Source organism: Cornus florida, unplaced genomic scaffold, assembly GCF_030987335.1.
Source record: "Cornus florida cultivar Cherokee Brave unplaced genomic scaffold, ASM3098733v1 CherokeeBrave_3.0.0_Hap2_Chr10, whole genome shotgun sequence".
Lineage (NCBI taxonomy): Eukaryota > Viridiplantae > Streptophyta > Magnoliopsida > Cornales > Cornaceae > Cornus > Cornus florida.
The window spans coordinates 28,075,698-28,147,786 of NW_026775580.1; the positions used below are offsets into that span (position 1 = coordinate 28,075,698).

At 36.7% G+C, this 72,089-nt stretch overlaps 2 protein-coding genes and 1 pseudogene across 3 annotated transcripts; 1 reads left to right on the forward strand and 2 right to left on the reverse strand.

Annotated features, from left to right (window-relative positions):
- Positions 1–21,761: 21,761 nt before the first annotated feature.
- On the reverse strand, positions 21,762–23,904 carry LOC132278785 (uncharacterized). Its single transcript, XM_059780672.1, has one exon. The coding sequence runs from the start codon at positions 23,854–23,856 to the stop codon at positions 22,204–22,206; it is 1,653 nt and encodes a 550-aa protein (XP_059636655.1). The 5' UTR covers positions 23,857–23,904; the 3' UTR covers positions 21,762–22,203.
- A 1,499-nt stretch (positions 23,905–25,403) lies between these two features.
- On the reverse strand, positions 25,404–39,311 carry LOC132279914 (pentatricopeptide repeat-containing protein CRP1, chloroplastic). 2 transcript variants are annotated; one of them, XM_059781984.1, is made up of 3 exons: positions 39,127–39,311; positions 36,271–37,523; positions 25,404–26,893 (listed from the first exon to the last, which is right to left on the reverse strand). In XM_059781984.1, the coding sequence occupies exons 2-3, from the start codon at positions 37,414–37,416 to the stop codon at positions 25,844–25,846; spliced, it is 2,196 nt and encodes a 731-aa protein (XP_059637967.1). In that variant the 5' UTR covers positions 37,417–37,523; positions 39,127–39,311; the 3' UTR covers positions 25,404–25,843. The 2 variants fall into 2 exon arrangements, with proteins under 2 accessions (XP_059637967.1, XP_059637966.1); XM_059781983.1 differs by lacking the exon at positions 39,127–39,311 and adding an exon at positions 37,941–38,495.
- Positions 39,312–52,207: 12,896 nt separating this feature from the next.
- Positions 52,208–52,306, forward strand: LOC132280590 (small nucleolar RNA R71; annotated as a pseudogene).
- Positions 52,307–72,089: the final 19,783 nt, after the last annotated feature.

Here is a 72,089-nt window from a genome sequence, read left to right on the forward strand (position 1 = left end):
GATTTGTTTTGATTCCCTTTTGGTCCACACTTCCTTCCAAAATCCTATGCACGAATTTCACTTTTTTTACAAGTAATCTTACGCTTCCAAACTTCTATATAATGTCTCTTTCATTCAACATTGAGGTATGGCTTTAAGGAACGAAAATTCATTATTTTAAGAAAGCATTTTTTGAGATATTTTTCAGAAAATCAAATATATATATATATATATATATATATATATATAGAGCACACACATATATTCATGAGTGATTTAATAGTGTTGTTCTCCATCTCATCGAAATTGGATCTTAATTGAAGATTCATAGATTTCGAAAAAATAGATCTATGTCTTCTACATCAAATTCAGATCTTGAAGAAAAGTGATGAAGTGATTACACTTTGGAAGGGTCAAAGCATTCGAGGAGTATTGTTTGATCTACCAGCAATATTTTTACAAAGATCAAGAGTAAGCTTGAAGTTAAAAGTTGTTGGACGTGACGTCGCAAAGCCAGAGGATTGTCAGCAATTGGTTTTTGGTAGACCGATAGGGTGTTAACCTGAGTCAAAGTCCGTTGTACTTTGTTTCAAACATAGTGGATCGTTTTGCTTTGAACTGCACAGTCCACAAGGTTTTTCCCATAACAATTGGTCTATTATACCAATTAGGGTTTCCTCGCTAAAAATTCTGGTGCCATCTTCTACTTTACTTTTCAGTATTTATCTTTGTGATTATGGATGTTTAATTGATCTTGCTTAGGTAATTTAATCAATTACAAAAATTGGGCAAATTGACCTATTAATCTCATCTAAGTCATTTAAGGAGCTAATCACAATTAAATTAACTAATAGCTTCTGCATCGCTTAACTCACAATTGGTATCACAGCGGGTTACTCGACATATTGAGTAGATCAAACTTGTTGATTTTTTTTTTTTTTTTTGCATCATGTCTGATAATTCATCTTCTGTTGATGTGTTCCATTTACCTCCTATTTTTTTTTGTCACAAGCATGCATATTCAGTGATCTAAGTCTAAAAAGGATTTTAAAATTTTGTTAGAGAAATTGAACCTTGCGGAACTTGATAGAGATATTTATAAGTTAGAAGTTTCTGTCTCTAATAAAAATTTGGAAGAACTTGGCCAAAAAAATTTAAATCTTCTTCATAAAGTTGATTTTTTGGAAAAGGAACTTTAACAGGTACATAGGTTTAATAAATCACTTGAACTTAAAATTGATAATTTGAGTAATGAGTTTGTTAAATTAAAACAGTTTTTTCAGAAATTTGACACTCACACTTGCAAAATTGATAAGTTGAAAGGAGTGGTTAAGAATATTAGTAGTAACAAAGAATTGGCTTCAATTTCAAAGGATTTGTATTTTCAAAAATCTAAAGATGTTTTTGTGAAAGTTGAAACCAAACCTTCTGTTATCACTAGTTCTTCTAAACTTATTTCAACATGTCATTTTTGTAGAGAAAAAGGTTATATCAAGTATAAGTGTCAGAAAAGGAAAATTAAATTTGGGATGAAATTGAAAATTCTAGATAGTTCAAATAAGAAGAATAGAAGGATCAGGTCTTCGGAGTCTTGTGACACTTTGCCTAGGACAATTAGGTAATCATTGCATAATGAATCTAAAATTGTTTGGGTAAAGAAAGAGAATTTTAAATGCCTTATTATGCACATTGCACTTAAAGCACTAGGTCTTTATTATGCCTTATTACTCATTCATATTTGCAACGAAAAGGATTTTCTGTTGTCTCCAGATGCTATCTATGTTTGGAAAATGTAGAAACATTGGACCATCAGTTTTGTAGTTGTCCTTATACTTAGGCAATGTGGTATAACATATCAGAAATTTTTGGTTAGCATTTGTAGCAAGTGTTTGAAGTGCAGGAAATGGCTATGATTTTTCAACAAAGATTTCAAGGGAAGAAGAATAATTTGGGTCGGATGCTAATTACGACAGGCTTATATTTCATATGGAAAGAAAGAAATGAGAGAGTTCACAATGATAGATGCAGAGTTTCTTTGGAGTTAGCTAAGTGTGTTATTTGGGAGGTTCTTGATGTTTTGGGGGTGTCCCTTCAGGATGTCTTGTAATTTCTATTCTTTCACTTAGCATTGTTTTTGTTTGGTCTTCTTTGGTAAGGTTGTGATTTGTAAAGTAAGGGTATGCTCTTATTTTTCTTCATGTATTATATTGTTCATATTTATAAAATTCCTTCATTTAGGAAAAAGAAGCACTAGGTCCATATGGTTGGTACTTTGATAGCAATGGTTGCTCTAGGAATATGACAGGAGATAGAACATTGTTTACCACTTTTATGGAATGTATAGTTGGAACTGTTACTTTTGGTAACGGTAATGCTGCTAGTGTAAGTGGTAAAGGTAAAATCAAATTTTCAGAAATTGGGGAGTTAAAAAATGTTCTATATGTTAAAGGTTTAGCTGCTAATTTGTTGAGTATTAGTCAAATCTGTGATGAGGAATTTCAAGTCAATTTTATTCAACAAGGGTGTTTTGTAACTAATGAAAAAGGTGAAAATGTTTTGAAAGAAACTAGAACTTTTGATAATTAATATGTTGTATATTCAGGTCCTTCACTTATGCGTTTTTCTACAGTTACTAATGAGGCAATTTTATGGCATAAAAGACTTGGTCATGTGAGTTTTAATGATTTGGTAAATTTGCCTAATAATGATCTTGTTCGAGGTTTGCCTAAATTGAAAATGCCTAAGAATAAAATATGTGGTCCGTGTCAATTAGAAAAATAGACTAGAGTGTCACATAAGAGACTTATTCATAAAGTCACTACTCGACCTTTAGAATTAATACATATGAATTTAATGGGTCGTATAACACCTGATAGCATTGGAGGAAAAATATATTTGCTTGTTATGGTTAATGATTATTCTAGATTTACATTGATTGTCTTTTTGTGAGAAAATCTGATCCTTTTGTGAATTTCAAGTGTATTTGCCAACTAATTCAAAATAAGAAGGGGTATTGAATTACTCGGATTAGGAGCAATAATGAAGGAGAATTTGAACCTAAGAAGTTCATTGAATATTGTGATCAGTTTGGCATTAAGCATGAATTTTCAGCACCTATAGCACTGATGAGTGCTGAATATTTGCATATTCAAGCCCCTAAATAGACATAAGTTGCAGCCTAAATTGATAATTCTATCTATTATTAGACTGATTTATGTTTAATGTGTGCTTGTAAGTACTTTTCCAGAGAAATAGTTAAAACCGGGACTTTATGATAATATCGAACCATACAGAGTCGTTGCCGGTCATTCAGAGCAAGCCGAGAGTTTAAATGGTGAAGTTTGGAGGAATTCAAGATCTAAAGCTCGAGCCCAAGTCTTGAGGCTCGAGCCTTACAAGTCAGAGAAGAAAAATCAACAAGGCATTAAATGCTCGAGCCCTGTACCTTCAGGCTCGAGCCTGAACAAAGGGTGCTCGAGCCTGACCATAGGGTGCTCAAGCCTTAACCCTTAAGCTCGAGCACAAGGCTTCGAAATTTGAAGAGTTAATTTCCAAGCTCCCAGACCTCGTGCCTCAACCCAAGGACTGAGCACCATCCATTGAAGCTCAAGCCTTTAGAACCAAATGCTCGAGCCTGGTACCTAGTGCTCGAGCCCATGAAGCTTGGATCGAGCAATGTTAAAAGATTTCAATCCCAAGAATATTCTAAGTGTTGAAGAAAAAGACACTTCAGAAAGTAATTGGAGAAATTTGGCGAAGTGTCAAAGTAAAGATCGAGCATCAATTCTTAGAGCTCGAGCATCAATCTAGAGAAGCTCGAGCCTTGTTCCTTAAGCTTGAGCCTGAACCTTAAAGCTCTAGCCTTTGTTCCTAAAGCTCAAGCCTTCCATGACATGTCAGATTTAAGTTACGGGAATGTTCTCTTTTCAAGCCGTATCTCATTCCAGATGGGCCAGAAGACCTAAAAGCCCACCAGATCCTTATTTTCTTCTATAAAATAAAGCTTAAGCCTTGATAGAAGAGGTCCAAAATTCCAAGTCCTTTTTGTTGTGTGATTCAGAAGGCTGATACTGTGGTGGTTTTTAGGGTTTTCATAACCTTAGAAGGTGAAGATCCTGAGAAGAGAAGTGTCGTCACTGACGATGGAGACAACTCCAACACCGATGATATCCGACATCGTCATGAGTAGCTAATTCCTCTCTTAGGGCACTGATGTAACCAAATCTAGTATTATGGTTTAATTGTTCTTAACTCTGGGATTATTTTAATATATTATGTTTTCTTGATTATATGAGTATAAGCAATTGAGACAATTCAATTGGTTTTTATAATTTAAATAGATTAAAAACTCTTATTACCTTGTCTTAGATATAATTATTTGTTTTTTATTCTCAACCTATCTTATTGGATAGTATCTGGCGGAGCCTTACCGGACATAAGAATAAAGGTCATATAATGGTGTTCCAACGTTTTTTTATAAAAGAATGTTTTCATAGTCTATGCTTAGGGAAGATGGATTATTTGCAAAGTAGTTAAAGTAGTTAGAGTAAATAGGCGGATAGTCCATGCTAACCGCAAATAGGTTATAGTTAAATATTTTATAAAGGCATCTTTCTTTAAAACCCAGATTGAATGAAGGTTATTGAGTTCAATTCATTTAAAAATATAATTGGTTAAATCCCCAGAGTTGATATAATTAACCATAGTATGATGATTGTGGTGAAATCAAAGCCCTAAGATCTCTCTTTGATCACTTAATTCAATTTAGTTTAATACTTCATTTCAATTTTAGTTTTTTTTTAATCGTGACAACCAAGGAAACTTTTTAACCAGTTACCTATAAACCATTAGGACTAAAGTAAAAACTAAATACTAATCTCATCTTCCTATGGGTTCAACATCCTCTTTACATAGAGCTATCCTACATGGAATCGTTCTATTGCGAGTGGTAAAATTAGATACAATCAATTTTTGATGCTGTTGCCGGGGAGATTTGTTTTAGTTTAGTTTCTAATTAGTTATTTTTGGTTTACCAATCTTCGGACTTTCTGATATCTCACCTTACTTCTTTTTCCTTTCGGGTACAAGAAAGTAGCAGTGAGGACAAAAACGCTTAGGGGATAAAAAACTTCAGTTTATTAAACCTTCTGTGAGTTTTTACTGTTTTTTTTACTTAAAAAATGTTATTTTTGTCATTGCTTAGGATTAGTGGAATGAATGCATGTTAAATCCCAAACTAGGTCAAAACCTTTAGTGCATGATCCTGAAATAGAGAGAACTCTTAGTCAGTTAAAAAAACTTTTAAAACATTTGAATAATATAGGGAGTTCTTCTGATAACATGGCTGATATTCATGATGCACCGGGTGATGGTAATAATAATGGTAATGGCAATGGTAATGGAGGACAGGTTCCACCTGTCCCTCCACAACAACAATTGAAGGATCATTTTATTCCTACCACATACACTTCTCCTTCGTGCTTTGTATTTCCGGACGCTGATGCAACCCATTTTGAGATCAAGCCTGCTATGATCCAAATGCTTCCTACACACTTGGATGTATTTTTGGAATTGTGTTCAACTACCAAGTTGACCACTCTTGCCAATGATTCATTCAGGATATGACTTTTTGAATTCTCTCTTAAGGACAAAGCAAGAACATGGTTGTATTCCCTTCCTCCAAATTCCATATCTACATGGGAGATGTTGCAACAAGAGTTCTTGAAAAAGTACTACACTGTAGGTAAAACTTGTTAAATGGGAAGAGAAATCATGGCGTTTTTCTAAATCCCGGGAGAACAGTTCTATGATGCTTGGGAGAGATATAATGATCTTCTAAGAAAGTGTCCACACCATGATATTGCACAATGGCACTTGATACAGATTTTCTATGATAGTCTCTCCAATTCTTATAGAAACATGGTTGATGCTTCTAGTAATGGAGCTTTTCTACGTAAGAGTCCAGCTGATGCTTGGGAACTGTTTGAGGCCCTAAGTGAAAATTCAATGCAACATGCGTCTTCCTCTAGGTCTAGGTCTTCACCTGGGAATGCATAAAGTTGAAAAAGTCTTTGAGGTAGACAAATCTAGTGAGTTAGCTGCTCAAATAGAAGCCTTGAACCGTAGGTTTGATCAAATTCTATCATTTGGCTTTGTTCCTGTTACTAGTCCACAAACTACCTTGCCAAAGGAAGTTTGTTCAATCTGTGCTAATCCTTCTCATTTTGCTGACACTTGCCCTATGATGGGACAATCATCTAAGATCCCATAGGAGCAAATGAACACTGCATTCTCTAGACCAGCATACAATCTATATTCTTCTACATATAATCCTGGCTGGAGAGATCATCCTAATCTATCATGACATAACCAAAGTCAAGGAAACACTGTTCCTCAATCTCAAGGACAGTATCAAAATTCATCCAATCCTATGTCCCAAAATAATTCTTTCAACCAATCTGGTATTTACCGTCCACCTCAGTTTAGGAATCAACCCATTCAAGCTCCTAATCTTTCACTTCCTCCTAGAAATTCTGCTTTTGAGGATCAAGTACTCAATGCTCTAGTTGATCTTAAAGCCAATACCCAACTTCTTAATTCTCATTCTCAAGCCATAGCAAAGTTAGAGGCGCAAGTTGGGCAAATAGCGAGTACTCTATCTCGAATAGATGATTGAAAATTGCCTAGTCAACCAATAGCCAATCCGAAAAGGCAAACTTATATGATTGATGAAACCAATTCCTCAGGTATTCATCATAAGCAAGTTCAGGCTATCACTGCATTGGGGAGTGGTAAAGTGGTTGACAATCAAGTTGAAAAAAGACAGGAAGAGAAAGAAAGGCTTAGAATTCCTATTGTTCCTATCATTCATAATCCACATCCCAATGATGTTTCCTCAAGTTCTATTCTACAATCCACTACGGGAGTTGAAGGTGGAGTCACTTTTTTATCTACTCATATTCCTGAGACAGCTTATGAGCCAAAAGCGCCTTATCCTGAACGTCTCATGGAACCTTCCAACTTTGGTAAACAATGGGAGAAAATTCAAGATATGATGGAGGTCTTTAAACAGGTCAAAATCAATCTTCCTTTGCTTGATGCTATAAAGTAAATTCCCGCCTACCCTAAATTTTTAAAGGACTTGTGCACTCTTAAGAGGAAATCTAAAAGCCAAGTTCCTAAGAAAATTTGTCTCACCGAGCAAGTCAGTGCTATTCTTAAGTATAACACTCCTCTTAAGGTAAAAGATCCTGGTGCTCCTATAATTTCTTGCATCATTGGAAACAATGTGATAGAGCGAGCACTTCTTGAACTTGGAGCAAATGTTAATCTTATACCTTACTTGGTGTATGAGAAGTTAGGTCTAGGAGAGTTAAAACCTACTTCGGTTGTTCTACAGCTTGCTAACCATTCTGTCAAACAACCACAAGGTATTGTTGAAGATGTACTCATAAAAGTGGACAAGTTCTTCTTTCTGGTCGATTTCTTAGTACTTGATATAAAACCTATTCATGATTCCAAAAAGTATATTCCAGTTATTCTTGGGCGTCTTTTTCTAGCCACAGCGAATGCTTGCATTAACTGTAGGACTAGAGCCATGGATTTGTCTTTTAGAAATATGAAAGTCAAGTTAAACATCTTCAATGTTATTTATCATCTCCACGATGATAGTGAATACTTCTTCCTTGATGTTATTGATGAGTTGGTTGAGGAGTCACTCCTAACTATTTTATCCAAGGATCTTTTAGAGGCTTGTCTGAATCACTTCAATTATGAAGATTTCGATATTGAATCTTTGATAGCTGAAATGAATTCTTTGCTCAACTCCACTCCTATCACAGATTTTCCTCCATAGAAATTTAGATTAGAGCCTCTTCCACCACTTTCTAGTATTCTGCCTATTCCTTCCTTAGAGTCTCCACCTAAGCTTGAGCTTAAGCTACTTTTGGATAAGCTCAAGTATGCTTTTTTGGGTTTAAATGACACCCTCCCGGTGATCATTGCTTCCAATCTTACAAGTTCCCAAGAAAGTAGTCTCTTAAAAGTTCTTGAGTAAAATAAATAGGCTATTGGATGGAGTGTGGCTAATTTAAAAGGAATTAGTCCCACAATTTACATGCATCAGATTCATTTGGAGGAGGATTCCCGAACATCTCGGGAGCTCTAACGAAGATTGAATCCTAATATGAAGGAGGTGGTGTTGAAGGAAATTGTGAAGTTGCTAGATGCAGGAATAATCTACCCCATCTCAGATAGCAAGTGGGTAAGTCCTACTCAGGTAGTACCTAAGAAGACAAGTATTACAGTATTTGAGAATTCTGAGGGAGAATTAGTTCCATAGTTCACCACCACTGGTTGGCGTGTGTGTATTGATTACCGAAAACTCAACTCTGCTACTAGAAAAGATTATTTTTCACTTCCATTCATTGATCATATTCTATAACAATTCGCTAGCCAGAGTTATTATTGTTTTTTAGACGGATATTCCAGTTATAATCAGGTGGCCATTGATCCTAAGGATAAAAAATAAATAAATAAAAATAAATAAATAAATTACTTTCACTTGTCCATTCAGTACATTTGCATATAGACGAATGCCTTTCGAATTGTGTAATGCGCCACCAACATTCCAGAGGTGTATGATGTCTATCTTTTCGGACATGGTTGAAAATTTTCTCGAAGTCTTTATGGATATGACTTCTCTGTTTTCGGATCCACATTCGAGATTTGTCTCTAAAATTTGTCCCTAGTGCTTCAGCGTTGTAGGGAAACCAATCTTATTCTTAGCTGGGAGAAGAGCCATTTTATGGTTCAAGAAGGGATCATTTTAGGACATATCATTTCAAAGAAAGGTATTGAAGTTGATAGAGCTAAAGTAGATTTGATCTCCAAATTGCCTCCTCCTACCTCCGTAAAGGGAGTGTGATCATTTCTTGGGCACGTCGGGTTTTATCAACGCTTCATTAAAGATTTCAGCAAAATTTCCCGTCCTCTATGTAATCTACTTGCAAAGGACGTTCTTTTTATCTTTGATGAGTCATGCCTGGAAGCTTTCCACAAGCTTCGCTCTCTTCTTTCTTCAGCTCCTATCATGAATCCTCCAAATTGGGCTCTTCCATTCGAGATCATGTGTGACGCATCTGATTATGCTATAGGTGTTTTCTTAGGACAATAAGTAGATAAGCTTCCTCATGTTATCTACTATGCGAGCAAAACTCTTTCAGAAGCACAATTAAATTATACCACAACTGAAAAAGAGTTGCTTGCAGTTGTCTTTGCTTTAGACAAATTCAGATCATATCTGTTGGGTTCTAAAGTAGTGGTCTATTCTGATCATTCTGCTCTAAGACATTTTCTTTCCAAAAAGGAAACCAAACCCCGTTTGATTTGATGGATCCTCTTGCTTTAAGAGTTTGATTATGAGATCCGAGATAAAAAAAGGGTCATTAAATGTGGTAACTGACCATCTTTCTAGAACTCATATTGAGGATACCTCATCTTCACTTCCAGTTTTTGATTCCTTTCCGGGTGAACAACTGTTTGGGGTTTTTCATACGGATTCGCCTTGGTTTACTGATATTGTGAATTACCTCGCAATAGGAAAAATTCCTTTGTCTTGGTCAAAGCAGGAAAAAGATCGATTCTTCTCTTAGATTAAGATGTACTATTGGGAAGATCCTCAGCTCTTCAAATATTGTGCTGATCAAATCATTCGTAGATGTGTTCCTGAGAGTGAGTTTCATAGTATTCTGACCTTCTGTCATAGTTTAGCTTGTGGAGGTCATTTCAGTGCAAAGAAAACTGTAACTAAAATTCTTCAATGCGGTTTTTTTTGGCCATCACTCTTTCGGGATGCATACTTGTTCTGTAGGTTATACCTTCGATGTCAGCAGTTAGGATCAATTTTTAGAAGAAACATGATGCCCTTAACTCCAATCTTAGTTATTGAGGTTTTTGATGTTTGGGGTATTGATTTCATGGGTCCTTTTGTTCAGTCAAATAAAAATGAATATATTCTTGTGGCTGTTGATTATGTGTCTAAATGGGTTGAAGTAACGGCTACTAAAACCGCCGATCACGCAGTCGTGATTGAGTTCATTCAAACAATCATTTTTAGTCGGTTTGGTATGCCACGAGCTATTATTAGTGATGGGGGTGCTCACTTCTGTAATAGGTATTTCCGTACTTTGGTATAAAGGTACTCCATTACTCATAAAGTTGCCACTCCCTATCATCCCCAAACAAGTGACTAAGTTGAATTATCCAATCGTTAAATTAAGAGAATTCTTAAGAAAACGGTTAAGCCAGATCGTAAAGATTGGTCTTTAAGACTGAATGATGCTTTGTGGGCTTACCAAACAACTTATAAGACTCCGATTGGTATGTCACCTTACCGTCTTGTCTATGGTAAAGGGTGTCACCTTCCTGTAGAATTAGAACACAGAGCTTTTTGGGCCACAAAAATACTCAACTTTGATATGAACTATGTTGATCTAACAGGAAGCTTCAATTAACAGAGCTTGAAGAATTATGTAATGATGCTTATGAGAGTGCTAAGGTTTATAAATCAAAGACTAAGGTATTTCATGACAAACATATCTTGCGTAAGACTTTTGGTTGTTTAACACACAACTGAAACTTTTTCCTGACAAACTAAAGTCACGTTGGGAAGGTCCATATATGGTTATTTCTATTACACCTTACGGTGCAATTGAGATACAAGATTGCAAAATTGGACAACTATCTAAGGTCAATGGACAGAGACTGAAGCCCTACATAGAGGGTAGTGTGCAGAGAGGCACAGTAGAGGCAGTAGAACTTCATAATCCTATTTACTTGGACTACAGAGGTCAGGTTTTCATCGAGTTATCGACGTTAAACTTAGCATGTTGTCGAGCTATCGACGTTAAACTTAGCATTTGTATGTTGTACCGTAGTTTTATTTTGTTTTTAGTTATTTTAGTTTTTGATTTAATTATTTTCTTTTCTACGTGTTAGGTTTATTTCGGTTTAGATAAAATAGAAAAAAAAATAAAAAAAATAAAGAAAAATCCAAAAATTTGTCTCAATGCTCGAGCCTAAACCTTGGGGCTCGAGAATCACTTACTAAAGGCTCAAGCATCAGTACCTCAAGCTTGAGCCTTTCATCATCATTAACTTTAGGGTTTTCAGCGGCAATGCTCGAGCCTTAAACCTAGGGCTCGAGCATTTGTACTTTAAAATAAAAAGAAACCCTTGAGCCGCACTCCTTTGCTTGTTTTTGCATCCATACTCTCTCCAATCTCTCCGTATTGATCATTTACATCATCTCAAGCTTCAATCTCCATCAAAAGGTAAGATCTATCTCAATTCCTTTCAGTTATATACATATATATATATATATATATATATATATATATATTTTCTATATATACACATTGATTTCACCCTGAAATAATGTCAAAAATTTCTAAAAGTATTCAATTTGACCCTTTGTAACCCTATGTAACCATGAATCCATTCACAACCTTGCAGAGATTCCAAATCTAAAAAGGGATTTGACAAACACGGGTTGCGTAATTTTGGAGGGTTAAGGTGTTAATATAGGAAGTTTTGGGGTGTTCGGTAATTAAGGAGGAATATTGGAGTGGATTTGGATTACTTTGGGTTGATTTTGGAAGATTGGAAAGGAGATTCGCTTCGGTTGAAAACCAGGAAGCTCAAGCCCTTATACCCAGGCTTGAGCCTTTGCTTGCAATAAGCTCGAGCATTAGGATTCTAAGCTCGAGCCTTGTAAAAATTGCCGGGAACCCTGCTTTGTACTAAAACTGAATTTTTACATTTTGATTTAGTTAGATTTTAACTTTCTTGTATTTTTTATTAAATCCAAATAAGGGGTATTTCTTTATTTACATTGTAAACTTAAAGTACATGGACATATAAAAATAGTAAATGCACATAATGTGATTGATGTGCAAGGTCCTAGCATTTCAAACTCAAGTTTTTGGAACTTCTAATCAAAATGGTAAAGTCCATATGTGAGTTTGACCATCTGTATGAAAAGTCAAACTCGAGGTTGACCATTCGGGTCCCACAAAGGGATCTGGTCAAAGTGAGTGATGGAGAATAGTAGTAATGAGCGCTGAAAAGTGCGCATTTAAACCCCTTAAGTTTGAGTGTTCCAGCACCTTTATCTATCTTACTTTCCCATTTTAGACTAATTTCGTGTTATTGCCCTTTTTAGGTGCTTATCCCAAAAATAAGTCAATTCAGCCAAATAAGAGCATTAAAGAAGTTAAATCAAGCTGAATGGAAGAAATGAGCAAAGTAGAAAGCTAAATGAAGCAAAGTGTGGAAATTCAACATGTTCGATCGATCTTAGCATTTTTTCGATCGATCGAAAGTTCATCGATCTAAATAGTTCAAGATAGATCCAAGCCCTTGTCCTTATCCAAAAGAATCCAACAAATTCGATCAATCCAACATTTCCCAGATCGATCGAAATGATTTGATCTTATCCACACCTACCACTTTTGTCTTTTTCCAAAAAATATCCCAAAATATCTCCGAGAATTGTTTTTATTCAAAAAGGCACCGCCAAGGATGATCGATCTCTGCAGCATTCGATGGATCTCAGCCAAGTTTGATCGATCTCAACACAGTTCGATCGATCGAACTTCCTCAAGTCCGAAAAAAAAAAAGATTCCAGCTCATCAAAAGTTGGCTCATGGTGCAATCATTGGAGGGACCTTGGTGTACGAGCCCAGACCATTGGTGTGACATTTGACCTACCTATATAAGGATTGAGAGCCACTTTTAGAGTATAATTGTTATTTATAATTCATATATCTCATATCTTGGAGAGGAGGCTAGAGATTAGAGAGCTTTTACACATTTTGGGAGTTCTTCCATTCTTTAAGGGTTTCCATCAAGAAGGAGGTCATTCCTACCATGGAGATAGCCCTTGAGGGTTGGATGACTACTTCAATAAGTGGCTAGACATCTACTTGGGGCTAGAGTAGCCCCTAAGTTTGCTTCCTAGACTTAGTTCTTTGCATATATTTGGAGATTTATTTGTAACAATGTTTTGATCTTAGATTTATATATATATTAAACCAGAGTACTCCAGTAGGAATATTAAACCAGCCATCCATTTTTGCAGAACCTTCGGATTCAGATCCTTGGCAAGTAAATGTTATTCCATATGAGCCAAGTTGGATCGATCCGATCATAACTTACATCAGGGGAGGTATTCTGCCCGAGCAAAAAGACGAGGCTAGGAAAATCAAATCGAATGCTGCAAAGTACGCTATAGTGCATGACTAGTTATACAGAAGGTCTTTTTCTGGGCTGTACTTAAAGTGCGTTACTCCCATAGAGACTCGGTAGGTGCTGCGAACTATTCATGAAGGTGTATGTGGAAACCATTTAGGGGGAAGGTCTTTAGCGCACAAAGCAATGACACAAGGGTACTTCTGGCCGAACATGTCGCGAGATGCGGAAGAATTGTCCAGAAGGTGCTATAAGTGCCAAAGGTTCGGACCACTGATTCACCAACCACCTGAGGACTTGAACGTAATGGCCACACCATGGCCTTTCGCGCAATGTGGGATGGATGTGGTTGGTCCTCTGCCAACTACAAGAGCTTAGAACAAGTATGTGCTGCTGGCTACAGATTACTTTACTAAGTGGGTGGAAGCAGAGCTGCACCCGAGCGTAACTCAAATTCATATGAGACGGTTCATTTGGAGCAATATTATTTGCCGGTTTGGCGTTCTGAGGTCAATCGTCATGGATAATGGGACAAACCTTGACAGCAAGCAAGTAAGAGAGCTGTTGGAGGAATATGGAATTAATCAAAAGCTGGCAGCAGTAAGTCACCCCCAGGCCAATGGACAAGCGGAGATCACTAATAGAACAATCTTTGCTTGTATCAAGAAGAAGCTTGAAGAGAAGAAAGGAAAATGGTTAGATAAACTGCCGAACGTCCTATGGGCTTACAGAATGACCCCGAGGCGACCGACCGGAGAAAGCCCATTCGCCATAGCATATGGTACCGAAGCAGTTATACCGGTCGAACACTTGGTTCCGACTGTTCGGAGTTTGGCATGGAGCCGAGAGCATAACGACAATATGTTGAGTTTTAACCTCGATATGCTGGAGGAAAAGAGAGATGCAGCGGCAGTAAGGCTCGTATCTTACCAGCAAACGCTTGCGAATAGCCATAACAAAAAAGTAAAGCACAGAGACTTTATACCAGGTGATCTGGTTCTGAAAAAGAAGGTGGGCATAGTCAAAAAGATGATGCCACCATGGGAAGGTCCATACAGAATTGCAGAAGTCATAGGAAAGGGGGCATATACCCTAGAGACCATGGCCGGAAGGCTGGTTAACAATCCTTGGAATGCTACGTCTCTAAAGAGGTATTATCAATAAAAAGTTAAGAGTTTCAATGTTGAATTTTGTTCATTTTCAATTGAATACAAGCGTGTGTACAAGTTTCTGAGATTTATAAAAGTAATATTCCTCTTTAAGAGATTGATCAAGTGAAAATAGCAAAGTAAGTGGCAGCTGGCACTATGATCCGAAAGCCAAACTCTTGCTAAGAAATAAAAAGCCAAGTGGCAGGTGGCATTCTAGCCAAGCGCCAGGCACTTAAGCGAAGTAAGTGGCAGCTGGCACTATGAGCCGAACGCCAAACTATTGCTAAGAAACAAAAAGCCAAGTGGCAAGTGGCATTCTAGCCGAGCGCCAGGCACTTGAGCAAAGTAAGTGGCAGCTAGCACTATGAGCCGAACGCCAAACTCTTGCTAAGAAACAAAAAGCCAAGTGGCAAGTGGCATTCTAGCCGAGCGCCAAGCACTTGAGCAAGGTAAGTGGTAGTTGGTACTATGAGCCGAACGCCAAACTCTTGCTAAGAAATAAAAAGCCAAGTGGCATTCTAGCCGAGCGCCAGGCACTTGAGCAAGGTAAGTGGCAGCTGGCACTATGAGCCGAACGCCAAACTCTTGCTAAGAAATAAAAAGCCAAGTGGCATTCTAGCCGAGCGCCAGGCACTTGCTCAAAAATAAAAAGTAAGTGGCAGCTGGCACTATGAGCCGAACGCCAAACTCTTGCTAAGAAATAAAAAGCCAAGTGGCATTCTAGCTGAGCGCCAGGCACTTGCTAAGCATTTGCTCAAAAATAAAAAGTAAGTGGCAGCTGGCATTATAAGCCGAGCGCCAAACATTGCAAAGTAGATGAATGTGAAGCTGGTTGTTACCGCCCATGCACAGATAAAGTCAATGTTTTTGTCATCTCATTCATGATATGATATGAGGTTACAAAAGATAAAGCATACAGATGACATAACTACAAAGAGGCAGGAAATGAAAATATCATAAGAGTCCTAGCTAGCTGCCTCTGTTCTGTCAGCCTCTTGATTGTGTTGACTCACCTCTTCATCTTCATTGGTCGTCCCATCCTCACGAGGTGAGGAGTCGAGATGAATAACTGAATCGTTCTGTTGGGGCCCAATCTCAGTAGTGGTTGAAGAAGGGACCATAGTAGACAGAGGAAGAACGTCCAGAGGCTGAATGACAGAGGGAACTGTAGTGACCCTGGAGGAAGCAATCTCCTGATACTCATCAAAAATGTGTTCAGCAGGAACGGAGTCTGGATCAACATAGACTCCTGGAGGATCAATTTCTAGATCCTTATCAACTTCGTCCGGAGTGGAACCAGTCTACCCGTCGGCAGGAGCACGGTCGGAGAAACCCTCTCTGTACCCCTGAGCATACCTGAGAGCCCCAACCCTTGAAAACCGGGCGTGAAGAGCCAGCATACCACCATTCACCTTGCTAATGGTGTTGAGCAAAGCATCATGTTCCTCCAGGGCTCTCTTCTCAAAGGTTATCCGAGCGGACTGTTCGTCAGCCAGAAGGCGCTGGAGTTCAGATTTTTCGTCCTTGAGCGAGTTGCGCTTGGTCTGCCAAACGCTCTTCTCAAGGTGAAGGGCATCCCTTTCATCCTGAAGAGAATCGGTTTCCCTTTTCAGAGCGTCTCTCTCTTTTTCAACTTTTCCAAGATGGACGAACAGTTCTGTGTTTTTGGTGGCGAGGATGTTATTTTCTTTATGGGCCACCTCAAGGCTGTCAGAGAACTTTCGAGCCTTGGCATTCCCTATTTCCACCTGCTTTTGCATGGCCATCATACCAAACAGGGTCTGCAGAGATATGCATGAACACTGGTTAAACCGATCGCATAGTCAGAGGAGGTTAAGCATAAAGATTTTTCTGATTGGGAGATAAAAATTACCTCCATGGCAGATAAGGGAAAGCGGCTGAAAACCTCCTTCTGGGATAGACCTCTGGCGGTTTCAATGTCCTTGGGAGTCCACATGCCCCTGTAATATGCCATAGCGGTCTGACCATCCTTGAACATGGTCTCGTTCGGCTTCACGAATGTCCCATCCGTTCGGGCGAATCGAGGAGTCCATGGTGCTATTGCAGAGGCAGAGGCAGAGACAGAAGCTGAAGCAAAAACCGCAGCTGTAGCAGGCCTAGAGGGGGCAGGAGAATTGACTGGGCGATGCAAGAGTGTACCCGGCCCAGAAATTTGGATCCTTCTTGTGTGAGATGCATCATCAAGGTTGGCTGCACTGTCAGGATGAGGCCTTTTGCCTCGCTCTTTATCCTGAGCACCCGCAGTAACAGCAGAATTAGTATTGACCTGAGGAGGTGCGCTCGGATTGGTATAAGGAACGCTAACGGCAGGATCAGCAGCCACTACGTTTGGAATGGTGTCAGAAATAGTGGTCGAAGAAGAAGCCAAGGCAGGAGAAGAGGTTGCCGTAACAGCAGCAATAGTAACTCGGGGAGGATTCTTCCTTCTGCCGAATGAAAGAATCTGGAGCTGGCTCATTGCACTGCCAAGGTCTGAAATGGCGAGAAGGTTATCTGAGGTAAGGAGGTCTGAGCAGGAAAGAACGTCGTTCAGAACGTAATTCTTCAAGTAATTGTCCCTATCCCTGCAAACACTGTAGTTCAAATCGTCACAAGGAATGCCTAAGGAACGGCACAAGAAAGTACAAAAGCGAGGAACACAAATTTCACAGGGACAATCGTTCTTATGGGTTTTGAATTTCTTATACGAAGAGACAGAACACATGCCAAAGGTGCTCGAGATTGGATAATCCTCTGCAACTGGAGAAGACCAGGCCCCCCTAACCCCTATTATGTTGTTTTTCCAACCCTTTTCAGACTTGAGTGTGTCTTTGCATATGGACATCTTTTCAATCGGGTAGAGGTGGTAGAATGGTTCCTCAAGTCGGATCTTACTAACCTTGTAACAGAGAAGAAAATCTGTGATATCAAGATCCAGACCTTTGTCACGGGTCAATAGTAGCAGAACGGATAGGATCCTAAAAAAATTTGGATTTACTTGCAGATGAGAGATTCCTAGTTTGTTGAAAACATAATTAAAGAAAGGATGCAAAGGAAACCTAATGATGTTCAACTGAAGATGGGTAAACAAGACTTCGCCGGGAAGAAGGCCGGCACAAGTCCTGATATCCACGTCTTTAGGGCAGTTTCTAATTTCTATATCGACAAGGAGATGAAGTTTCATGCGAAGAACATCTAGATCTACAGGCATGGTGAAAATGAATGGGGTTTTTAAGGGAGAAAAAGTGATCTTCCAAAAGAAAAAGGCAAACGAAACTAACCTCAGAAGGAGAAAACGTAGATTACTGCAAGATCGCTGGAAAAAAGAGCTTTCGCAGAGGTTCGCCGGAGGAGATTTGATTTGATTTGATTTGACTAAAAAGAGAGAGAGGCAAGCAAAGATTTGGCCAACAGTGATGCAAGATGGAGACAGAAAAAAGGTTTGAGGGAACGTCTCTGATACTTATAAGGACAGAATGGGCCCGAAGGTCGAAGCGTCAGGAAAACGAGGAGTTTCTTTGGAATCTCGAAGCATCGGTTTTAGATCTGACCGTCCATTTTCCCACGAGGTCTTCTTGAGCCGTCAGTGTCATGATTAGCCGCCGATAATAATTACCCCCTTATTTACTAGGGGGTAATTATGGGGGCAATTGAAGATACCAAAGACGGATTGGACCAGCACCAACCCGCGAGTAAGGCATCAGATTGAATGGTAGGTCCGAGCCCAAGCAAAAAAGGTACTGCAATGAGCCCAACACCCACGAAAGAAGGATCGAACCGAACAGTTGAACTCAGCCCATAGCACAACACTGAGAGTTAGGCCCAACATCTGAGGCTCACATAATGAAGCCAGGCCCAAAAGGAAGAAGGCCCTAGAATAAAAGCCATATACAATAAGTTGGTTAGAATTTTGGTGATGGACTATAAATAGACCATACGAGTAGAGAGAAGGGGGCTTTTTGGATTTTTTTTATTCTGTTGAAGTGTAAGAATTTTAGAAAGAGAAAAATCGGAGGAAGTTCTTGCATCTTCAGGGTCCCATGGACTACTTGGATAGGAGGTTGGATGTGTATGGATTATTACCTATGGATGGTTGTGCATGTATATATATAGATATATATTATATACATATATAAAAGGGAAAGTAATTTATTAATTACTTTTATGGTAACTTGGGTAGTAATATTTAATCTGATGTAAATGTTTTATATTTAAATAATAAAAATATACATAGATTTGATACGTGTTATGTTTTGAGTTACTTTATAATATTATGATAACTTAAGTATTATTGAATAATCCATTAATAAATAATGGAATGTGTATAATTTATTTATTTAATAAACATATACATAAATTATATACGTAACATATTTTGCTTACCTTTTTAATATATATAAAAGGGAAAGTAATTTATTAATTACTTTTATGGTAACTTGGATCGTAATATTTAATCTGATGTATATGTTTTATATTTAAATAATAAAAATATACATAGATTTGATACGTGTTATGTTTTAAGTTACTTTATAATATTATGGTAACTTAAGTATTATTGAATAATTCATTAATAAATAATGGGACGTACATAATTTATTTATTTAATAAAGATATACATAAATTATATACGTAACATATTTTACTTACCTTTTTAATATTTTAATATTTATTTTTTAAAGTTGACTTGGATTGGGAAAATGGTTTGGGTTATTTTATTTAGCCTATAAATATATAGTTATAGGTTGTAAAAGGGGGCTAGAAATATTCACGTGATATATTCTAGAGAGAGAGAATTAGAGAGGGAAGGAGGAAAAGGAAGGAATGAGGAAACAAACCCTGTAAAGAGAAGATCAAAGAAGAAGAAGTTAAACTTTCGATCCGAAAGTTTAAGGCAAGTTCTTCTTCTAATTCTTTCCCTTTGATTCGTGTTTCTATGCACGCCTAGGAAATTTCAGGATTTATTAAACACATAAAATTAAATAATTATGCATATTTAATTGGATTAGAATATAGGTTTTATGAAATTGGTTCATATCTGTTCTTGTGTTATGAATTGATAAATGCATGATTTTGATTTGATTTTCGGTGTAAATTTTTATATGTTTACATTATGTATTTTTCATATCTGTGGAATGATGGAACGTAAAAACATGCTTAGGATTCCTGAACATTAAATAGGAACTAGGTTTGGGTTTAAATAAATTTAAATAGACTCAATCATAATGATGCTTGCTATTTGAATGTTTTAAACAAACGAATGGATTTAATCTTTTAAAATGTTTTAGTAATTAAGATTAAATGTGTAGGATGAATTGGATATGGAGAATACTTATTTGACGGTATAATAAAATATCATCATCTATAAGATTCAGTTTGTGTATGACATATGATATAGGAAGCTTAAATAAATAATAAGTCATTCCTATTTTGTGATAACTTGATATCATATTATCATAGTTTTTCTGGATTGTTTGATGTATTTCCTTTATCGTTACATCAATTGTTGGATTGTGTAGTTTAATGCACCGGTATGGGATGGTGGCATTTTAGGGACGGATTAACTTATCAGTTAAGTCCTACCTATTTTATATAAGGGAATGGATTAACTAAAATGTTAAATCCTACTTATATTCAAGTCAGGTCAGCTGAACAAGTTGAATGACTTATGGAGGATTAATTTATTATATAAGGGAATGGATTAACTAAAATGCTAAGTCCTACTTATATTCAAGTCAGGTCAACTGAACAAGTTGAATGACTTATGGAGGATTAATTTAAACTGGATAAGATGGTTACTAGATTATATATATATATAAGTATGGTGCCATGATATGAGCTTGAGTCTCAGGATCAGTGGTTAGAGCGCGTATATCGCCAGGGATGTGTAGCTAAATATAGTGTAATTGTGTACCCTGGTAGGTCTAGGTACTCATGCCCACTATATGTGTGTTTTGTATGTTGCCTACTATTCAGGTTGAGACAACCTTATAGTCTAGTGAGGTTCCTTTAGTGTGTGTGTGTACATATATATATATATATATATATATATATATATATATATATATATATACGGACTACTAGTTACTGTTGGATTGACTAGGATGTATACGTGTATCGGATCTCTGCTTGGACTGTAGTAGAGTAGAACTTGTTTGTGGGCCTGACCCACCATTATTTTTCAGGTGTTCGTCAGGAGTAGAGGTTGTTCGTGCTGAGCGGGGATCAGTCTACTTCATTCTTCCGATGCTACATAGGAGTTCCTTTATGATTCAATTTCCTGATTTAGATAGTTATTGCTGTCATTTGTTTAGTTTGGATTTTCTAGGGGTCCACACAGTATGGATTCCCGAGTTGTATTTTGGTGGATCAGTTGTATCAGAAGAATTTATTAATTAATGGAAATATATTCTGAGGTTTATTATTAGATTATCATTTTAGTTTCTTGTCAGCATTTTGTTTATTCTTCTTTATTCTTTTGTACTCTGTGTTCGTTTATTATCAATTTGTTTTGATATCCTCGGGTATTCGGGCGTGGGCCTGGCCAACCCGCATTCGGAAATCCGGAGGTATCACAATATCTTTCTCTAATTTTTTAATCATTGAATTTTGTTTACTTTAATTTTATTTACATAATAGCTTAATCAATCAATCCAACCAATCTTTGATCACTCGACCTACTAGCCCTATATATTGTTTCCATTGCAAAGGCACCCACAATCCCTGGGGACGATCCCTACTTACCCTAACTATATTTTTAGTTAGAGGTAGTAGTGGCTTTTACAAATTTAAAACTTGGCCACATTGCACACTCACACTCTTAGTTCATATCTTGCAAACTTTTGGTGTAACCAACGACTGAGCCACCAAGTAGGGACTTTGAGAAGAAGTGTACCTTGAGGTTTTTGGGTGCTCTGGACGTAAAGGTGAAATCCATTTGTCATTCTGACAATTGGATCACAGGGTTGTAGTGTAAAATTCTAATTTTGCCCTTTTTGAGGAATTGGTGATTGGGTGTCGGGAAGTGTGTGATGTGGTGGATCGAAGTGTTTCTAGAGATTATGTGATGTTATAAGTGTAATGGTGAAGTCCGATATCCGATCGGACGGTCGTGTTCTCCGTTTTCAATTTTATACCTTAAGCGTACTATATCGGGAAATGGTCTCAGGAGATGGAAACGCCATTCCTTCTTGGAGTCTAGATGGTTGGTATATTAAAAGGGGGAGCGCAAAAATGGGGTGTCTACATATATGATATACTTTATTGGAACATGTCCAACCAAAAGTGTCGGATACATATTCCTTACTTATATCTGTGTAATGTGTATCTGACACGGGTACTTCAACAACAACTCTTTTTCCCAATTACTTGAAGTCAGCTACACGAATCCTATATTTCCATTCCGCTTTGTCTAAATTTATAACCTTAGTCCAATCACATGCTATCATATGCTACTTTACCAACTCTGCCTATGTTAACTTTGGTCTTCCTCTGCCCGAACATTACCCTCGATATAGACTATGTCATTCTTCTTTTAAAAGTCATCTTTGAACATGTCCACACCGATTTTTTTTTTTTTTCATTTTATCCCTAATTTGTGCTACTCCGACCAATAATACATCATATTTATACACAAATATATACATCATATTTATACACAAATATATACATCATATTTATACACACCCACACCCACATATATATATATAGCAAAGGTGGGGTGACCGGCGTTTGCGCTCACTTCGACAATTAATTTTCCAATGTAACCAGTTCCACCAATGATTAGAATCTTGCTTTTCTTGGCAATTGAAATTTTCCGGGAAAATCAACGAAACTTTCCGGGAAGACCTAGTGGAATCACAGGATGTGGATTGTGGGATAGAAATAGTTGGACTCCAGGGTTTTGTTCAATAACAGAACTGTTGAACACAATTGAGTTATTGATACATTGTGTGTTGCTGTTTACATCTGCTTTTGTTACTTGATCTTTGGTGGTTCTTGGATCTTTTGACCTCCCTCGTTGCATGGAAGCTCCTCTATTTTCACCACATAGAGTTTTGACACTAGCAGCTTTGTCATCCATGGGATGTATTGTTTGGCCAGTAGCCATCTTATGGAGAAACTTGGAACTGTCATCTTTGATCTCTTTGTGCAGAGGAGGTTGTTCGCCATTGATTGTAGATGGTTCTTGACGCGATTCACTCACTGTGATTTTGTCCTTCGGATCTGAAATCACATTCTTGATCTCTAGTTTTTTGTCAGAGCCAGTGAGTGACGTCTCCTTTGTGTCAAGAATCTCCTCCTCTGGCTGCTTTTGTTCGACTTGAAATGCAACACTTGGCTGCTCTTTGGCTGCTGCTGCATTTGAGCTTGATGTTATAGTTAATGGCTCAGTAGTTGCCTTCTGCTTTGGTTCCTCAATAACTGCTCCATTAGTCTTCCCTTCTTTTCCGACTTCTTGCACTTCTTCCTGCCTTTTTTTAGTTTCCTCAATCTTTCCAACTGATTCAGGAAAGGGCTTTCTTTCAGCAGTAATGATAGAGACTTCTTGTACTTCATCCTGCCTTTTTTCAGTTTCCTCAATCTTTCCATCTGATTTGGGAAAGGGCTTAGTTTCAGCAGTAATGATAGAAGAATCTGGTTTTGAGGTTGGGGCTGGTGTTGTTGTTGGTGCAGTTGGTGCTATAGGTTGTGACACTTGGGAAGATTGTGGTGCCATCCCTTCAGGTTGGATGGTTTTTTCAGCTGGTGTTTGGTTTTGGGAGTTGAGAACATTGTTGGATGTAATTTCTGTATTTGGCTGAGGCTCTTTTGATTCTTCTGTTTGAGATTTTGCTGGCACTGGCTCATCTAGAGAGGCAGATGGTGGTGGTTTAGTAGTGCTGGGAGGCGATTGAGGGGCCTTTGGAGATGTGGGTTCTAAGTTTTTTGGTGGTGATGGGGGCTGAGGGACTGCTCCTGCTGTTGGCCGCGTTTGGGTGGTTACCGATGATGGAGGTGGTGTGGGTGTTTGGCCTGCAGGTTGAGAGGCCAAACGGGATGGAGATCGAGGCTGAGGGGCTGTTTGTGATGTTGGTTGAGTCTGGGAAACTGTGCGAGGAGACGAGTGCTGAGATGCAAGTCGAGGTTCAGGAGTTGCACGAGATGGTGACGAGGGTTGAGCGGTAGCACCAGACTGTGTTCCTGGACGAGATGGTGATGAGGGTTGAGAAGTGACTCTGGACTGAGCCCCTGCACGAGCCGGTGAAGGCGGCTGAGACTCGGTTCTTGTTGATGGTTGAGCTTGTGGAGGGGGTTGTACCGGGGCTAACTCTGCAGGCCTTTGAGCTGAAGCTGTGGGGGGTGGTTGGGTGGAGGCAGTTGTGGTGGTGGGTTGGGTAGGGACTGGAGTTGTAGTTGTAGGGCGAAGAAGTGAACGAGCTGGTGCTGCTGGTAGCCATGGGAGCTGAAAACGGAATCCCGTCCTTCGTTTTGCCATTGAGAATATAGAAGAAAATAAACTGGCAAAAGAAGTAGATGATGGTTTGATGTTCTTAGCAATGATGATGTTTGGATGTCACAGTATAGGTTTATATACCTTTGGATAGTTTGTGTCTTCTTATGTACACTGATTGCTTCTTCAGCTCTTAGTGTGGATTCCCTAGACAGAGTTTCCTTATCTGGCAGGTCATTTCAATTGCCTTATGGAGTCCTCCACGGTGATACCTTTTGATTCTCCTAGTTTATCAAGAAAAGAACACACCAAGGCATGTTTTAACAGGCAAGCAATGCGTTCAAATTAGTTCCAAGTTCAAATACATTTCTTCATCATCAGGATTAGTTCTAATTAGTTCCTAGTTCTCTCTAATATGCTTACACTGTTTGTTTCCATGCTAATATGTCAGGTATTTGTATTCATTATTTTCCAAGTCCAATTCCGTGCAACCAAACATAGCCGGATAGAGTTTAAACTTTTTGCAGTCCAAGAAAATTATGACCACCACCTGTTGCACTATCATATCCCTAACTGCATAATTCTAATAATACAGACATGATCCAAAGAGCAACTAGGCTTTTTTTCCATTGAAACAAGCATTGAAAATATAGAGGAATTCAGGCATAATCAAAAGTTAAACTGCAACTTTTTCAAGCAGAACAACAGCAACTAAGAACCCAAAATAAAAGCAGCCTCCATTCATGTTCAACCAATGAACCCGTAGATGTTTTTAAATAAAAACACACATACACGCGCGTGCACGCGCACACATTTGATCCAATATCTCTTAATCCAACCAAAAATTGAGGACACTCCCCTGATAGTTTTTTCCTCTTTCACCCTTTAAATTCCTCTTATCATCCCAAAATGAGGACAGGTCAATAGTGCCTTCAGTGGTAGTGGAACAGTGGAGTGGAGAAGATAGGCAAATTAATGAGTTCATTGGGGAGATTACTATTAAAATCTAACTGAGAGCTTCCTGTACTGCAATTTCTATCGGATAAAACCTTTCAACTCAAATTATAATTGTCATACACAAACAAAATATGAATTCTTTCTGGTCAAACAGTAAACTATGCTTATAGTATCTACTACTGTGTAACATGGAAACAATTAGAATGAGCCACCAGAAGCCAGGATAGGAAAGCCACAAAAATGGACATTAGACCAATGTTAAAACATCACATACAACAAATGGTCTGAAAAAGTCATTATCTTTCATTCTAGTGTGCACTGCTGTTACAAATAACTGGTACTGGAACAAGTTCAATGGCCCAGTATAAGTTTCGGCATTTGATGCATACCAAAAGCCCCTAATAGATATAAATACACTGCAGAAGCCTAGGCACAATTAAGAAGTAGCAAGCATTTGCTAATAAAATCAAGTGCCTATGACTCCTAGCTATAGGCACTTGAGTGAGTTGTAATTTAGGGAGGTTTGGATTTCAACATCCAGGGGGCAATGACACACTCTAGAACATCACTAATTTCGTTTTCTTTTTTTAAAAAAATAAAAAATAAATAATGTCAGAATAATATCACACCGGTAGTTTTGACATACAGCAAAGGTTGAAAAGTCATTAACAGCAAACAAGGCCAAATACTTAGTTATGGTTGAAAAACCAGTACAACTTGCAAATAAATAATGACCGCATCTTCATAGGCACGATTCATAAAGAGATTAAAACTTAGGAATATGCAAGTATATGCCCTAGAATAAAGAAGAGGTAAATGTATATCAAACATCTTCTGCATTAACATTTGAATTGAAGAGAAAAATAAAACTTGACGACCTACCACTCTTAGTTCATAATGAAAACAGGACATGATGGTTTCACCTTGCAGAGATATGTAACACTGTTAGGAGCAGGAGAATCATGGTGAAACACTGTGACATGGAGAGATTCTGAAAATAATATGCTGAAGAGCTCAGTTCACTTCTTTGGCCAGTCACAGTGTGTCAGTGTTCCTCAATGATTAAAAAACTATTTCATTGACGTCTCTTGATTGTTTTAAAGGCTTGAGATGACTGCAAAGACATCTTAAGAGGCTGTGATGCTACAAATCCCTGGGTCTCCATCACCCCATGTACCCTTTGAGCATCCTGTTCAAACCCACCAGCTACAAGCCCCTTTATAATCCTCTCAAAGTCCTGTGCCCCCAAAAGCTCCTTCTTAGCCTCAACAACCCCTAGGGCTTGAAGAGCCTTCTTCTCAGCCCCAGCTCTCGAGTACATTTCACAAAGGCTTATATGAACCTTAAAAGGAGGAGGGTCACCCTGCTCAGCAATCTTGCCCAATACTTGTTCAGCTTCATCAATTAGCTGCAACTTACCCAACCAATCCACCAAAACGCTGTAAGTTGCAACCCCGGGCTCGCACCCATCCTTTTCAAGCTGCAGTAAAAGATTTAAGGCCTTATCCAATAAATTCTTCTTCTCATAAGCTGCAGTCATGCTAGCAATGCAGCGGTCATCGGCCCTCAATCCAGATGTAATCATTCTGTCAAACTGGCTCCTTGCCTGATCTGGGTCACCGGCTTGCCCATATGCCTCAATAAGCAATGTACAAGACTCCAAATTATCTTGTAACCCTGCAAACTGCATAGTGTAAGCAATTCGTTGGGCTCCAGAGACATCACCCTGCTTGGCATATGACCTGAGCAATGCCATGTAAATTTCCTCAGTGGGTTTCATATCCCTAGTCTCCATCTCTCTTATCAATGACTCACCCAACTTGGATTGCCCAGCACTTACATATGCCATGATCATTGAGTTGTAAAGCTTCGTGTCTGGTCGGAAGCCTTGGCTCCTCAAGTTTTCAAATGCCTCTTTCGCACGGTCAATGTTGCCTGCCTTGCTGTACATGTGAACCAATGCAGAGTATGTTAGAATATCAGGCAGGATTGCAATTTCTTTCATTTTCACAAGAATCCTCTCAGCATCTTCCAAGCGGTTCGCTTTAGCATGGGCATCAATGAGCATTGTATAATCACGAATGTCAGTTTGGAAAGATTCTTCCGCCAGGGCATGTTCTGCAACCTATAAAATAGACATAAAAATCATCGAGTTACTAAAAATCATAACAAACAGATATTAAATTTCTGTCATATACAGCTGGTTCAGTGCTCAATGTTCTTCATACACCAACAAACAGTTGGATGATACCCACTAGATGTTACACCCATCCCAAAAAAAATATATATACGAAACAAATTCACTGGAAACTACTTGAATATATACAATATGCCTTTGCCCCGTTATATTAATTCATTTCCTTTATCATTGCAGGAGCCACAATGGCAGCACAAATGCACAATGTCCTCTGTCCTAGACAAGCCAAGCCAAAGGGTTAAATTCCATGTCTGACAAGATAGAAGCAGATTATACATATAGAAAGCCCTCAAAAAGAGAGCTGGTAGGATTTAGACGGCACAACCTAACCCAAGGAAGCTTAAAACTTACTAACTGAAACAAAAAATTAACTTGAAATATATATATACACATGCACACACGTGATGACTTGAGGGGTATCCCCACCATTCAGTTGGACTAATCCTCTCGGAGCATAAAAAATGTTTCAGAATTGCTTGCTAATTTCAGTGCAGGGAAAACCACTGTAAGATTGGTACCAACTCCCAAGGGTGGAGTTCAACCCAAGACCTTTGCTTTCTCAAGCTGCATCCTTGGCCAACTATTCTACCTCCTTGGGGTTTCAGGAGCATATAATTTGACCCTATTAGAAACAGAAAATGAAGAGCACATCGTGACAACACTCATATTTCTTTCATCTAAAAGGTAATAAATAAGATTGCAAACAATTGGAAATTCAGATTAAAATGCAGATGCCAAGAAACCAAATGTAGAGTAACATTCTAACACCCACAAGCATGCATATACCAGTAAAGGAGCATGAATTGCATCTTATACTTGATAGAAGTAAGATTATAAAAATGTCATCCTAATTGAAATTACTCATCAATGTGACCTGGAGACTACATATAGAGTGAAGTATGCATCCCAACTAATTAAAGTGAGACAGAGTAACACAATTGGTTCATATAGAGTTAATTCCAACTCATAAGTTGATCGCATTTCTGTATGTCAGAAAAAAAAAAACTGCAATGAAAGAATGATTTCTATACCCCTATCGTTCTGTTGGAGTTTTAACACACATAGGTCAATACAGATTCTATTGCCTATGGAATTGAATTGGGCCCCAACAATCCAATGGATCACGTAGAAACATATATCACTATGAATTTTTCCTTTCCCCATTTAAAAATAAAGTTTCAACCATTAGATTGCAATTGGAAAAAAATTTTACATTGGCAATTGTCGAACTCCTTCAAAGAAGTTTAAGACATCTTCTTCCTGAACATTGCATCAGTATCAGTCTAAGAAATACAAGTTTACCTCAGGAAATCACAGTAGCAATGAGTGATAGAGAGAGAGAGAGAGAGAGAGAGAGCACACAAAAGCAGTGATTTTAGAAATATCTAGTAGTCTACAGTGCTTCAGGGCATTTGTACACAAACACACACACACACACACATACACACACACATATAATATATATAATTCAATTACATGTGTGTCTGGGTGAATAAATATAAATAACAATCAAAGGAAAAAGAGGAAAAAAAACTTGTGATTCTTTTTTTTATAGTTTTTAAGATGTGAAGAAAAATAAGTGGACAAGGATTCTCGAGTACAAATCTTTGTGTTCTTTGTGTAGTGTGTTTACTTTTCTATCGTGATTCTTGATTCAACTTGGGTTCGTTGCATTTGTCATAACAAACTGGTATCGGAGCTTTCGGTTCGCAGCAGGGATGTCGTCCAAGTTTTGAAATCGACAAGTTTAACGGCATAAATGATTTCAACCTGTGGCGGGTTAGGATGCAGGCTTTGTGGGCTCAACAAGGGTTATCCAAAGCGCTGAAGGGGAAGGATGCACTGCGCGAAAAGATCAAGGACAAAGATGAGGTTATGGAGAAAGCACTCAGTACGATTTTGTTGTGCTTGAGTAACGAGGTTCTGCGAGAGGTTGCTAGAGAGACTACAGCGGATGGGCTGTGGCAGAAGTTCCCGATATATGACGAAATCTCTTGCGAATCACTTATATCTAAAGAAGCGGTTGTTCACTCTTCAGATGCACGAAGGGTCAACTTTGAAAGACCATCTTGACGAGGTAAATAGTATCATCATAGATTTGAATAATATTGATGTCAAGATAGAGGATGAAGATCGGGCTATTATTCTGTTGTGTTCTCTACCACCCTCGTATGATTACTTTGTCGATACAATGATTTATGGTAGAACTGCCTTGTCCATGGAAGACATGAAGGCAGCTCTGAATTCTAAGGAGTTGCAGAAAAGGGCATTTGAGGGCAATACAGAAAGTTTGGCAGAGGGGTTATTTGTTAAAGGGAGAACGAATCAGAAGGTAGGGTCTAGCAGCAAAGGTCGTTCTAAGTCTAAGAACAAAACGAAGGTTTTGAGATGCTTCATCTGTCACAAGGAAGGGCACTTCAAAAAGGATTGTCCGTAGCATAAGGGAAAGGTAAAATCCTCTGAAGTTGAAAGTGTGGCTGTTGCAAAGGGTAATGATTCAGATGGTGGAAATGTTCTCACAATTTCAGTCGGCAGCTTTTGCGATGAGTGGATTCTTGATTCGGGTTGCTTGTTTCATGCTTGTCCAAACAGGACTGGTTTTCCTCTTATCAATCTATTGACGAAGGGGAAGTTCTGATAGGGAATGATGCGGCGTGCAAGGTTGTAGGTATCGGTTTAGATATCCGAAAGTTGGTTCCCTTTAGCAGAGCTCTTTTGAGAAAGTGGTTGTGGAGATTCGGTACGGAACGACATCGCTAGTGGAGAAAGATTGTTTCGTGTCGTTTTGGGGAGGAGAGCGGTAGTTGGTCTTCCCGTCCAGTCTCTATTGCGGGAGGCGTTGGCGTGTGGAAATTCATTCGGAAGGGTTGGGATATCTTTTCTTCCCATATCAAATTCAAGGTTCGCGATGATAGGCGTGTCCAATTTTGGGAGAACTTATGGTGTGGAGATCAGTTGTTGTCTTGCTCCTTTCCTAGACCCTATAGTATAACCGACAATAAACACGCCTGCGTAGTTGACTGTTATCGACTTGATAGCAGTGGGATTATGTGGGATATGCGCTTTAGGCATTCTTTTCAGGATTGGGAGATGGATGAGGTATGTGCCTTTCTAGATACGTTGTATCAGCAGGAGGAAGTTAGCAAAGCTAGTGATGACATTTTGTGAGTTCCTTCCTCCGATGGAAGATTTGGTGTTCGGTCCATGTTTCTATGCCTTTCCAACTTCGTTGGTCCTGCTTTCCCATGGAAGACTATATAGCGTTCCAAGACTCCACTTAGAGTGGCATTCTTTGTTTGTACTGTCGTTTGGCGTAAGATTTTGACGTTGGAAAATTTGAGGAAGAGATGTAATACTATCGTTAATTGGTGTTGTCTGTGCAAACGAGATGGTGTATCTGTGGATCACATTCTTATGCACTGTCCGGTGGCGTACGATTGTTGGAACCTCATCTTCGGCATATTCGGCATACATTGGGTAATGCCTCGATCTTCCGAAGGACTGAGTAACGCGTGGAGAGGATACCTAGTGAGAAGCCATGCTCGCGATTATTGGAGGATAGTTCCACACTGTGTTTGGTGGTGCGTATGGAAAGAGAGGAATAGCAGAATTTTCGAAGGAAAGAAATCGCCTTTTGCAACCTTGAAACTTCATATTCTTCGCTCTATTTTTTGTTATGTCAAAGGAAGCACTTGCTCCTCTACTGATGACTTAGTTAATCTTTTGGACTCTATAGGTCCTTAGATTTAGCTTTCGTTTTTTATATTAGAGAAGTGTTCCCCTTTTGAACGCTTTTCTAATCGATTATTACAAAAATAAATAAATAAATAAATTGTAGGTATCGGTACAGTTCGAATCAAGATGTATGACGGCATAGGGAGGCATGTACCAGAACTGAGAAAGAATTTGATTTCCCTGGGCACGCTAGATTCCATCGGGTGCACTTATAAAGTTGGAGGTGGAGTCATTCGAGCTCTTGTGATGATGACAGGATTGAAGAAGCATGGTTTATATGCCCTACAGGATAGCATAATCACGGGTTCAATTGCTGTATCATCCTCAGATTCGGATTTAGATACTACCAGATTGTGGCATATGCGGCTTGGGCATATGAGCGAGAGGGGAATGGATGTTCTGAGTAAGCAGGGTTTGCTTGGTGGTCAAAAAACTGGGAAGCTGGATTTCTGTGAGAATTATGTGTTCGGGAAGCAATGCAGAGTGAGGTTCAGTACCCGAATTCACAGGACCAAAGGTACGGTGGATTATATTCATTCTGATCTTTGGGGTCCCTCTCAAGGTGGTGGTAGTTATATGATGACGCTGATTGATGACTTTCTCGAAAAGTTTGAGTTTATATTCTGAAGCACAAGAATGAGGCTTTTGTTACATTCAAGCAGTGGAAGACCTTGATTGAGAAACAGACAGAAAAACAGGCCAAGTGCTTGAGGACAGACAAGGCTTGAAATTTTGTGATGGAGAATTTAATGAGTTCTGGAAAACTCACGGGATTGGGAAACACCACACAGTGAGGAAGACTTTGCAGCAGAATGGAGTTGCAGAACGGATGAACAGAACGTTATTGGAGAGGGCATGATGTATGTTGTCGAATGTAGGGTTAGACAAAGCATTTTAGGCTGAAGCTGTTTCTATAGCTAGTTACTTGGTGAACCAGTCTCCATCAACTGCTATGGAATGTAAGACTCCAGAGGTATGGTCTGGTTCTCATGCTAGTTACCATAATCTGAGAATATTTGGGTGTCCAGCGTATGCTCATATGAATGAGGGGAAGCTTGAACTAAGGGTTAAGAAATGTATATTGTTTGGTTATCAGCCTGGGGTCAAGGGATACAGATTATGGTGCCGAGAGGCTTCGGGAAAGAAGATACTTGTTAGCAGGGATGTAACCTTTCATGAGTCTGCGATGCTTACTCCGCAAAAGGAGGTAGTTGATTCAGGGAAAGCTCGGGGTGTAAGTGAGCAAGTGGAGTATATAGAGGTTCAGTTAGAGGATAGTCCTGTTCGGTCGACTCACAAGCAAGTGCAATTTCGGGCTGAGGGAGATGCACAGTTGCAACAATATAGTGTGGCTACAGACAGGCCTAGGAGGGATATTAGGCCACTTGAGAAGTATGGGTTTTTACATGCTAATTCGATTGCTTATGCACTTAGTGTGGCAGAGGATATTGATGAGCTGTGTACTTATCATGAGGCCATCATAGGTGGAGAGTCAACACAATGATCTGTCGCCATGAGTGAGGACATCGAGTCTCTTCATAAGAACCAGACTTGGGAGCTAGTTAAGAAGCCTAAGGACAAGAAAATTGTGGGCTGTAAATGGGTCTTCAAGAAAAAGGAAGGAATTCCAAGGGTGGAAGATGCGAGGCACAAGGCACGCTTGGTGGCAAAGGGTTATACACAGAGGGAAGGGGTGGACTTGAATGTAGTGTACTCTCCTGTGGTGAAACATAGCTCATTCCGGGTGTTAGTTGCTATGGTTGCTCTGTATGACTGGGAGCTTAAGCAGCTTGATGTCAAGACTGCTTTCTTGCATAGTGAGTTGGAAAAGTAGATTTATATGCATCAGCCTGAGGGTTTGAGATTATGGGAAAGGAATATCATGTTTGCCTACTGAAGAAGTCCTTGTATGGGCTGAAGCAGTCTCCTAGACAGTGGTACAAATGATTTGACACCTTTATGGTTGAGAATGGCTACCGTAGGAGTAAGTTTGGCAGTTGTATGTATCACAGGAAGCTTTCAGATGGTTCGTATTTGCACTTGTTGCTGTATGTTGATGACATGTTGATAGCTTGCAAGAACATGTGTGAAATCAACATATTGAAGGCAGTGGTGAATTTGAGATGAAAGATCTTGATGCTGCAAAGGGGATATTGGGAATGGAAATTCACAGGGACAGAGGAGCGGGCAGATTGTATTTGTTACAAAAGAAATACATTAAGAAGGTGCTGGAATGCTTCAGTATGCAAGCATCAAAACCTGTGAATACTCCATTGGCTGCCCACTTTAGACTTTCAGCACAATTGTCACCACAGACCGAGGAGGAGGTGGAGCACATGTCTCGTGTTCCTTAAGCTAGTGCAATTGGTAGCCTTATGTATGCTATGGTGTGCATTGGCTAAACATTTCACATGCAGTTAATGTAGTGAGCAGATACATGGATAAACCTGGAAAGGTCCACTAGCAGGCTGTGAAGTGGGTATTACGATACCAGATGTTGGGTTAGTCTATAACAGAGGCAGCAACACGTGTAGGAGTGTTGCTGGATATGTTGATTGGGAATATGCTGGATATGTTGATTGAGAAGAGGTCAGGTCCTTGACATAGTATGTTTTCACTCTTTGTGGAAGTGTGATCAGTTGGAAGGCGACTTTGCAGCCCGTAGTTGCATTGTCTACTACTAAGGCTGAGTACATGGCAGCTACAGAGCCAGTGAAGGAAGTTATATGGTTGAGAGGCTTGGTTGGTGATTTGGGCTTGCAGTAGGATGATTTGACTATGTTTTGCGACAAACAGACTGCCATACATTTGATTAAAAATCAAATGTTCCATGAGAGGACCAAGCACATTAATGTCATGTTTCACTTCATCAAAGATGTGGTTGCAGAGGGTGCTATTGCAATGAGAAAGATTGGGAGATATGATGACTAAGGTCATTCCTACACTCAAGTTCAGACACTATCTGGAATTGATTAGTACATGCAATTGTTAAGGCCCTTAGGGGCATGTGGAGGATGCGAAAGAAGTAGCTGAATGGAACTTAAGCCAAGGTAGAGATTATTAGAAATTGTGTCTCAAATTCCTATTCTAATTAGGATTCTATTTTAGAGTTGTATTCTATTAGGTATTTTTTTATTTGGCAATCTTGGCCTCTAAGGAATTGTAATCCTTGTCTAACAAAGAATTGTGTTTGTAACTCAATAAATAGGTACATATGTTGTGGGTTTAGACTTATGAGAATGAGAGAGATATAATCTCATAAGGGAATTGATGAGTAGAGGTAGTATGCGGGTTGGTAGAGTCGGAAAAACATCAGTGACGCTGGTACTGGTAGCGAGGAAATAAACTCGTGGAGTGGTGGTGTTGGTACTCTATTGTTGTAATATCTCTACGAATCATAATGAAATCTCTTCTCATCCATTGACGTAGGCTGATTTTGGCTGAACCATGTATATCATGTGTTTGTGTGTGATTGTTTTGTTGGCTTTTGTTGGATCGTTGTGTTTCGCACACTTCCGCTACCCCAACAATAAGAATTTTGTTTAGTTCAATGGCATGCCGACCACATTAATTTGGAAAAAAAGGCAAGGATGATGATGATGCTAATGTTTAGTTCAATGGCCAATGAACTTTGTTGGTCATCTCTTAGCTTTGTTTGACTCTTGGGAAAAAGGCAAGGATGATAATGATGCTGATGTTTCCTTTGTCCACGGGACGCGTTCCCCTATTGAACGCCCTTTTTAATTTATTATTACTTATCAAAAAAAATGATGCTGATGTTTAGTTCAGTGGCCAATGAATTTTATTGGTCATCTCTTTTCTTTTCGTTTTTTGATAGGTAATTTTATTGGTCATCTCTTAGCTTGGTTTGACTCTTGCTATTAATTAAAACTTGCATGTTTTACAAATCTAATCATGTTTTCATGAGGATTCTTCATAACTTCATTATATTATCTTTTATTAGGGAAAAGGAAAGAGGAGCTTTTTTTCTGATAAGTAAAAAGGAACGGTGTGTTTTGAGACTCCATTTCACTTTGGGTATAGAACTGGGCTTCATGTCCATGGTTTCTCAAGATTAAAAATGTGAAGACTTATCCAAATATACAGTCAAAAAGTCAAATTCGTAGTAGACTCTATGCTCACATAAAATGACTTTGCAGATTTATAGCAAATTTGCTCCGAGAGGGCCTAATTCTCAACCTGATATCCAAATGGCCACTCTAGGAGAGAATTAGGTATTCTAGTGTTTACCCAGAGTCTATAAGCAGACCAAAGGTACAGGCGTTCTAAAACATCAAGGCTAAAGGCATGATCCTGCAGGCATGAGGTGACTCTAAGAAGTACACATTTCTTGGTAAAAGAATTACTAGATATAGTAAAATCAACATGTAAAAAGAGATGTGGAAGAAAAATAAGAAAGATAACAGTAATGAACAAATGTTGCATAGAAAAAATAAACATTTATTAGACAAAAAAAAAACCATGGATAGGAAGAATTGAGAGCATAATGTTAAATGTTCTTCAAAGCTTAAATCCTACGATTCAATGATGAAGCATCCCTCCTTACTTATCAAAAAAAAAATGATGAAGCATCCCTCCTTGCTTTGTATTTTTCTATCTCCCAAAATTGGGGGTAGAGGAGAAAGAAAGAATGGATAATTACCATAAATATGTAATTTCCATTTTTAACCTTCCCAAAAATTTGAAATGAATATCTAATTTTTATAATTATTGTAATGAGGGTATATTGGTAAAAGAAGAAGAAGAAGAAGAAGTGTAACCCCATCCATTCCTTCCAACCAAAAAGAAAAAGTGTAACCCCATCCATCCTTTCTACTATCCATTCCACCCAACTAGACAAAAAGTGGGGGAGACACATTCGCTTCCCAAGGGATGATGCCTCATCCATCCCTTCCCCTCTCACTTCCATCTATTTTTCCATCCCTCCAACCAAACAGAGCATATGGGATGCACCAAATAAGCCAAAACCAAAACCCAGAAGCTTTTCACACAAAATCAAGAAACCTTTTAACCAAATCCAGCAGCCCAAAATCCAATCCAAAAAGTTTTTCTAATACAAATGCAAATTATTAAAATAAATAAATAAATAAAATACCCCAAAATTCAATCCAAAAAGTTCTTATACAAAAGAAAATCATTGAAAAAATAGAAGTAAACGTAAACTATAGAAACATGGGCAAATCATTTTTGCATTTAGACTTCATATAGAAAAAATGTCCTCTGTCTATTCTACTCAATATGTACAATAACCTATCATAAAACAGCAAAATGAGGAAGGAAAAAACTACAGAGCATGCCACCATTCCGAACTGAAAAAGAAAATCCAATAATTTATAAATATGGATAGGAATCTTGTCAACCAAACCGAGCATTACATTATGACAATTTCATTAGCATAAGATAATTCAACAAACTGAGGAAAAATAGTAGAAAATCTAAAGTTGAGAACATATGAACAAAATGTTAAGAAATAAATCAGAAGCATATCACAAGTTCTGCTCAAGATCCAAGTTTACTATATTATGGAGAAAAAATAATTAGTGGTGTACCTTAAAATATAATTGAGTATTTTGTTCTTTCAACTTATCAAGCAAAGCAATCCAGTCGATCCTGCTAGGCTGGAGAAGCTCTACCCATTCAGCTAACAAAGGAGAATAATCATCCTCCTCCTTTAATGAAAGGATTCTCTCAGTAACCAATTTGCATCTTCCAGATATTGTTTTAGGTTCCTGAGGCCAAAGAATCTCCCCTCTCTCATGTATTTTATCAGCCACTTCAGCCCACTTCAGGTCAGACAGATCAAGGCCATAAATCTTATACTTTATCTTCCCACATCTCTTGGGGAGAGTAATAACCTTCTGTTTCTCTTCAAACGTACCCAAATGATTTCCAACGGCCTCCTCACCCATGGTTTCAGATTTCTTACACATTGTTTGACCCTCTTCTTTTTGAGCCTGGACATCTTCTTCTCGGAGACGCTGCAGATTGTCATAAAACTCCCTCTCCTCCATTTTCTCCCGAGCCCATTTGAACCTGAGCTCTCTCAGCATATCCCCGCGAATACCTACTTCACCAGCAAATCTACACATCTCCTTAACCTCTTCAGATTGAAGAAACCCCTTCATTTTATCCTTCTTCTTAGCCTTCTTCATGTCATCCAAGACCAGATTGCTAACCTCCCAGACTGTTCTCCACAAATCCTCACTGAAAACATCATCTGATGGAGTAATCCCCGCCGCACCAAGCATCTGCTCAAGGTCACCCTTCTCCATTTCCGACACAACCTTTCCAACAATGATTAAAAGCATGCCATCAATTGTCTGCTTGTCACAATCAGAGTAGACTTCAGAGAGCTTCCCACGCATTATCCAGACAAATCGCGACAAGAACTCGTTCATGTTTCCATCCTCTTCCGAATCATCTGAATCAAGGACTGGATCATTGCTGGATCCACTCAGTTTAGTTTTTTGCTTAGAGTGGATGTATCTGTTGAAGGATGGAGTGGGTTTTGGGAATTTCGGGCTTTGGAAGAGAGTAGAGTCATGATGACCCTTTGGTGAATAGAAGGATGGGGATATGGAAGTAGTAATGGTGGATGCATTTCTATAAATATAGGAGTATGGAGAGATAATTCTTCCATCAAGTCTTGAAATAATGTTGACTGTCTTTCTAGAAAAAAGGTGCTTCAGATTCATGTCTCACCACCTCACAGAGAGACAGAGATAATGACCCAGGAATCGGAGGCAAATATGAAATTTATAGTGTCAAAACCCTCAGCAAAGTTCCATGGCAGCAGTTGTTGCTGTAACACAAACACTAACCAATCAGCAGCTTATTTTTAACACAGAAAATTTAATAATACAACAAAGAAACAACAACAACAACAAGAGCTCGTAAAAAGCTTTTCGGTTCTTTGTTAGTTGTAGGACATTCTCTAGCAAAGTGCCCTCCTCCTCCCCCACACTGAAAACAATGAAAGACCACCAAAATCCAGCCTCTTCTTTGAAACAACCCAAAGTTGCAGAAACCCACTTTCAAAAACTCTAGATTTTGGGGCAAATATGCCTTAATCTAACAAAACGCCCAACAAAACCCTAAAAAAAATTACTCTTTTAGAGCATTTCTCCCTAAAACCACTTCAACAGGACACACTCACTTCGAAACAGAACCAAATATCAGTTTGTGAGTGACAAAAGAAAAGAAAGTAGAGGACGATTACCCAAGCCGCCCGTCGTCGCCGAAAATCGCCCCAAATTGCCGGTTGTTGCTGATGAAAATGAGAAGAGAGGGAGACGAGAGGGTCCTTGCAGGTGAAAATTAAAGAGAGAGAGAGCAAGAGGGTTTTTTTTGGTGCGTTGGATCCTCTGCTGTAATCGGGTCTTACTGTACCCGTTCTTCAACCCGGAACGACCTCGTTTTACATCATTCTTTTGTTTTTTATCGTTCCTTTTGTTTAGCCCGCCGCCGATGAGTCCCTCTCTCTGTCCCCGATCTCTCTGCAATTCCCCCCTCTCTAATACCTCTTTCCGTGTAATCCCCGAGGAACTAGCGGTGGACAGTGGAGGGAAATACGAATGGCGGTGGAGGAGATGGTGGCTAGGGCAAAGTTGGCAGAATTTGGAAAAAAAAAAATCGTTGTGGTGGTGGTGGTGGGCCAGAACGTCGGACAGTATGCTGCTGTCATAATTTCTTGGCTCTGTTTGGAAACTAATTGTTAAAATTGGGTTAGACCAAGGTTGAAGGAGAGGAAGGCCACAGCCACTGATTCTATTCAATTAGGCAAAAGTTTAGCCAGTGAGCGCAATACTTAGTCCATATGGTTTAGCCAGCCAGCACAAGCACAAAAGTGAACAAGTTAATTCATGTGATTTAAAAAAAGAACAATTTACTTTATAACACTTCACCTCTAATTACTTTCTGTTCAGATTATGAAGCATGTGATTGATATTTTTTTATTAATTTGAAAATACTCTTCAATATAACAATTATAACCCTATATTCCCATAAAAACGGCTCTTGCATTCCTTTATTTTAATCAAACCCTTTTTTGTTATCTTCTTTTCATTTTCGTACGCTTTCTATGCTCTCATTCCAACATTAATTCATTTAAACATTCAATTCGTGACTTTTAGCTTACTACCATAACCAAAAAGTACAAAAACAATTCACAAACACCCTAGTGGTGGGAAAGATATGAACTGGGTAAATAGAAATGGAAAAGAGATGTTGTAAATTCATCCAAAACAGAACCAACAAAAATATCACAGATCAGTAGTTCGGAGAAACAAATCCAACAGACACTTACAACCGTTAAAATTCGATGCTAAACTAAATAAATAAAAACACAATACTAATATACACATATACATATATATAGAGAGAGAGAGAGGGGTTATAGAACATACTTGCGTTTAAATTAATGATTTTTATTGAGGAAGCGTTTTGATTGTTGTATGATTACGATCCGAAAAGCGAAGGTCTTCAAATCAGAAGGAAAAGGAGGAGGAAGTTTAGAGAGAGATTAAAGTAGAGAGAGAGGGGGATCAGATATCTGGATCGCTGGGGTCCGTCTAAAAAGAAAGAGAGACATCCAAAATATAAGGCATCCAAAATATAAGGCCTCGTGCAAGGTGATTGAACCCTATGTTTTTCCTCCAACTCACAGATCCATAATCCATAAAAAATATATATACGTTTCCTTACACAATCCAAAGACCAAACAATGATGCAAATTAGAAACAATGTCCTTGGGTTACAGATATATTCATGGGAAGGTCCCAAACTCAACCCACATATTTGTAGATCAAAAAAACAAAAACAAAAACAAAAACCAAAACAAAAACAAAAACGGTGTTATAAGATTTGTTGGAAATTTGACATGAAGTGTCATCATGTGTACTAGAAACTATGAGATGAGGGAGGATATTTAGTAAATTGCACCTTCTCATATGTATGTTTTGAAACTTATTACACTTAAAATCAATTTAGAGTTCTATAATGTCTCAGTTTATTACTTCGTATGTATAATGTACTTAAGATCTTTTGCCTTCTATATATTTTTTTACTTTTAAAAAAATAATTATTATTATACTGGATAGTTTAGTAAATATTTAATGACATCCGACAGAAAGTAGATGGAGGTGAAATGTAAGGAGGTAAGTTGTTCACTTTTGAAATTACAAGGACTGACTTATTTACTTTTATACCACAAGGGGGTATTGCGTTAACCTTTTTCGTTGGCCTGATAGGGTAAAAATGCAATAAAATTATAGTTCAGGAGGGTTTCTCACCAACAAAAAAATAATATATGGACTCATACATAATATATATAACGAAAAAATGCAAAAAATAAAAATAAATAAATAATAAAATAAAAAGTAACTGAACTATTGGGGTAAGAAACCCTCCTAAACTATAATTTTATTGCATTTTTACCCCCATCGGGCCAATAGATTAGGCAAAAGACCATTTGACCCTTACTATAAAATGACGTAGTTTTAAACTTTAGCCTCTTGAGTTGCTGACGTGACTAGTAAGATTAGGAGTGCGACAACACACCGAATAAAGTGAGATGAAATTACAAAAAGAGCCCTAAATAAAACAAAATGAAAATTGTGAAAATAAAATGAATATGTGTGTGTGTATGTGTGTGTGTGTGTATATACCTTACAATAGAAAGAAAATTCTTGGTCACCGAAGATGTACTGCAACAAGGTGTGGTTGAGGCTCCAAATTTTTGTTTTCAACCATCACCACATGTATACTTAGACACATATGTGTGTGTGTGTGTGTGTGTGTGTGTATATACTATATACTTTACAATAGAGAGAGAGAGAAAGAGATTGAGTGAGAGTTTTAGAGAGAAAAACGTATAGCGGTCAAATCCATGCCTATAAGCAGAATTCTTGGTCACCAAATATATACCGTGACGAGGCGTGGCTAAAACAGAGGTCAACTACGACCATCGGAGCATACAGAGCAAGAGCGCCACTAACGAAGATCTCAATTAGCTGAAAACTGGTTTTGATTCTTCAAAGATGGATCAAAGGTTGTCGGATACTTTACATCCATATCGAAAGGAACCACACAAATCCACTGCCGCCACCCCCATAAACCTACTGCCACCACCCCATAACTACAACCAAACCAACAGAAACTCAAATAATTTATGCTAAAACACACATTGTCAAACCCAATTAAACCACAACACCCAATCCTGCAACCACCATCACGGCTACCTCCATCACTTACCTCACCAACCATAACATTCTCTCCATCGTTTTGGAAACTCAAACAATTTAAGCTAAATCACACACTATCAAACCTAATCAAACCCCACAAACTCACTGCCACCGACCATGTTACCACTTATTCCTCTGACCTCTACCTTCTCCACTGCTAGCAACCCGTGCACCGTTTACGCTAGTGTATCAGAAGCTTTCTGTTCATGGGATTCTTGATCGTATTTCCTTTTTATTATTATTTTAAATTCCAGTATATCAACATTACTAAGGAGAAGACCGGGTTCACTACTCTGATTTCCTGTATCTTGTTCCCTTCTTCGAAATCCCTTTGCATTGAGTGGGTCACATACACCCCTTACTGTCTACCCAAATCCTTCTACTCTTACCTTTCTAATTCTATTGGTTCTTGTGTTTCACAGTGTTTGCACTTTTAATGTCAAATCATTGCTTACAATGCTGCAATATGTATTATCACCATTCCTGTTGTGCTTAGTGCCTTATAATGTTCCTAAGGGGTTGTTTATTGTATTTGTATTATAGTTCTCAGGCCTTTTTCTACTGGTTTTAATAAGGTTTAAGGTGTGTATTATGCTACAGGGTTATCCAGGGGCATTCATGTCATTTCACAGTAGTATTAGACCTTTTCATACTTGTCTAGTATGCTACATTGTACTGATCATCACAGAATTAAGGTGTATTGCATGTTTTACAGTTTTAGTGACAAATTCTGTGCATTTTGTGACAAGTGGCTTATAAAGGGTATTTTTATCTTTATGCTCAATGGCCTAATGTGTGACACGTCATTGTGGTCCTAGAGTGAGTGTATATACACAGAAATGAATTTCTTGAGCACCAAGTGTAGATAAGAATGATGCATGTGCCTTACAATGTGAGCTATAATTTTTTGGTATACTAAAGGACAAAACAGCTGAGGTGGCAGGGGTACTTTGGTCTTTTCAATGAGGGAATATCAGAATATTCTTTGGCCAATGATGGTGATGCGACCCGAGCTTGTGCACAAAATAATGCACAACACTTAGGTTTTGGAAATGGTATCAAACGGGCATCATACTTTAAATTTATATAAAAGCCACTTATACCGTCAAGTATGAAGTGAGAAGGGATCGTTCTTAAGGGATTGAACACGTGTTGGGATTAAACTTGGTTTCAAAGTTAATTAGATTGAGAGTTTGAGTTTGAGAGAAAAAGATTTTGGTGAAGTGATTAAGCTAGAGTTCAATTAAAAATATAGAAATGGAAATGACAATGTAAATAAATTTAACTAAATTAAACTAAGAATTAAAGAGATAGGAAGAGAGTCTTAGGATTATGATTCACCACTAAGCTCATGTAATTAACCATTTGCTTTCAATTAATGGGGAAATCATTAGTGTAATTATAGATGTATCCACATTATCATCACAAATCACAATTGTAAACATAGATTATCAACATCAAGAATGAGTTGTCTACTTAATGACAATTAAACTAAAGTGTAGAACCTATTTAAGACTACGTCATAACCCACCATACACATTCACAAATGTATCCAATAAGAGCACACATCAATCAAGAGAATAATATTAATTGTAATTAGAAGCATGGATTAACATAAACAAGCACAAATTGCCTACTTAACCACAATTAACTAATAACAAGTAAGCTAATTTGTAAAACACATCAAGATTAAGCCTTTATCCATTAAATTAATTGACAATTGTATCACATAAGTACTATGCAATGGCCATCACTAAATACAACTATAAGAAGTATCTAGTGTAGAGTATAATTCTAAATCAATCATACACAGACATGCAATTTACACATAGAATCAATGGAAGAATTAATTTTCAATTATCTAATGAAGAATAAAATCCCTAATTAATCATACAAAGACGTACAGTCAACTAGAGATTTCAATGGAAGAATTTATCAATACAAGACCTAATTTGTTAAATCAAGCACGTATATATAAAGAAATCACAAGGCCATATATTTAATTACAACATATTAATTCCCCAAGAAAAGAAATACAAAGGTTTAGGTTATATGAACTTAGGGCTCATCCAAGCCCTAAGTGAAGAATTAGGTCATGGAAGAGATGATCATGGTGTCAACAAGTCCAATTCCCATCTTTGGCTCCTGCTTCTTCTTCCTTGAATATTTCTCAAAACCCTAACTTTTTCTTTCTTTCGCTTTTTCCAGAGAGAACGATATATCTTATAGAAAAACTAAAAACTAAAAAAAATAATAATAAAAACTCCCCAACTAATGGGTCCTTCTTTCCCTTAAGTACAAACCCTATTAGAGGCCAATAGTTCACAAAATAAGCCTAAACAAGAAAATCCCGTAGCCAAGTAAACAATAAATCCTGCAATGCTACCAGGGGCTTGGGGATCGATCCCCAGGGGGTATTTTTTTGCACCTTTCTGCCAACAGTGGGGGATCGATCCCCCAGTGCTAGAAATCTATTTAAAGCCCCGTTTAACTCCATTTTGGCCCCGGCCTAATCGGTTTGCTTCTTAATTATTGGGAACATCATCAAAGGCCCAAAAAAAAGTAGAATTGACCGCTTTTGAAGGATAAGCGCACTATACAAACAATGGGCTTGTAATGACCCGGTCATTTCCTTCTTTTCCTTTTTCCTCAGAATTTTGCGGATGAATTTTTTTCGTTGAAATCTCTTTTCTGAGTTCAATTTCTCGTCACTTAGTGTCGTCTTGAGTACTCGAAAATGGTTTCTGAGACTCTTTTCTTTGGATTGACAACTTCCTTTGAGAACCGAGTCATTTTCACATTTTTTGTTTTTCGACACTATTCACTTTTCGTCTTTTTCCCTATTTTGTCCTTTTCCCTATTTTGTCTTTTCTCCATTTGTCACTTGATTGGCATAACCTCACTCTTTGTGTTCGAAATTGGTTTTTGACTTCACATATCTTCATTCTAAGTGGTTTCCACGAAATACGTATCTTTACTTTTACAGAAAAGTACTCTGGTTGCTCCCGGTGTCCATAGGGGCATGGATGCACAGTTCTTTGGAATATTTTTCTTTTCTTGGGATATTTTTCATAAATATCTTTTGAAGATATTTTATTTCAGGGGTATCTAAGAAAATATTTTTGGAAGATATTTTCATTCTAGGGCAGTTGTGTAGTTTTCACTTTTTGGAGGAGCCATTGTGCAATTAACGACAGTTATTGCAAAATACTTTGTTTTGAGCCTGGATCCTCGTACAGGATTCATTTTCACATTTCATCAAGTCGTGTACTCTTAGAATTTCCTTCTGATCGTTTTCCTCCAATTTTAGGGTTTCTGGCCCCGGTTGCCTCCGAACTTGTTCGGGGCATAACTCTCTGCTCGGGACTCGGTATTTGACGCTATTCCTTCCATTGTTCATATTTTCTCATTTTGAATCTTTTTTGTATACGGAGTTTTGCTGTTTGAGTATGTTTGCTCGATTCCATTTTTCCGGACTCGGAGGGGCCCTTTCGGGTCACTTTTTGAGTTTTTTTATAAATAGGGGATCTTAAGTCAAAAAATCAGATTTCCATTATCTTCTCCACCTTTTTGGCCGGCAGCCAAGGGAGCCCAAGGAGCTGCCTTCATTCTTTCTTCTCCTCCACTTGATTTCCTTAGTGGAAAGTCTTCGGCCTTAACGTTTGTTATTCCCCTCGACGTGCTCTACCTTTCTCCCTTATTATAATTCATTTCTAACCATTTCTTGAGTTTGGGTTTGAAGTCAAATTGTGATTTTGATGGCCTTCTTGGGGGTTCATGTAGATCGTGTTGTCCTCGACAAAACCTAGGAGTTTCGTTGGATTCGGAGTGGTTTCATTTCGGTGGGCTTTTGAGATTTTCATCTCAAATTGAGGTAGGGGATGTCTTAGGTTTATATTAATGTTGTATTGATTGTTATATGAGTATGTACAACTTGCAAGCATGCCTTTGTTCAAGTTTTAGAATTTAATTTAATTAATTTCTATATTTAAGATTTAATTCATATAGTTGTGTATAACTTGGAATTAAATTGTGGCATGCTAGTAAATTAGGCCTTGGTGAGTTGTGTAACATATATTAAATTTGGAGCATTTGAATAAGAATTGCAAAACTTATTTAATATTTATCTTTTGTGAAAGATTAAATTACATAGTTGAAGCAAGCATGAAATCAACTTGTGTTGTGATATTAAAGTAGGCATTGGTGAGTTCTTTAACATATGTTAAATTGAGGTTAATTGGATATGTTTGAAAATCTAGAGAAAAATTAATTAATTAGCTTAATTAATTTTATTTTAAGTGTGTTAGTCACTTAAATTGATATTGGATGTGATAGGTTGATAATTCCTTGAAATGTAGTCCGTTTAATTACCTTGTAAGCATGCTACTAACTTGTTGTAGAATTAGTACTTATGGGCTCTAAAGATGGTGATTTGATTTAGCATGATATGTGATATCATTGTCTTGCATAGCTTGTTAGATACATCTTGTGTAGGTATAGCGCTTGTTAGAATATTATAATTGTTTACCTTGGAAGTTAGTTACTAAATTAGGACTTATTTAGTACTTATGGCTTAGTGTGGTAATGTGGCTCAATTGTTATAAAATATTCTTGTTTTGGTATATAAATTGCATATTGGAGGCTTGACATGTCATATGCTATCTAGACTTGAACTATAGGACATGGTTTGTGTGGATTCAACCTTACTTGTTTATGTAAATTGATTCCTAGATATTATTTGAGATGTATATTTTTGGTTTAACTTATTAATTTTGCATAAGTTTTGAACTTATTATTTTTGGAAAGCTTGAAGGACATATTTCACGTGATGGCTAGGGTTTGGCTCTAGTATGGAGACAAGAGTCTTCTAAGTCATAAGTGTACACTAGGTAGTATCTTGTGGGTCGTAATTGCTCAGAATAACTTATGCATGTGCGCACTAGGTAGTGCCTTGTGGGTCATAATTACTCGAAACACTTGCTTGGTCTAGTGACCACATGTCCTAGTCTTTCTAATTTGTTTTCGCATTCAATTTCAAGTTGTTAATCATGAATTACTTGTAGCTTGAGAATTGGTGTTTGCTTATGTATTTTGATCTCATTTAGTATACTTGAAATTGTATACTTGAACTTGTATCCTTGTTGGTGTATCTAAACTCTATCTAGTGTACTTACGCTTAGTATGCTTGTCTTGTGTGTGCGGATTTCATTTTAGTATACTTGTGCCATGTATACTTGTCTTGTGCGTACGTGTTTAGCTTAATATACTTGTGTTTGTATACTTGATTTATAAGTACTCTATACATATATCTTATACTTGTGTATGTATGTTAGATATTACTTATCCCGTTTAACATGATTTAGTATACTTGTGAGCATGTGTACTTGAATGTCGCGTATCATGTTTTAATATGGTTTAGTATACTTGGAAAGGTATGATTGTATGTTGTATAACATGTTTTAATATTGCTTAGTATACTTGAGCATGTATACTTGTATGCCGTTGTTCACTTTAAATCGCATGAGTAGCTTAAGATGATCCTTGAGTCTCACTTTGACATAGACGTTAGGTGGCATGAGCCCTTTTAATATGTTTCACCTTAAGGTGATATAATTGTAAAATGCTAGGTCGATGCATGCTCATCTCCTATGAGTAGCTTTATGTTACTCACCTACGTAGTGGGGACATTTTTCAGGTACAGGAATCAAGGTTCAAGATTCTTATATTGCTTGGATGGTTTAAGGACTTGAAGGGTTCAATTCTTGTGTAGGTTGGCTTAAAATGCCAATTTTAGCCTTATATGTCAAAATGTGTATATTTGATTCTAAACATATAAAGTGTACATAAGCACACTCTCTTCTATGTATGACAAGAGACCAAGGGCCAAGCATGTTTATTCTTATACTTGTATTCACTTGGTATCAAACTTTTGCTTTAAAATGTATTTTTACCAACTTCAGAGGTTTAGCATGTCAAATTTTGTAAATGTTGTGTAATAAGGCCATGGGCCATTGTAACATGTTTCAATGTATAATGTACACTTGCGAGCATGCTTGTATAACTTAAAATCATGTTTTTGGTCCACATTCATGTTGGGGTTTGAGGCTTGGGTGGAGCCTCAACAAATTTTGTTCATAACAGGACTTTCAGCAGCCCTTCGAGGAGTTTCGGTCAACCGATGGCTCAAGTCAGTCTACCGAACCAGCCTTGCCTCAAATTTTAGACTTCAGAAATGTTTCTGTGAGTTTCGGTTGATCGAAACTCTATTTCAGTCAACCGAAATAGCCCACTTTCAGCTGCTTTGTTGATTTTGTTTGGTTATTGCTCCTTCAAGCTTGTACCAATTGATTTACTTCCACTTGACCTTGTTGATCTTGCTTGAGCCATTTAATGGCGTACATGGTCTAGTTTGCACTAGATTTTGCTCATTTGGTTGTCATTGGTGCCATAGGGTACCAAGTGACCTTTTCATTCTATCTTTTGCTTTCGGTTATTCCTTTGGGTTCCATGACCTCATGGAAAGTCATCTTAGGGTCTTAGAAGTGTGTTACGCCTTGAGAGACCATTGTCTTGTTACTTTTGCTTCCGCATCTGGATCCATTATCGAGTCAACTTTCGGGTCATCACTGACGCACTAAGGTTGAAAAACCTAGGTCGTTACAGGGCTGTGGCCTCTTTTTGCCATTTTTTAAGCTTTTTCCGACTATCTTTGCTTGACTCCAAAAATTGCAGTAATGGACCGATTTAAGCCCGTTTGAACTTTATTGCCTTGAAATACACATAAACATAAATTAGGACTAAAACAGTTAATTAAAGATAGATGCAAAGACTAAACTACCCTAACTTAGGTGTTAAAATGTGCAACATTTAAGCACTTATCACACCCTCAAACTTAGATATTGCTAGTCCCTAACAATGAACTACAGTATAAAAATGAAACAAACATATATACAACTATAAACTAATAAAAAAAATAAAGATAACACCTTTTTCGTAAGGATCTCGGTTGCATTTAGCATATGCAACAAGCCTTTTAAACCCTTAGGTTACCCGTAGTGGACAAGTGAAGTCTTGTAAGGGTTTCCAGAAATGGTACCCACAAACATCAACAGTTCTTTCTTGCTTGAGAAGCAACGGCACATATCAAACAAGTGTTGAAAGTAGACTACTTCAAGTATGCAAATTTCTGTCATTTCTATGCTATTCTCAACATTTCAACATTATGTAAGCAAGAATGGTCCTCTACACATTAAACAAGCTAATCATGCAAATTAAATCAATTCTATCATTCTTTTTTAGTGAACCGGCGTCAAAATATGTTACTATCTTAGCAAATCAATGAAATAATCATAGCCTTATCCTCAAACTAGCACACAAATATAGTACCAATCATCAAGATATTTAATGAACCTTGTTATTCAATTTATTTGTAGCATGCTCTCTTTAGTTTTATTTTTCTCTATTTTTTTTATAGGATCTAAGATAAGAGTATGGTGCAATGTAGTGATCTCTTAAGCTTTCTAGAAAATCCATTAACAAGCATTAGGTTAATGACTCCCAAACCAGAAGGCTTTAGGGCATTAGGTGTAAAGACACCTCTAAGGACTTACAAGCTCAAATTAACTAGGCTACAAATCAAAACAACTCTCATCCTATCATTTCCTGCTTTCCCACATTGGTGAGAAACACTCACTTTACTTTTCTTTTTGTTTCTTTTTCTTTTTGTTTTTTCTTTTCATCTTTTCTTTTTATCTTTTCCTTGTTCTTTTTATAATGGCCCTCCACTTTTCATGCGAGAGTTCGATGCTTAATAAGGCACGAATCCCGATTACTTTGTAAAGGGTTTGTTATTTAGCATGCAAGGTCATTTGTCAAGAATGAAAGCTTTTAAAGTCTACTAACTCAATTGGGATATAACCAAAACATTAATCAACTAAGCATGTAGACCACAAATTGAATGCTAGTGTGCGCAAGTGCAAGTGTAGAATTCTAGAATCAACTCTTAAAACATTTTTAACAAGCATGATGACGTGAACCACAAAAGCAAACATAATATCAACAATTAAAAATTTACCCCTAAATGGCATCCTAGAGCGTACCAGAAGTATTAGATTCTAACAACTTGCCATTCCAAGGTAACTATGCTTCAACAGTTAAAAATCATAGCCAAATAGATCCCAAATCTCAATCATGCAATTAAAGCTCAACTTTAAGTAGAATGTAACAAGATCACCTTACTCCCAAACTTAAACCGCACATTGTCCTCAATGTGCAATGAGACAATGAAAAAAAAAAAAAAAAAATGGAAAGAGTATACTGTGATGGTAAAAGTCTATGAATCCCGGCAATGATCCATTATGAAAGTGGTCTCCCCCAAACTTGGATTCAAAAACTTACTTGAAAAAGCCATACTAGCAACTCTCATCAAATATCAAATGGGATAAGCAATTCATACATTCCAAAACAATATAGAATAAGATGCAAAGAGAGAGAACAAGCCCTTGGGAAGAATGAAAACATGCATAACTATGCAGAAGGGCAGAATGGAAAAATTTATTTTTGAATTTTATGTTTATTTTATATATATATGAAAAGAAAAAAGTACTGTATATACAACCTACAAAATTAAAAATCAAGTTGCTAAGTTTAACGTCTCTAGCAAGACGGAAAGCCACTTTGGAAAATTATTATTATTTTTTTATTTTTATTTCTTTTTATTATTATTATTATTATTATTATTACATTATATAAATACATGAAAATTTTGAAATAAAGCTCAATGTAACATCAATGGGACTATCTAGACAACGTAAGAAATAAAATAAAGAGTAATAAGGGAGGAGTAGAGTCGAAAAAACTCTACGAAAAACTAGTTTTTAACATCTCTAGCAAGACGGTGGGGCAACTCACTAGTTGAAAGAATCAAAAACTGGATGTGAGACATCCTCATTGATCCGTTTATCTATTTTCCCCAATGGATCTTCTCTCACAACAATGAATACATCTCCCAAAAGAATGATTTGGAAAGAAATAATGGAAGATGCAATTTGTTTCCTTTCATCCACGGCCTTGAAAATAAAGTCCATAATGAGCGGCCTTGTAGTTGGCAAGGTAATGTCTTTCAAAGACTCAGTTGGATTATTAGGAAACTCAATCTCTTCATCCTTTTTGTCAACTTCCACATTGATCACTTTTTCCTCATTCACTAAGGTTGCCTCAATGACTTCATGCTCAATATTACAAGGAATGTCCTCATAAATTGGATTGGCCATTGGCGAACTTGCCACTTCTTCCTCTTCTTGATAAGAAAGAGTACTTGCGATTGGAGGAAAAGGTTCTTTTGAGTTTTTCCATGGCTGGAAGTCTACGATGGCCACGGAGTCCATTAGAGAATTCACTTCATATATGGAGCTTTCAATGTCAAATGCGTCCATATTGAAGTGAGAGAGGCATGCCTCAAGAGGATCTTCAGAAGGAATGGAAGGAATGGCTTCTTCAAAAATTTCATCCAAGACATTAACCATGAAACACTCGCTTTCATTGATAGGATGTTGGCTCATGTTAAACACATTAAGCTTAACCACCATATTGCCAAATGATATATCCATAATGCTAGACCTACAATTGATTGTCGCATTAGCAGTGGCAAGGAATGGTCTTCCTAAGATTATTGGAATGTAAGTGGTAGGATTGGGAATCGGCTCAGTGTCAAGCATAACAAAATCAACTGGGAAATAGAATTTGTCAACTTTGATGAAGATGTCCTCAACCATTCCCCTTGGTTATTTTGTAAACCTATTGGCGAGTTGAATAACTACCAAAGTTGGCTTAAGGTTTCCCAAACCTAATTGAAGATACACGGAGTAAGGAATAACGTTAACACTAACCCCTAAGTTAAGAAGAGCCCTATGGACCTCATAGTTCCCAATGGTATAAGAGATGGTTGGCGCGCCGGGGTCTTTGAACTTAGGTAGGGTGCTAAGCTTAATGATAGAGCTCACTTGCTCCGTGAGAAGCACTTTCTTTAGGCTTGGTCCCTTGTTCTTCCTCTTTTGAGTACACAAGTCCTTCAAGAACTTGGCATATGGTCAAATTTGTCAAATAGCATCAAGAAGAGGAAGGTTGATTTTAACTTGTTTAAAAACTTCTATCATGTCATGGATTTTTCCTTCTTACCTCGAAAATGGAGTAGAGTTTAAAGTTTAAGGAAATGGAGTTTTTGGCTCATAAGGCTTCTCTACATGGGAGGGAGATGATGATGATGGAATTTGCTCCTTAATGTGACCATTTCTCCCTAATGAAGTAGGAATGGAATTGAGAATGGTAAATGGGCTGACACTAATTTCACTAGGTCTCTCAACTTTGTTATCAATTTTTCCCCCACTCCTCAAGGTGGAAATGGAGTATCCCTTTCATTAATTAAGCCATTTGCCCTATTTGGGCTTCAAGCTTTGCAATTGATTGAGAATGCGAATGAAACACTTGATTTTCCTTTCAAAGATCACCTAAAGCTTCCAAAACCTTGTCCTCAAAAGTAAAATTTCTAAGAGGCTCTTGAGGTGGATAAGAGTAAGATTGATGATTTGAAGATTAAGGATTGGGGTATCGATTCACATTTGGAGGAGGATAAGATGGAGAGAGGTATGCTTGAGAGTTTGCATTTCGGATCTGGGGAGGCACATACTTTTCTTGGGAATTTTTATAAAGAAGAGGAATGATATCTCCTCCTTGATTTCTCCAAGAAAAGTTAGGATCACTCTATCCAGAATTGTAGGAATTAGAATTTGGATTACTTCCCAGATGAATGAAAGCAGCATTAACTTGGTCTTGATACTCACTCGAAAAACATTGTCCAAGAGGACAATTGGAAGTATTGTGAGTATAACTAGAGTAAGTCATGCACATCACACTTTGAGAATGGAAAGAGTTGGATGATTGAATTGCGAGGTTTTGGCTCAAAAGGAATTTATTAAACCTTTGAGTAAGATTTTTGACCTTGGCGGCAATCCCCATGGAACTCTCCAGTTGAGAAAAATTGAAGGTTTTCTTCCCTCCTCCATTTAAATTTTGGCCCAATCGGGATGATAAAGAACGATGCATTGAATGTTCGCTTATACGATAAAAAATATGCCAAACATTGTCTTCATTTTTGTCCAAATAGGTTCCTCTACATGAAGCATCAACCATACATTTTTGGGTATCGGATAAGCTTTCATAGAAGCAGCGAACTAATTGCCACTTAAGAATGTCGTGATGTGGACATTTCCGTAGCAAATCATTCAAACGCTCCCATGCTTCATGTAAAGGTTCTCCCTTGCTTTGGGATAATTCACGGGTAGAATCTCTCAAAGCATCAGTTCTACTTGCAGGGTAAATTTTTTTAAGGAATGCACATTGTAGTTGAACCCAAGATGTGATTGAATTTGCCCTCAAGTTGGTGAATCAATATTTAGCCTTTTCCCGAAGAGTGAAAGGGAAAAGTTTCAATTGGAAATTTTTTTCCGGAAGATCCGTGATTTTCACGGTTAAACAAACTTCTAAAAACTCATCCAAATGTTTATGTGGTTCTTCATTGCTCAACCCACAGAAAAGGGGGCACATTTGGATGGTTGCGGGCTTAATTTCATGTTGTTGTGCCTGGAAGTTCGGTAACTGGATGCATGTTGGTGCATTGTATCCATTGGCAGTGTAGTGATCCCGAAAAGATAATTGAGGATTTGGGGGATACACTACATGATCTTGAGGATGGATTTGTATTATTGGAGGTTGTTGCACTTGATTAGGTTGTGGAAACACATTAGGACAAGGAATTTCCAAGGGTGGATGCACACCTTGAGGTGGATACCCACTAAGAGGATGATACGTACCTAGATTATCCATATGCCCTAGATCTTAGAATTGGTTTTCCATTAAGTGTAGGATAGTCAAGAATGGGAAGAATTCTCCTAGAACTACCTCCCAACACCGAATGGATGATTCAAGATTAGACCACAACAATCAACAACAATTTACCACCTCCACATACGATGTTCCCATACTCCTATGTTATATCAATGCACAAAATTAAATTGTCTCCACACGGGCCGATGTTTTCTATCAAGAAAGTAATAGCCTCCTTTTGGGTTTATACTTGGACAAGAATTTAAACAATGTGATAGTCTCGACAAGGGCTATCTTGCAAGCATACAGAAAATTGAACAATTATAGTAAAAGAAATTCAAGGAAGTTCACGAAAGTCCCTAGCAACAACGTCACAATGGTGTCAAGATCTAATGCTTGCTCCTCTTCTTTTCAAGTACCTAATTGAACAAGAGGGATTAGTAAAAAAAAAGTAATTTAAAGAAAACAATCAAATTAGCCCTAATGCCTAATTCAATTCTAACTAAATCGTCAATCCCTAACAATGGTGCCAAAATTATGATGCGACCCGAGCATGTACACAAAATAATGCACAACACTTAGGTTTTGGAAATGGTATCAAACGGGCATCATACTTTAAATTTATATAAAAGCCGCTTAACACTTATACGGTCAAGTATGAAGTGAGAAGGGATCGTTCCTAAGGGATTGAACACGTGTTGGGATTAAACTTGATTTCAAAGTTAATTAGATTGAGAGAGAGAGAGAGAGTTTGAGTTTGAGTTTGAGAGAAAAAAAATTTGGTGAAGTGATTAAGCTAGAGTTCAATTGAAAACATAGAAATGGAAATGACAATGCAAATAAATTTAACTAAATTAAACTAAGAATTAAAGAGATATGAGGAGAGTCTTAGGGTTAGGATTCATCACTAAGCTCATGTAATTCATTAGTGTAATTATAGTTGTAGCCACATTATCATCACAAATCACAATTGTAAACATAGATTATCAACATCAAGAATGAGTTGTTTATTTAATGACAATTAAACTTAAGTGTAAAACATATTCAAGACTACGTCATAACCCACTATACATATTCACAAATGTATCCAACAAGAGCACACATCAATTAAGAGAATAATATTAATTGTAATTAGAAGCATGGATTAACATAATCAAGCACAAATTGCCTACTTAAGTACAATTAACTCATAACAAGTAAGCTAATTTGTAAAACAACTCATCAAGATTAAGCCTTTATCCATCAAATTAATTGATAATTGTATCACATAAGTACTATGCAATGGCCATCACTAAACACAACTACAAGAAGTATCTAGTGTAGAGTATAATTCTAAATCAATCACACATAGACATGCAATTTACATATAGAATCAATGGAAGAATTAATTTTCAATCATCTAATGAAGAATAAAATCCCTAATTAATCATACAAAGACGTACAATCAACTAGAGATTTTAATGGAAGAATTTATCAATACAAGCCCTAATTTGTCAAATCAAGCATGTATATATAAAGGAATCATAAGGCCATACATTTAATTACAACATATTAATTCCCTAAGAAAAGAAATACAAAGGTTTATGTTATATGAACTTAGGGCTCATCCAAGCCCTAAGTGAAGAATTAGCTCATGGAGGAGATGATCATGGTGTCAACAAGTCCAATCCCCATCTTTGGCTCCTTCTTTTTCTTCCTTGAATATTTCTCAAAATCCTAACTTTTTCTTTCTTTCGCTTTTTCCAGAGAGAACGATGTATCTTACAGAAAAACTAAAAACTAAAAAAACTAATAATAAAAACTCCCTAACTAATGGGTCCTTCTTTCCCTTAAGTACAAATCCTATTGAAGGCCAATAGTTCACAAAATAAGCCCAAATAAGAAAATCCCGTAGCCAAGTAAATAATAAATCCCACAATGCTGCCAGGGGCTTGGGAATCGATCCCCAGGGGGTATTTTTTGCACCTTTCTGCCAACAGTAGGCCGGGGCCAAAATGGAGTTAAACGGGCCTTAAAAGAGATTTCTAGCACTGGGGGCCCGCAATGCTGCCAGGGGCTTGGGGATCGATCCCCCAGCCTTGGGGATCGATCCCCAGGGGGTATTTTTTGCACCTTTCTGCCAACAGTAGGCCGGGGCCAAAATGGAGTTAAACGGGGCTTAAAAGAGATTTCTAGCACTGGGCCCTTGGCAGAATGGTGCAAAAAAATACCCCCCTAGAGCTAGAAATCTCTTTTAAGCCCCGTTTAACTCCATTTTAGCCCCGGTCTAATCGATTTGCTTCTTGATCGTTGGGAACATCATCAAAGGCCTAAAAAAAGATAGAATTGACCGCTTTTTGAAGGATAAACACACTATATGAACAATGGGCTGCGGCCTCTTTTTGCCATTTTCTAATCTTTTTCTGAATGTCTTTGCTTGACTCCAAAAATTGCAGTAATGGACCGATTTAAACCCGTTTGAACTTTATTGCCCTGAAATATACATAAACATAAATTAGGACTAAAATGGTTAATTAAAGATAGATGCAAGGACTAAACTACCCTAGCTTAGGTGCTAAAATGTGCAACATTTAAGCACTTATCACAGGTTCCAGGTTCCAAGTGTATATCCTCGTTGTAGTAGGACTTGAATTGTATGTTTGATTATATATATACACTTATAGCATTTTGCATAAATAAATCTCTTTTGTAAAACCCTAATTGAACCTACATTGTGTGTAACTCGAGAGCTGAACATGAACCATCTTTTGTAATTTATATATGATGATTTGAGCATGTAATCCACTCAGAAAGATTTTTGGAGTGATCACAATGGTGTTAAGCAACTTGGTGTCCATTTATTGTTAGTTTTCTGGTGCACTGGCTGGATTGGGGGTTCACTTTTGGTTAAGGCTTGCTGTGGTGCTAAGTCAAGGTTGAGACAGGTATATTTTGGCTTCTTACATTTGTTGAACACTTGTTCTTGAGCTATATGTTGTTATAAATGAATTTTGTATCTCAGACCTGTGATTTAAGTATTGTTTTTGGTTTAGCCTTCTTATTTATATACAATATGGTTATATCTTGCTATGGTATGGTTGATTATCATTCTAGAAAGTTTGTATAGATAGATTAAGGTTGTTAAAGTTCAGTTTTGCACAGAACTTGGTCATTTTTGGATTTGGCTTTGCAAAACCCTAGTTTTTCAAGCTTTTTATAGTTTAAGGCGTGTTGGTGGTGATTTGTTGTACACATGCTATATTCATCATGATTATCATCTGAGCATGTATACAGTGAAGATTTAAGGCTGTGGAATTCATCTATGAGTTTGAGGGCACACAAAATTCCATTTTTACCCCTTAAACCCTAGCTGCTGCAGAGTGAAGAACAGTTATTGCGGTTGATACTTTGAGCTTGTTTATCACTTTTATCTTGTAATACTGCTTGAGTATTGTTGATTTTAACCTTTTATATGTATTTTTTGTGAGCTGAAAGTGCCCATTTGGTTTAAGCAAGGGTGCTATGGACAGGGGGAGTGCAGTGTGCACTTATTAGTGCTAATATGTGTGTAGAGGCTATGAAAACTAGTATGTCAACTTATACAAGGGTTTGTGTAGAGTGTGAGACAGTTGAGTGTGTAACTACTTGCATACAACTAGTGGAAGCATTATTGGCTAAGGCTAAGAACCAAGGTTTTTCCCCTAATTGAGAGGGGTTTTCCTTGTAATATTTGTGTGTTGATTGTGTGGTTTCAAATTGATCTCATATTTGTCCTTGTATTAAAGAAAGATTTTAAAGTATGACCAATTCACCCCCCTTTTGGTCCAACAATTGGTATCAAAGCTTTGGTCTGCCAAGCGAGGTTCTTGTGACGACCCTAGTTTTTAGGCCAGCGTGTCTTGTGATAAACCGTAAGGATGATCCGATAACGGATCCGAATGCGGAAGCGAAAATAGAAAACAAGACTCTAAGAAGTCAAAGTGACCTTCCATGAGGTCGTGGAACTCAACAAGAACTGATGCGGAAGCAAAAGATCGAAAATATGACAAATAAGCCCCTAGGGGCAAAATAGTCATTTATAAAAACTGTAGATTCGGGTGCCACCGAGCACACCACTGGAAAGACAATGAAAAACTAATCAAGATGGACTTGAGAATCACTTGATTCGGAGTCCGGATGAAGAAAATATGAAACTCCAAAGTTTCATAAAAATCACATTTTTGGGTTTGAAATCAATGCAGCAAGGGTACTTCGCAAGGGGTAAAATGGTCTTTTCTGACAAAACTGAATGTAACTGAGCATACCATTAGATAGACTAGGAAAAATTAAAGAATTTAGACTCAAGCATCACTTGATTCGGAGTCCGGATGAAGAAGATATGAAACGTCAAAGTTTCATAAAAACCAACTTTTGGGCTTAAAATCAGTGCGGCAAGGGTACTTTACAAGGGGTAAAATGGTCTTTTAAGATATCATTTGATGCAATCATGCATACCGTTATATAGACCAGTAAAAACTAATAAACTTAGACTCAAAAATCACTTGATTTGGAGTCGGGACGAAGAAGATATGAAACCTCAAAGTTTCAAAAAAAACAATTTTCTAGGTTCAAATCTGGGCAGGACCTGCCCAGATTTTTGGACTTCAAATGTGGTTTTGAGGGCTTAAACCACATTTTTTGGCAAAAAGTTGTGAACAAACCCCCCCCCCCCCCCCCCCCCCCCCCGCCAAAATCATGCTTTCTACATGACCATGTCAATAGAAGATTTTATTTTACAAGTGAAATACCCGAAATGCCCCTTAGATCAGCACTTTTTTTGGAAAAACCTAGAACGACCAGATTTTCCAGATCTGTGAGTTGTTTTCGGCATCAAGATGATTTTTTTTTGTAAAAACACGAAGAAGAAACCCCCCCTAAAATCACATTTTCTACCCGGATCGCAGACAAAAATGAAAAATAAACACTACAAAGTACCCATAATGCCCCTAGATCAGAAAAGGGCAAGAGGATTAAAAAGCTGCTATATGCATAACAGAAAGCTGAACTTTGCGATCGATTTCTGGCACCAAGACGACATTTTCTGGAAAAACACGAAAAAAAACCCCCCCCTAAAATCACGTTTTCTAAGCGACCATGTAGAAAGAAGAAAATAAAACTGATGTGAAAGGTCCATAATGCCCCTAGATCAGAATATGCAAAAAAAATACGAAATGAATTCACAAGAGGCTCAAAACACAAATGATGAGGTTTTGCCCGAAAACAACTATGCACGCAAATGTAACTTACCTATTTAGACACGCTACAATGGTCCATAGCTTAAAAATATAGCCGATGCAAAATCCGACCCCCCAACGGGCAAAAAGGCAAAAATGGACTTGGAATGGAAAACATGGAATCCAAAAATGCAAAACGGGATCAAATGACCGTTTGGCCCTTTGCCATACTTCATACAAGATTAATAAGACCCTATAAAAGAATGAAAATGGAATTCCCACACCCGATGCAACCGTGGTGAAGCAATGGCTTGCGATTTTTCAAGTTTTTCATAACATTTCATGAAGTTAAAAAGTTGTATAGAATACAATATACATGTCATTGGCCTCCGGCCTCATCTCATACATATCAAATACATTGAAAGGAGTGTACTTAAGTACACATTACATATATGGAATCAAACATACATATTTTGACATATAAGTTTACAAAATGACATTTCATGCTAACATTTGCATGAAATGGAAACTTGAAAGCTACTCGACATCCAAGGAATGCTAGGCTTCATGAACCAAGTCTTCGTACCTGAAATATGCCCCAGTATCGTAGGGGTGAGTAACATAAAGCTACTCGTATGAGATGAGCATGCATCGACCTAGCATTTTACAAATTTATCACCTTAAGGTGAAGCATGTTAAAGGGGCTCATGCCACCTAACGTCTATGTCCAAGTGAGACTCGGGGAGCATCCTAAGTTACCTTAGAGTCTAAGCAACAAGAATCATGATATACATATGTGTATGAAACAAATCATGGTTGGGATAATCCAAAGAACACGACAAGAAGAATGATTGAGCATATATTAACATGAATTGCATTTTCAATACAATTAAACAAGGTCTAGAGTAATTCATATAACATAACAAAAGCATATTTGAATACAAGTTAACAAAAATCACATTATCTATGCAATTCAACAACAAAAGAGCATGTTATACAATGCAACAAGGTTTAAGTTCTCAAAGCCATCAACTTAGAATCTAAAGCACAAAATAACAGTAGTGGTTCATGCCACCTAACGTCTATGTTATAAAAGAATCAATAGGATCAATCCTAAGCTTTATTAGAACGTCAAAACACGATTTTCAATATCGATGCAATTTAACCAATATTGGAACTTCCAATACAACGCATAAAGCACAATTTTGCAAAGTTAACATCCTGTAACTTAAAATGGAACGACAAATAAGAAACAACAAGTTACAACATCATCTAGTTATCAACTTGAAAATGAAATGCGAAATCAAACAAAGTGGATACTCGGACGTCACGCTGGATCAGACCGACAACATAGTTACTTTAGGGTTACTAGCCCATGGGTAACCTCCCTATGTGCGCACTAGATTATATATAAAGGGACTATCCCCTGTACTAGAACCACGTCCTAGCTATAGTCAAACAACGACATCCCCAAGTTTCCAAAATCAACAAGTTGTGCAACAACGCATATATCAACAGGAATATGCAAGATAATCAACTATCTACCAAGCACAACCAAATTTGAAAACCTATACAATCCATGCTCTAAGTCCACAACTAATATGATGTGATGAATGTCGAATCTTCAGTGTGCAATTCGTTACACGCTATGCATGAATGATGTTAAATACGAAGTGTGCAAATCATTACACAAGGCAACAATATATTCAATAAGGAAAACATATTCTCATGAATACAAACATAGCAACTATGTTATCCAATGTTCAAAATATAACCAAATGAATATACAACAAGTCTAAGTCCATGATTTGAATATAGAAACCACTTCTAAAACACAACTAGATCATGGAGCAAATTGATAGAATTTAAATAGATAAACACAATTAAATTCTCTAGATTTCTGATTCAATTTCAATTAACCTCAATTTAATACATGTTAAAGGTCATGGCAAGGTCATCACCTATATTCATTCTAAAACTCAATTAGGTTGTTAGAACAACAAAGTAGAACTTTAATTAAATCATGCTAATTTAAATCCCAAGGTTCTAATACAACTTCTAATAGTCCTAAATTAATATATACTAGTAAACAAGTCATGACCAATACAAATATCAAGTTAAAACCTTAATTAAGCTAATGGGACCACGAAATACATTTTAATTCATTCTTTTAATTAAAATCTCTAGATTTTTCAAACTTAACCAAATGCTCTCAATTTAACATATCTTAGAGAACATGCCAAGCACTAATGTAATATCACATTTCAAGCTTATTTCATACAAGTTACACCTATGTAAATTAAACTTTCACTAAAGTTAAATATAAAATAAAGATTGTAATTCTCATGCAATTAATCCCAATTTAATACATGTGAACAACCACACCAAAGCTTAATTTTCTAGCATGCCACAATTCAATTCCAAGTTGTACATCACCATGAGGATTAAATCTTAAACATGGAATTTAATTGAATGAAAGGTTTCAAAATCTCACCGAATATTCTAAATCAAATATATGTGAAGCTATATGGCATGTAGATCAAGAATATCAAGTCGGAATTCGAATGGAGTGAATAGTGCACTCGGGGTAAATTAATTAATCAAATTAATTAATAATTACTAATTTTCAAAACACCTCCAATTACTTTCAAATTCAACTATGTTGAAGAGCATGCTAAGGCCTAATATAATATGCTAACACATATTAATTTCAAGCTAGTTAAGGCCATATGAATTAATCTTTCACCTAAGATAAATATTAAATAAAATCTTTAATACTTATTCAAATGTTCCAATTTTAATACATGACAATGAGTATATCAAGGGGCAATATAAAATCATGCTCCATGTTTAAACCAGGTCATGAGCAACCGGGAAAATTAGATCCCGTATAAGAAAAATAAATAATAAAATCTCTAGATTTAATATTTAATCATGCAAACAAGTAGTATAAGCATCACAAGCATGCTATATAACAAGAATTTAAACCTTGAACATCTCCTATCTTAATTTAAGATGAAAATCCCAAAGGCCCACCAAAATAAAAGTGCTCCGAATTCGACGATACCGAGAGGTTTTGTCGAGGACAACACCATAAACAAGAATCTGCAAGAAGCCCCATGAAAATCATAACTTGACCTCAAAACCAAACTCAAGAAATGGTCAAAACTAAATTATAATAAGGGAGAAAGGTAGAGCACGGCGAGGGGAACAACAAACGTTAAGGCCGAAGACTTTCCATTAAAGAAAAGTGAACCAAAAGAGGAGAGAGAAGATGGCAGCACCCCTTGGGCTGCCATGGGATCTCCAAGTCGTGCATGAAGAGGGGAGAAGATGAAAAATGAAATATTTCACCCCCCTTTTATAGAAATCTCAAAAAGTGCCCCGAACGGGCCCCGCCGTGTCCGAAAAAGTAAAATTTGAGAAAACGCACTCAAATGACAAAACTTTGTGAACAAAAAAGATTTAAAATGATAAAATATGAACAACGAAAGAAACGGCCTCAAAAACCGAGTCCCAACCAAAAAGTTATGCCCCGAACAAGTTCGGCAGCAACTAGGTCCAGAAACTCTGAAACTGGAGAAAAACGACCAGAACGGAATTCTATGAATTTACAAGTCAACAAAAAGTGAAAATGAATCCCGTACGAGGATCCAGGCTCCAAACAAAACATTTTGAAATAACTTTTGTTAATTGCACAATGGCCCCTACAAAAAGGGTTAACTGCGAAACTGCCCCAGAATGAAAATATCTTCCAAAAGATATTTTCTTAGATGCCCCTGAAATAAAATATCTTCAAAAGATATTTATGAAAAACACTCCAAGAAATGAAATTAATTCCAAAGATTTATGCATCCATGCCCCTATGGGTATCGGGAGCAACCAGAGTACTTTCTTGCAAAAGTAAAGATATATATTTCGTGGAAACCACTCATGATAAGGATACGTGAAGTCAAAAACCAACTCCGAGCTTGAAAAGTGAGGTTGTGCCAAAAACTGACAAACGGAGATAAGACGAAATAGGGAAAATGACGAAATAACGCATAGTGTCGAAAAACGAAAAATGTGAAAATGACTCAGTCCTTAAAGGAAGTTGTCAATCCACGGAAAAGAGTCTCAGGAACCAATTCTGAGCACTCGAGATGATACAAAGCGACACGAAACAGAGCTTAGAAAAGAAAATTAAACGAAAAAAATTCATTCATAAAATTTCAGGAAAAAGGAAAGGAAGGCAAATGACCGGGTCGTTACAGTTCTAACCAACTTACAAAAGATCTTGTGCAACGGATAAAGGTCAAGTTATAAACAAAGCACCTAGTTTTAATGACTCCAATTATAATTCATGGAATACAAGGATGGAAGCCTTTCTCGTGTCTTAGTCCTATGATGTTTGGCATGCAACCATCTATGGTTTTGTTGTTCTCAATCAAAATAACCCCCCAGCAAATGATAAAGTTGCTCTCGCAAATGATGGAAGAGCAAGGCATGACCTCTTTTGTGCTCTCAAGCAACAAGAGTTCACAAAAATTAAAAATTACAAGATAGTTATAGAAATGTGGGATTCTCTCAAGGCTGCTCATGGAGGGAACAATTTGATCATGGAGAATAAGATACAACTCCTCAAGATGCAATATGAAGGCTGTAAAATGGAAGAAAGAAAAAGCTATCTTAAAATACTTATTCAGGATCAATGAAATTGTAAACATAAAAGCTCTTGAAGAAGATGTTTAAGATTCTGAAGTGTGCAAGAAGATCATAAAGACCTTTACTCTAAGGTTCAATGCCAAGGTCACTATTCTTAAAGATAAAGACTTCTCTCAAATGAAAATTGACAATCTTCAAGCCTCACTCACTGTATATGAAATGAGAATTGGTGCACCTACACAACATAGAAGAGAAACAACTCTTAAAGCCAAAGAAGTTGTTGAAGATGCTAAACCAAATGTAAAGATGACGATCTTGAGGAAGATAAAGTTGCTTTCCTTGCCAAGAAATTTAGAAAGTTCAGGTTTAAAATGAAGTCTCAATCGCAGCAAACTTGTTATGGTCGTGGCAATTCAGGTCACTATGTAGCTAATTGTCCAATTTCCAAAGGTCAAACTCAGAAGAAGGCTGAGAACTTCAATAACAGAGGTAGATTTTAAAGGAAAGCACTTGTTTCAGATTGGGATACAAGCCCTAAAAAAGATAAACCAGATAAAAGTCAAAATGATGAATGTTTATTCATGGCACTTCTTAAAAACCCTAAATCTCATATTTTAGAGATAAGGATAGTGACACTAAAGTGGAAGAATCCTTAAAGAATGTGAGAGATTGGCTATTAAGTATGATCTATAGAAGGTCCAAATCAAAAGACTCAGCTCAGAGTTACAAAAGTCCAAGGGTTTACTCATCAAGCAGGCTAAGTTGAAGTTGTCAACTCTGTGCTCCATCTCTTTAACCGTGTTCTATGTATTAAAGCTTTAATCTACTAAGGATGTGTGGACCACCAAAAGGTGTATAGGATAACTCTCCCAAGCCTTGCAAAATAGATCACTGAAGATGACTTAGATTTAGAAGAACTCTATAAAGCAACTTGGCAAAACAGGTATTGGATACAAGTGTAACACTACAACAAAGGCTAAACAAACCCACTCTGTGTTTATAAGGTCCTCTTTTGGTAAGATATATGCCAAGTTTCCAATTATGAAGACTGCCAGGTCCAAGTATGAAATCCTTGACATGACATATACAACACTAAAGCTTAACAGATGTGATTTTGTCACTACAGCAATGAAAAACATCAAGTTCACTTCTATGTATATAAAGAAATTAGACTCTTACAAGCTCAAAAAGTCAAAGACAAAGAGTCCTTTATATAGACCAAAATGATGCGGATCCTTAATAATCTGAATATAGTGAGTATGTTACATAACTTTTAAAGCTTGAAACTTTACGTAGATGGTATGTTGACAACAGGGGTGGCTCGAGCCTCAGGCAACTGCCTAAGTCACCTAAGGCCCCAGCCAATAAAAAGGCCCCAAAATATAGTTCACTTATATAAGTTATATTGTAATTGTTTCATAACATTATTAAACACTAATTCCAAAGAATTTATCTCCTAAAATAACTTTTTTATTCTTTTATTTTCTCTCTCCTCATCATCATTCACGCTTTTTAATTAAACTTTAACCAAGTTTATCTCCTAAAATAACTCATTTTTTCTCTTAATTTCTCTCTCTCCTCCTCATTTACAGTTGTTTAGTAAACCCTAACCAATACACACACTTAATATGGGCCCAAATATTTATATTCTTAAATAATAATTTCTTTTCTTTCTCTATCTTGTACACTTTATTTTATACACGTTTTTTTACACTAGCACTATATATATACATTTTTTCAGTAAGTTGCACAGTTGTAAATATTAAAGATGTTAGCTGTTGTATAAGGAAGTGAAGAAACTTTCTATATTCTCTTTTTCTAGTTTTTATTTTATTTATTTATTTATTTTCTTATTCCTCATGTTCATTCTCTCCCTTCTCAGCTAACTCAAAAGTTACAAGTCATCTCCCTGCTCAATTCTCTCTCATTACAACTTTACAATTTTCTTTCTTCTCGACTCAATATTCATTAGTCTCAATTTGAACACATTTTTCTTGTATTGAAGAATTTGCAGCAACATTAAATTGGGGCTTTCTAAATCAGGTTATGTTGTTCTTTTTCTTTAATTATTTTTTAGTTTTATTAGCTTTTGTTATTATAAATTTGTATATATCTATATTTTATATATATTTGTATATTTGTTTGTGAGTTGTGACTATTTTTACCCATATTGTATGGTTGAATACGTCTCCTAGAAAGTATGAATCCGGATTTGAAATTTTTTTTTTTTTAAAAAAAAAGGAAAAAAAGAGAGAGAAGAATAGATAAACTAATTCAATCTCAAAAGGGAGCTTTTGATAAATTTGTTACAACTAATAATCAGAACCTAACAAAAAAATTAGGTGAAAGTTCTGCAAATGAATAATCAAATCATCTAAAAGAATTAGAAGATTATACAATAGTGAGAGAAAAAAAGTACCACTGACTTGATTCACAATAATAATCAAAAACAACAAAAAGAATTGGAAAAAAGTAAAACAAGTAATCAAAAATCGTATTCTACTCCCACAAATATATATTATCCTGGACAATGGAAAAATATTGATACAAAAGTAAGAGATTTAGTAATAAAAAATGGTCCAATTAGATTTAATGATTTTAATTTTCCAAAAGATGAAAACTTTAGGCATTTTTCCACTTTATATTATGTTCGAAAATTACCAAATGGAGAAAAGCACAATAGAAAATGGCTCGTTTATTCAAAAGATTTAGATAGAGTATTTTATTTTTGTTGTAAGTTGTTTAATTCAAAGTATAACATGAGTCAATTAGCTAATGATGGAACTAGAGATTGGAAAAATCTAAGTGCTAAGCTAAAAAATCACGAAACAACAAATGAGCATATTACTAACATGGACACTTGGGTAGATTTAGAAGCAAGGTTGTTAAAGAATAAGACAATTGATAAAAGCATCCAAGATCAAATTAATAAAGAGAAAGATCATTGGAAAAAAGTTTTACAAAGAATTATTGCTATTGTGAAAAATCTTGACAAAAATAATTTGGTATTTAGTGGAAAACAGGATAAATTATATCAAGAAAATAATGAAAATTTTTTAAGCCTTATTGAAATGATTGCAAAGTTTGATCCAATCATGCAAGAACATATACGACGCATTCAACATGGTGAGACTCATAATCACTATCTTGGACATAACATACAAAATGAATTAATAAATATGTTAGCATTTGAAATCAAAAATATAATTATTAATAAAATAAAAGAAGCAAAATATTTTTTAATTATACTTGAATGAACTACAAGTGCAAGTCATCAAGAGCAAATGTCTCTTATATTACGATGTGTAGATATTTCGACAACTCCAATAAAAGTACAAGAATATTTTTAGATTTTCTAATAGTTTTTGACATATTAGAAAAGGCTTTTTTGATGAACTTATAAATGCAATAAAAAATCTTGAGTTCGATATTAATAATATAAGAGGACAAGGATATGATAATGGATCTAACATGAAAGGAAAAAATCAACGTGTGCAAAAAGACTACTAGACAAAAATCCTAGAGCATTCTATACACCATGTGGTTTTCATAATCTTAACGTATTACTTTGTGATATGGCTAACTCTTGCCCTAAAACTATATCTTTTTTTGGAGTGGTACAACGTATATATTCATTATTTTCTTCTTCCACAAAATGGTGAAAAATTTTACAAGATAATGTATCCGGTTTAACTATTAAGTCATTGTCACAAACCCGTTAGGAAAGCCGAACTGAAAGTGTTAAAGCAATAAGATTTCCAGCTCCACAAATAAAAATTGTTTTACTTCAATTAGAAAAAGTAAGTGAAGATCCTAAGACAAAAAGTGAAGCTAAATGTTTAACAACGTATGGATTTGAAAATTTTAAGATTTTATCGGGTATGACTATTTGGTATGACATATTATTTGCAGTCAATCTAGTTAGTAAAAATTTACAAAATCAAGTTATGAATATTGATGTTTCCATAGATCAATTAAAAGGTCTTATTTCTTTTTTCACAAAACATCAAGAAAATGGATTTACATCGGCTATTATTTCAGCTAAAGAAATTGCTAATGAAATGGAAATAGAACCTATTTTTTAAGAAAAACATATAATTCGTAAGAACAAACAATTTGATGAGAACATAGTGATAAGCCAACTCTATCAGCCGAAGAATCTTTTAGGATCGATTATTTTTTATATATAGTCGATCAAGCTATTGCTTCAATTCATAGTAGGTTTGAACAATTTAAAATATATGGATATATTTTTGGTTTTTTGTTTAATTTTAAAAAGCTAAAATCATTAGATGATGATAGTTTGAAAAAATATTGTCTTAATTTAGAACTATTTTTAAAACATGATGAGTCTTCTGATATTGATGGTTTAGATTTATTTTCAGAATTAAAAGTTTAAAAAAAATTTTACACGTAGAAATAAACAATCCAATTGAAATATTAAATTATATTAAAAGACTAGATTCTTTTCCAAATGAATGCATTGCTTACAGAATATTATTGACAATACCTATAACTATTGGGATAGCAGAAAGAAGTTTTTCGAAATTAAAGTTGATAAAATCATACCAACAATCAACTATGTCACAAGAAAGACTAAATGGATTGGTTATATTATCTATTGAAAAAGATATTTTAACCACACTTGAATATAAGAATTTAATTACTAATTTTGCATCTCAAAAAACAAGAAGGATGATTTTTAATTAATTATTATTTGATACTTAATATATTACATATTATGATATGAAAATACCACTTTTATTTTTTGCCTAAGGCACTGAGTTACATCAAGCGGCCCTTAGTTAAAAGTGGATGTTCAACGCACATGATAGGTGATAGTTCTAAATTCCTCTCTTTGAAGAAATTTGATAGTGACAATGTAGTATTTGGGGACAATCAAAAGGCCAAAATTGTTGGCATTAGAACTATATGCAAATCTGAAGAATTACCTGAGATCACTGAAGTGTTGTATGTTGAAGGACTCAGACATAATCTTCTTAGTGTGAATCAACTGTGTGATATGGGAAATAGGGATTATTTTGACAAGGACAAATGTAAGGTGATTGATGACCGATGTCGTTTATAAGGGTCGCATAACCAAGTCAAGCTTGAAGAGTTGTGAATTTAGGAGGTGGCCAAGTTTTACATTTATAGAAAGCCACTACTACCTTTCTCTATATAAAATATAGATAGGGCGAGTAGGGATCGTCCCAAGGGATTTGATGGCGTATCGAATTGTGAAACTATGGTAATTAGGGTTAGTAGGTCGAGTGATCACACAATTGATTGGTTGGTTGATTAAGCTAAATTGAATTCAACTAAATAAAATAATATGAAGTAAACAAGAGAGAGAGAGGTCTTGGGGTGTAGAGATCACCACCAAGCAATACTTTTCTATACTACTAACAAGTGATCAATTGAGGGTAATGGATGTGTTGCAATATGATAAGGGTGTGTGTGCATTAGGTTGATTCAATTGGCAAGGATGACAAATCAAGCAAGTATTGTCTAAACAACATGTGAAGAGCACAATATATCTAAACAATAGAGCATATATTGTCTAGACAACATGGGGATAGCACAATAGATCAAAACAAGTCATTAATCCTTCATTAAGCTCACAATCCACATACAACACAATATTAGAGGAATATGCCATTTGGACTCACAAGCATGGAACATCAAACATCAAGAGTAGATTGTCCTCCCATCTAACATTACACTACCACTACACTAAATCTACACTACTGGCATGAAAATAAAGCTATCTAGACTAGGGGAGAGGCACAAACCATCAAGAATAGGCATAAACCATCAAATGAACCAAAATAGCATTCATTAAGTATATTATCTTGATAATCTCTAGATCTATAGCATCAATACACATAGACATGCATCAAAAACACTAAATCTAGAGATAAGCACATGAATATCCTACTCTAGCATACATAGATATATGAATAGAATAGAATAGTCAATTGGAAGCATTAAACCATACAAACCATGAAATAATCAAGATTTATATATACATGAATATCAAGATGTATCATACAACACTAATCCCTCAATAATACATAACTCTAGCCCCAAGAGGATGTCTAGCCACTCATGGTAGTGATGATCTAACCCTCAAGGGCTAACTCCATGGCTGCTCCTTGTTGGTGAAGATCTCCTCCAATGGTGCTCTAGCTTCCCTACTTCCTCCTCTCCAAGAATAGCCTCCAAGATGATTTTCAATGTGTGACAAGAGACCCTCTCAAAAAGTGTATCATATTCCTTATATAGGTAGGTCAAATACACCCCATGATGAGCTGTGGTCGTGCAAGGCATATTCTCCAATGATTAGATGAAGGACGGAATAAATGAGCTGGACTTTAACTTTTTCTCGCTGGAGGAAGTTCGATCGATCGAACCTTAACTTGGATCGATCGAAGATGGGTTCGATCGATCGAACTGCATCTTGGATCGATCGAAGTGGTCTGACTCCTCCGGATAATGATAAGGCTGGGATATTTTTAAGATATTTATGGGGGAAAAGACAAAAGTGGTTGGTAGGCGTACAGCTGTGGATAAGATCAATCATTTGAATAGGACAAAATAGGGTTCGATCGATCGAAGGTGATGTTCGATCGATCGAACTTGGAATTTCAGCAAAGGCCGAGGTTGGATCTATCGAGAAGTACTGTGATCGATCATAGATGTTTGATCGATCGAACCTTAACTTGGATCAATCGAACTTTTCAGCTGCACAACTTAATTCCTTTTTGCTCCTTTCTTTCTCCACTTTGCTCCCTCCTTTGGTTTATCTCAGAATTGCTTCAATTAAGCTCTTATTTGGCTGAGTTAGCTAAATTTTGGGATTAGTGCCTGAAAATATAAATAACACGTAATAAGTCTAAAACGGCAAAGTAAGATAGATAAAGTTACAAGAATGCTTAAGCTTAACGGGTTTAAATGCTCACTTTTCAGTGCTCATCAATTGAACTCAACTCTAATAAGGTCATGTTCTCGGCTAATAGGTCTACTAGGAATATTTATACAATATCTAAAGAAGTTCCTTAAGCTCAGTGCAATTTCTCAGCTGTTGATAAAGGAATATTATGACACAAAAGGCTTGGACATGTTCACTCCAAGAATATCTCCAAGATCCTTAAGCTGAAGGCTATTGTAATACCCCTAATTTTCAAAAGGATAAAATTAAAATTTAAATTTGATTCTATGCGCTTAGGTGTCAAATTGTTTAATTAGTTGTTTTATTTAAATGAATTGTTTTTTTAAATTGTGTTTGTTGTTTGATTATTTAATTTAATTGCACTCCTTGATTTAATTTACTTATATGATTTAATTGGTAGTTATTTATTTTAATTGCATTCCTTTATTTAATTGATTGGTGGTAATGGTTTAATTTATGTTTTGTTTTTTAGTTTGCTTTACTTATTTAATTAAGTTAAATGAGTATTTAAATTATGTTAATACAGTCATTACAACCTATGGGCCGATTAGGGTTTCTATCTCAGATTACCATTAGAATTAGGGTTTTATCTGTGCCTATATATATATGTTTATAGCCTGAAAGAAGGGTTGGAAAAACCTATTCACGTCTCAAAACACAGTGTGATACAGAGTGAGGTTTTGAGAGAAACAGAACAATGTTTGTGAGGTTTTCGGTTGGGGCTTCAAGGTCAGACCTAGGAGAAGGGAAAAGCAGAAGTAAGAGAAGGCTAGACAGTAACTCAGTGTTGCCAGAACAGTGGACACGACGTCATGATTTCATAACTAAAATCACAGGCAAGTTCTTTCCTTCCTCCTTCCCTTTAGCTTGTGTTCTGTGCACCTAGATGGCCTCTAGGGTTTAATTAATCATTAACTGAGTTTCACATGTATAATAGATGCTATATTGATGATCTGTATGAGTTAAAATCTGATCAATTACAGTTCGTGCATATTTGATATCAGTGTGTTTCTTAAAGCATAAAAAGTCTGTAGAACTTGTAGTTTATGTATTTGATTTCAACTGCTGTAAACACACCATGGGGATTATACTGAACATAGTTAGGACTCTTAGGAACTGTTGTAAAACCAAATAGATAGGTTGAGAGTAGGCGGATACGAAGCAGAAGGTCGGAGGAGGTTCAGTTTTTTTTTTTTTAAGATTGAGCCTGCTCTTTTTTTTATTTATTTAAATTGAGCCTGCTCAATGTGTTTGGATCCGGCTCTTTTTTCTTTAATGGAGCCTAATCAAAGTGTTTGGAGCCGGCTCTTTTTTTTTTTTTTTAATTGAGCTTGCTCAATGTTTGTTTAGAGCCTGCTCTACGAGTTTAAGAGGAGACTCCCTTATTTTCATGAAATCTGACTTTTGGGCACGGTTTGGGGACTTGTTTGGTGTTCTGAAATGATTTTTGAAATGCACTGTGGGTTTTAAACATAATTTCAAGAATTATTAAAGTCTCACATGGCAAAGATTATACCCGTAGACTAGTGGATGAAACAGTATTAAACTATACAATTTAGCATACTGTTAACGGATGGGTGGAACTGAACTATTCTGGAAAAATTCTAGGACTACACAGAATGATTAAGAAGTTAATTTTAGGTGTTAACAGGACTTTAATTGATCAAAGTGTACCCCTAAATTAACGGAACAAACCGTATAAAATTTATGCATTTCTTTATATGGTTAATGGATGGAAGAAAACTTAAATTGCCTAAGTTTAATTTTGGCAATCCAGTGGGATCTAGTATGTTTATAAATCTTATTTTTGGTTGCGTGCTAGGGTCAGTTAGTTATCAAGTTTGCTCTAGGCATACCTTGGATGTTAACTGTTGAAATGCTAATTCTGTTTTCCAATACATGGATTTAAGCTGGGATTGTAATTGCAGTAATATTAAGCACTATTACGTAAATACTTGGGTTATTGAATTAGACCTAAATTACTAAACTGATATTTGGGTTTTGTCAATCTAATTGGATGATGGCCTGGAATTAATTAAAGAATTAATTATGTATTTTTTGTCAATTAACTGGATAGATGCTGGACTTTAACTTGATGAACTATTAAACTTTGTCTCGTTAAGTTACGTGAATGGATTCTGGATTGGATGTTGATGAACGGTTTAAATTATGCATTTATCAACTATTTGGATTATGTGGATATTGTTTGATGTACTGCTTAAAATGTTGCATCTTTTACGGATCATATGCATGGTATGTACCGGTATGGGACGGTGACATACGGAGGGACGGATTAGATCAAAACGTTAATTTCAACCCATTCATACATACGGAATGGATTAACTAAAACAGTTAAATCCTACATGGTTTTATGTCCTGTTAATTAAAACAGTTGAACGACATATTGGATGGTTGTTTATATTTTTCTGTTAGTAGAATGGATAGGAATTTAATTA

Bases quoted from the DNA above. Each gene is read 5' to 3' on its own strand.
- LOC132279914 (XM_059781984.1), bottom strand. From the start codon at position 37,416: ATGAATCTGAAGCACCTTTTTTCTAGAAAGACAGTCAACATTATTTCA. The intron at 26,894-36,270 runs GTACACCACTAA...TCTATTTTATAG, and splicing joins ATACTCAATTATATTTTAAG to GTTGCAGAACATGCCCTGGC.
- LOC132278785 (XM_059780672.1), bottom strand. From the start codon at position 23,856: ATGGCAAAACGAAGGACGGGATTCCGTTTTCAGCTCCCATGGCTACCA.